General features: G+C 40.9%; 3 protein-coding genes and 1 long non-coding RNA gene across 7 annotated transcripts in view; 3 read left to right on the top strand and 1 right to left on the bottom strand.

Annotated features, from left to right (window-relative positions):
- igf2bp1 (insulin-like growth factor 2 mRNA binding protein 1) overlaps window positions 1–33,349 on the top strand; it is a 57,642-nt gene extending 24,293 nt beyond the window's left edge. Inside the window, exons 3-15 of the mRNA XM_038692012.1 lie at window positions 12,244–12,292; window positions 16,981–17,032; window positions 18,444–18,507; window positions 19,486–19,779; window positions 21,565–21,699; window positions 21,868–21,990; window positions 22,187–22,322; window positions 22,927–23,049; window positions 23,666–23,782; window positions 24,161–24,235; window positions 24,361–24,492; window positions 24,695–24,808; window positions 25,811–33,349. Coding sequence (XP_038547940.1) covers window positions 12,244–12,292; window positions 16,981–17,032; window positions 18,444–18,507; window positions 19,486–19,779; window positions 21,565–21,699; window positions 21,868–21,990; window positions 22,187–22,322; window positions 22,927–23,049; window positions 23,666–23,782; window positions 24,161–24,235; window positions 24,361–24,492; window positions 24,695–24,808; window positions 25,811–25,960 — 1,564 coding nt within the window. The 3' untranslated portion in view covers window positions 25,961–33,349. The remainder of the gene's footprint in view (window positions 1–12,243; window positions 12,293–16,980; window positions 17,033–18,443; window positions 18,508–19,485; window positions 19,780–21,564; window positions 21,700–21,867; window positions 21,991–22,186; window positions 22,323–22,926; window positions 23,050–23,665; window positions 23,783–24,160; window positions 24,236–24,360; window positions 24,493–24,694; window positions 24,809–25,810) is intronic.
- Window positions 33,350–36,372: 3,023 nt separating this feature from the next.
- On the top strand, window positions 36,373–46,504 carry LOC119881934 (NLR family CARD domain-containing protein 3-like). 4 transcript variants are annotated; one of them, XM_038692008.1, is made up of 13 exons: window positions 36,373–36,435; window positions 36,664–36,794; window positions 36,913–37,008; window positions 37,100–37,213; window positions 38,007–38,088; window positions 38,716–38,944; window positions 39,244–41,047; window positions 41,171–41,344; window positions 42,407–42,580; window positions 43,034–43,207; window positions 44,428–44,601; window positions 44,693–44,733; window positions 45,253–46,504. In XM_038692008.1, the coding sequence occupies exons 1-13, from the start codon at window positions 36,421–36,423 to the stop codon at window positions 45,822–45,824; spliced, it is 3,780 nt and encodes a 1,259-aa protein (XP_038547936.1). In that variant the 5' UTR covers window positions 36,373–36,420; the 3' UTR covers window positions 45,825–46,504. The 4 variants fall into 4 exon arrangements, with proteins under 4 accessions (XP_038547936.1, XP_038547938.1, XP_038547937.1 ...); XM_038692009.1 differs by having other exon boundaries at window positions 36,401–36,435; window positions 36,677–36,794; XM_038692010.1 differs by lacking the exon at window positions 36,913–37,008.
- A 3,906-nt stretch (window positions 46,505–50,410) lies between these two features.
- Window positions 50,411–50,746, bottom strand: prr15la (proline rich 15 like a). The gene has a single exon (XM_038737181.1). The coding sequence runs from the start codon at window positions 50,744–50,746 to the stop codon at window positions 50,411–50,413; it is 336 nt and encodes a 111-aa protein (XP_038593109.1).
- An 18,541-nt stretch (window positions 50,747–69,287) lies between these two features.
- LOC119881927 lies at window positions 69,288–70,728 on the top strand. Its single transcript, XR_005440438.1, has 2 exons — window positions 69,288–69,882; window positions 70,015–70,728. It is a non-coding gene; the product is annotated as an uncharacterized LOC119881927 (long non-coding RNA).
- Window positions 70,729–72,089: the final 1,361 nt, after the last annotated feature.

Raw genomic sequence — 72,089 nt, 5'->3', positions numbered from 1 at the left:
CTTTATTTATTGCAGAAAAGTAAACCTCACATCAGTAAGTGAACTGTACATGCAAAGGCTGAAGTTAAACGAATGGCTGTTTAAAATGATTTAAAACTTCATTAAATGTCAATTTTATTTCTCATTCTGAAATGCAAGATATTATTCCTGCATATTTGTTGAAATCTGTCTTTAAACCTCTTAAATGTAGTGCATGACTCTCAGCTTTGACCCCATCACAGGGGGCACAGTCAGCTGCCGTGATAAAAATAAATTCTGCAGACAAATGAGCTTTTCCCCTACCCTTTTTTTCTTAGTTTCTTGCAGCTTCTTAAACATTAAAGGATGAATGGTAAAAGACTGAAGTAAGAATTCAAATGTAATTAGAATATGTTATGCATGTTTAACACATCAAAAATACATATGATTACATTGTTACAAGTCATTACTGTTCTCTTAGTAAAGGTCTTCATACTCCTTTAAGTTTTGTTTTGGTATTTCTACAAATGTGTCTGTCAGAAAACCTTAAATGTATTTATGAATATTCTTTTCATTTTGTGAATATTTATTTATGATTCATTGTCAGCTCTACATGCTACTCAGGCCCTGAAATTACTTGGGTGTTAACTAAAATCTATCAGTTATGACAACCCTATTGTTAACATTTGAAATGGTTCATTTAAAACAACCATATCAGAAAAACAGAATTTTTCTTTCAATACATCTCAAATCCTCTCATAAAGGAAGTCAACTTTCTTTCAGTTGTCATCATTTTTTTGTATTTACTGATTTATGCTGGGTGTCCTATTATTGTTTATGATATTGGGTTAATCAAACAATTGCAACATATAAAGCAGTTGAATTACATCAGAAATAAGCTGTTGGTGTCCTGAAATTCAAGTGTGTGGGGTAATGAATTATGTTATAACTTCACTGCACAATTAAAATGAGTTTTTTGTTATTCAGTTATTATTTATGTTTGTTTTTATGTTTTGCTTTTCTGTAAGACTTCATTGTTTTGCTTGAGAAATATGTTTCTTCTTGTCATTCTTGCTTTATGCTGAGCTTTAGCATTTTCTTTTCTTGTAATACATTTTATTTTCCAAAAGAAACCCACCTAACTGTTACTTTAGTTTGTTTAAAAAAAATTATACTGCAAGACAGGGAAGATTTTTTTTGATGTTGATTGGAAATATCTGGCATGGTATTTGTAAAATACTGTTCATCCAATCTGAATCACTGATATTTACCTCAGGACTCTAATATCCTTCAAAAGATAAATCTATTTCCTTTTTTCAAACGCATTAATGACATGTTCAGAATCTCATTTAGGAAAAGATCTTATTGATTTCATTTTGATACTGACATTTTCCTTGATGATTTATTAATTCTTACAGCAGGGAGTTGCATGTCTGGACTACTGTCTGACATAAGGCCATGCTGTTCACCCTGTTGCTTTAATTAAAAAAGTAGTTTTGACTTATTTAAAGGACAAACGCTTAGTCTTTCTTCAAATAATGTAGTCCTAAACCTGTCCTCTAATTTAAGATTCCAAATGATCAGGTTACACTGTGACATTGTTATTAAGCTATAAAACGTCAATTTCTGGTGTTTCCTAACAACTGAGGTTAAAACATGTTTTTAGAATAATTTGCAAGCTCCAAAGACTGCGCACTCCGGCAGCTTCGGGTTTAATTAAACGGCTCGTCGTTTTCAGTGTTAAACCCAAGTGTTCATAGGAACCTAATTTATTCTTTATCCCACAACCTTTACCGGCTTGTTACGGAAAGCGGCGCTTTTTAACAGGTAGCTCCGCTGCTTAAAGCAAGAGGAAAGCCTCTTGCTTTAAGCAGAATCGTATATTCTTCCCTCCTCGCTGCTACAGCACAACACCAAGACCTCCATGCTGTATTTCAGGCGTGAGCACTCATGGCACACATTCTATAGCCTCGTAACTCCCCCCTCCTCCTTCTCTTCCTCTCTCCCTCGCGGCGCGGCAGCCCCTCCCATCCCTCGCGCCGCTGTAGTAGCTCCCGAGTAGCTTTTACGCACTTTGTGAATGGAGAGGCGCGCTCGTGCCCCTCTGCTCTCCTCTACACATGCAGCGCGCGCGCGACAGAGAGAGAGAGAGAGAGAGGGGGAGACACCCGTGACCAGATAATTCCAGAGAATTCAACACGTTTTAAAACAAGTGGTGCTTGCTTCTGTGTTTGACATAGATTATAGATATTTGAAGGGTTTCTATTCGTGAAGGGTCTCAGGCTGTTTGGAGGTTGGAAATAACGCGCGCGCACACGGAGGGAGGTGTGTCTGTTATAACGGCGTGCCTGCCCAGTAGACTGCAGCTGCGGAGAGCAATTGTGTGGCCTTGAATAGTAATTCAATCTATAGAAATGCACATGAATAAATATAGATATCCCTCTCTATATATACAGCTATCCATCCATATGTCTCCCTGCCAAACAGTGTGGAATCATAAGGGCCACAGCATGAGTGTGCTGTTGTTGAGTGAGGCGACCCCACAGCCCAACACACACGCCTGCATGATCCCATGTTCGTGTAATGGCGCATGTGGTCTGATCGCCCTCCTCCTCTCGTGTGCTGTATGTGCTCTGTTCCGGTGAATTCTCAGCCCTCATGTGACTGCGCGCTCATCGTAGTAAATGGGCGTTGGTCAAGATGGCCGCCTACTGCCTCTCACATGTAGGCTGTGTGTGAGGAAGAGGGGGGGGGGCGTTTTGATTGTTTTGTCCACACTTGTGTTCGTGCAGTGATCTCACTGTAAACACATCACATATGGAAAGAGCCTATAGTTTGTTAGCCGTCATCAAACCGACAAGGGAAACCTGTAATTGAAACTGTTTCTCTTCCTCCGGCTCTCTGCGTGGGGGTTTATCAGCAAAGAGTGTGTCACAGTCACATTTAAAGAAAATATGAATCCTGAAGGCGTACGGCGTATTTCAGACGATAAAGGCATACAAACGAGTCACCGGCCTGTAGGTACTGAGCGGATTCAACAGCTTCGTTATTCACCTTTAGTTCATCGATCACAGCGTGCGCTGTTCCTTAAACTCCGTATTGCAACAATGTTGCGGAAAGCTCTCCATTATCCGCTCCGTCTTACACCGCACACCCACACCTCCTCTCACATCCTGGCATCCTTTTACAGAAGTGAAATGACATCTTAGCAACTCTAAATTGTATTAAAGTCAACTTTGCAAAATCAAGGCACATGCTGTAACCGCACGCATTAACGCCACAGTGAAAAGCTCTGTTGTATGGAGAAATGTTGGCTGAACATGTCTCGGCTGTTCTTTAAAAGCCAACAACAGAAAGCCACAAGTCGTCAGACTACTTTAAACAAACAGAATTATTTATTCCTGAGTTTCCACAAGTTCCGTTCTAACATGACAACCTCAGCCTATAGTGTCATCACACTGCCTTCGTGTGGGCCTGCTGCCCCCCCCTCCCCAGCAGCAGCACCTAACATGAAATGGCTATAGACATCACAAAATGGCGAGCGGAGAGGGAGGGGAGGAGGCGCAACACAGCGAGGCAAGAGCTGGTGAAGCTGGTGAACACCTCACTAACAGCTCCTTCAGTTAATAGACTTCAATTAGAAGATCCAGCATATAGCCCATACAATCCATCATTTCATAGATTATGGTTAGTGAGATTTTGTCCTAATCTCCTGTCACCGAGGGTTCCATGCCGGCGCAGGCCTAGGAGCTGCACCCGCTGAATAAGATCTGGTCTTCTTCTAATTCATACGCCACGGAAACAGACAGGGAGACGGATGTTGTATTATTTGTTATTAAATGGACAAAAATCGCTGATCGATTTCATAACGGCCGAGGCTGAGTCAGTTCCACCTTCTCAAAATGGAGATCCTCGCCTCTCCAAAATGGAAGCTTGCCGCAGGAGTTGCAGGCGGGGTCGGAGTGGAGAACAGAGCCTGAACTTTGACCCACACTGTTGCAACCCCCTCTCCTCTTTTACCCTAAATGAATTCCAGAAGTGAGGCCTCTCCCTCTCTCTAACCTCTCGCCCAGCCTATGTTAAACCTTAAAAATACCGTCAACCTCTCTCATATTGTGCTGCAGTAGACTAAAGGGATTTTATTTAAATAACGAAGTTGCATAAAGTGAGACACAAAACAAGAGTCTATATGCTCTCTACATGTTTCTACCTCTGTATGTTGCTAAAGAGTACAAACACACAAGTAGCAGTCATCCCTATCATGTTTTTTCTTTTTTTAGAAAGTATTAATATTTTTCCTAGAAGCTGGTAGGATACTTAAGGCTGATGTGACTGGTGGGAGCATCAACAATAATGATCATTATTATGGATTATTATATAATAATCTTGAATATGACACACAGAAATACACTTTTCAAAGGGTATTTTTAGTTTTTCAGTTTATATGATAACCAGGTGAAAAGAAAGTAATCATATAGGGAAGGTAATACAGTGAGAATAAGTTAGTGGAAGTATAGAATACATAGGGGAAGGATATTCATGAGACACACACACACACACACATAAATATTGTATACTTCAGTGCCGTTGCATATAGCCTCCAAGCTGTCAGCCCATTCCACAATGCTCATGGTGGCATCATTATTAAATTTTGATCGGACAAGATTCACCCTTAAGTAGGCTGTAGTGGACCAATGAGATCGCAGCAAGATGACCTTTCCCCTATAAATCTGGGCCAATCAGGAAGTGATGCTGGCTATGGGTCATCCCTCCCTCTGTTTGTCTGTCTCTATACTCTGTTATGTTTTCCACTTTTGCAGAAAATTAAGAAGGGATGTAAAAGCATGATTGGCGTTTAATACTTGGTGGAGGTGTTGGGGGAGTTGTCTCAGTTTTGAGGAGACTGTGCAGGAGCTGAGTGAGTTATGATCATGGCTGTCCAAGTGAATATAGCAGAGCTCTGATTGGCTGATGGTGGAAGGGAACATGGTCCAGATGTCAGGGAATGGTACCGCCCCTGAGGGTGGTCAGAAACCTCCCCATGCAGTGACTTCTTTTTACTCTTGACGTTTACTGGCTGTGACATCAGCTGACAGACATCACTAATCCATAGAGAGCAATGCAGTAGTTCTCTCCTCTGTGTGATTCACTGTGGATTTGCACTTTAAAACACGCTTGCCTTTCCCCCCTCACAGTTCTTTTTCACAGTTGTGCATTTGCACATATTTACATCCCAATACATACTCTCCGTTGACTGACATGCTCCGCTCAGATAGCCAGCATCACATCTGTCCTCCAGCATCCAGCGTCTCCCACAACCTCCCCTTACTTGATTTCTTCCTCCCTCCTTCCTCCACCTTCCTGTGCTGTCTATTTAAAGCTCTCATAGTGTTACATCCACTGGAACTTTCTCTCCAGCCTTGAGCATCATGGGAAGGCTTTGAGGAAAAAAAGAAAAACTCAAGGAGCGGGAATGAAGCGGAGGGAAGACAGAAGGGAAACTGGAGAGACACAGAAAGGGGTAGGACGACAGGCAGGAGGAGGAGGCAACAGAGAAACAGAGTCAAAGTTACAAGAACACAGTTGGACACAGATTCTTGGCAAATAAAAAAATGTGTTGGAGCTATTGCTTGAGCAACAGGGATGGACTCTTAGTTAGTTCATGTTTCCAATTTACTGTTGCGCAAATTAAAAAAATAAAACGGGTTTCCTTGAACTACTACGAGTGTTCAGGAAGGGACGCAGCAAGACCACCTAATACTAAAAATTTGTGGTGATTTGTGGTGTGTCACTGCGAGGTGTCCGAGGTAAATACATCAGGGTTTTCTTCTAAATGGGTGGATGAAAAGTGACTTAATGATGAACCAGACTTTTGACAGAGGTCTAGCACCTGTGCACCCTCATCCTGCAGCTTTTCTTTACCCGACCTCAACTCTCTGCTCTGCACCAGTAGTCATCCATGCAGTATCTAATTTATCTGCTGAAATGGCAATCTCAGCAGTCCAGGAACCACAGTGATGACGATGGTGGTGATTGTTGGAAGGGCCGGTGGGTGGAGCTCTGAAGGCATTTAGCTGACGGTAAGAAGTCGGTGGGATCACACGATAGTTTGAATTAGGCCGGTAACAAAGTTAGTATGCACGCTGGATGATGATGTTTGGTTGCCTCAACACACTTGTTCCTCACCATTAGCAATAAAAAATTCATCTGTGATTTTATGCTGGCTAGATCACTCTTATAAAATATTAACCCCCTGCACTTTTGTGCTCCTCTGGGCTGCAGCCAGTGTTTGCATCATTCTAGGGGACATTTGAGAGCAAGCTGCAATGGGGTAGGGGTGTTGTAATGGTAGCAAATAATGGCTATATTGTACACCCCTGTCTCTGTACAGTTGTTAGTACAAAAATCCAGTCACATAATTATCTTTCAGCTGCATCCTAAAAGGGAAATTATCACCATGTTGACATAGCTTTATTCACTTGCTTGTCGACAAATATGGCATTGAATTAGTCTGAATACATAAAAACAGGCACGTGATACAAGAGCGGTATCCGCAAGTGGAAAAAGCATCCTCGACCGGGAGCCTTTCTGCTCCGCGAGCACAAGTGCGGTCCTTCAAGCATGGGGCTGTGATACGCACTCACTCAAGCTTCCCTGTGAGCTTGCAACTGCTCAACTCCCGCTCGTCGACATCCACTAACCTTAACCCTAACAGGACAAATGTACGAGCTTGTGTTTCATTTGCTCTGTCAGATGCTTCTGTCCCCACCCCTTATTCAAACAGATTTCCACTGGTCGGGCCAATCACAAATGTTTATCTAATATTGGGTGAGTTTGATACGATGACTTGACATTGAGACAATTTTGTAAACAACCAGGTTGGCTGCCTCTGATGTGGAACGTTCTGTTGATCTGTTTATATTTGTGTTTGGTCATTCTAGAGAGGAGGATTATGGTCATTTGATACCTTATTTCTAAACATAGCCAGCGTTGTTCGGCACGGGCAAGTCAGAAGTGTTACTGAAGTTACTTGTGGTACCAGCGTTCTGTGAGGTTGACATGGCTGACCTTCAGTATGGTCAGGGATGCGTTATGTAACTCAAGTTGTCACCAACCTCCAAATGTGGCCTGAGTGATCAGGTTTGTGTTGGTAGATATTTGTGCAAACATTATCCTATTGATCCAGAGTTACTGACTATATCATGTCTGTACAATAAACACCCTCAACTTTAAACTGTGACCCACAGGGGAAATGTTACCATTCACAGAAGGTTGCCTTGAGATCGGGCAGAGCCAGGCTGGAGGCGCCTTTGACCATGCAGAGTTCTTTCACTTTGTTTATTGGGTCCGTTATGCCGATTTGTTTTAGTGCGGTCTGGAGGCGCTGTGGTTTATCATGTGTTTGTTGGTGAGGTCACTTGAGACCCTTGCAGACGGCAGCTAATGCTCGGTGCAGTGAAACTGCGGATAAAAGGCTTTGTGATGTATCGACAAGCACTTGTGTTGGAACAGTTTGTATGCGCTTTGTTTTCCTTTTACTGGGAGTGTTTGTGTCTGACAGTAAGGCTGTCCAGCTGGATCCTCTTCATGTCTGTTGACTTGAAGTGAACTCTGTGTGTGGATTCCTGTTGCCCTCTTCTCATGTCTTTGATTGTATGCAGCAGACTTTTACCTTATTTCACAATTCTTAATCAATAAAGCAATTATTAAAGTGAAAATAACGAAAAGCTACATTGTGAAAATTCTCCCGCTCATCCCCACTTTTTGTTGCACACAAAGGGCTTTCCAAATATGTCTCTTCAATAGGTTTGTATATTTACCTGCAGATTTAGCACATGAAAATAGTAATCAACACCTGCCATCTGGGTTGCATATGCTCTGTTAGAAAAGTTGTCAGTCAAACCTGTCACACATGCCTTTTTCTGGCAATGAAAAGTCCTTCTCACACACACACACACACACACACACACACACACACACACCATTTCATAGTCCTATTTGAACTTTGGATGACATTAAACTGTGTAGCTTTGAGCGGCATCATGCCCATGTTATTGTGTGTGTGCGTGTTATTATATGAATGTGTGGCTGTGTGTACTGCCCCACTAGACTGCTGGGAACAGTTTTCATTGACTTTTCAGCTCGTAATCTGTCTCTGTCTGACTTTCTCAGATTTAATCATCTTAAAACAAGCACTGCTAAACCATGCCGTAACACATGCACATGGTTTCCCAGAAACGTTCATGTTGGTACTGTACTCATTAAGCTACACAACACCAAGTGGACGGATGGAGATGTTTTATAGGAGAGCCCGTAAACCACAGCAAGCTGGTGCCAGTGCCATTCCTTGCATTCGTAGTGGGCGACATGATCAATAAGTCGCCAGAGGTCGTACAGTGCTGAGCGAACAGAAATACTCATCTTTTTATTGCCATTAGTTAGAACAAGAATAGAGTTTGTCGCTGTCCAGTGAAATCTCAAAATTTGGAGATTTACATGTTTTTATCTACACTGAAGGATTAGGATCTATATACATGTATGTGTGTGTGTATATATATTCGCATGTGAAAATATCCAAAACTGAACTGACCAAGACCTCCTGAAAGCAGTTAGTAAAGAACAACATCGCCTGCAGCATGGACGCCATGTTAATACCTGACAGCAGTTCTCAACTAAACAAAAAGGGGTCGGCATGTTAACACTGGGAAGGGGAAAGTTCTCGCTCGTCGGGTGTCATTGTGCAACAATCTGTGTCAGTGTCTTGTGTCAGTTACAGTTGCAGGTGCAATTAGTCTTACTGTATAACCTAATCTGGAAGTATAATTAGCAATTAACTCCACATCTCTATGTCACTGTAGTAATGAGTTTGTATCCCTCTGCAGATCATTAGGTAGAGGAGTGAATTTCTTAAAAGGAGTTGGGACCTGTTGGGGTTACCGCCCTGACAGTGGACATGACTAAACTTAGGGGCAGGTGTTGATGTAGAAGGACACACTTAAACTTGTTTGCCTTTACAGTACAAAGAGCTGGAAGGAAAGTTATGTAGATGTTGATTTCACTCTTAAAAAATCTTATGGATTCACATATTGTACTTTACTCTGTTGTATTTTTTGGCTATGAAAGTGTAGGACAACGCCTTCACACACACATACGCGACTCGCCGTGGTCCCAGGGCCCCCTCTGTCTGGTCTGAAGAGCTCTAACCTTTTGGCCTTCAACCCCTCCTAGAAAAGCCTAGCAAAGCCTCTCACTCCTCTTCCTCTCCTCCACCTCCTCCTTGAGGACCATGCTCTTTTCATTCTCTTGGCTTCTTTTCTTTTCCTCTCCTCTTTCTCTCTGGCCCTTTGTTCTGCTGGAGGTTGGAGCTGAGCATGGATTTAATGCCTTCACAGCTGAGGGAACCTCAACAGCTCCAGTTTTTACGTTCGACCTAAGACATTTTTAAGCTTCATTGACAATGTGTTTCCATCTTTGCATATCAACAATGCGTCAGGGATGAGGTTCTCAGAGAACATTTCTTTCTTGTTTCAGTGATGCTTTTGTACAATTATGTTATTCACTAACAATTCCATTCACCCGAATTGTCATTTTTCAAGTATATGTACAATTAAAGCTTGGAATTCACTCAACATATTGATAGTCACTTTTCCCATGAGGCATTATATACTACTAATACACCTGATGTTTATGATTGTAACAATGATATGTATGTTAATGAATGCAGTTATGTTCTTTGGAAATAGTGTATTATTATATTTTATGTGTTTATTCAGCATTTAGCTCAGGAGACCCAACAAGGCCGATCACGTCCATGTAGGTAAAAGGCAAAGATGTTTAAAATGAAAAGATAACGGATGAGTGAATGAACACGTAAGCAAATGTGAAGCACGTTGTTTTGTTGTCTGCCCGCCCGCCCATCCATCTTCTTTGCCCACCCATTCCTAACCTGTTGCCATGGTTTCAGCCAATGGGATAGGCTATGGGATGGCAGGAGGTGGCTGTAGGGGTCAAACAAGTTCACTGTTGGTGGCTTGATGGGGGTTGGGATGTGTGTGTTTGTGGGGGTGGACTGGGGCACTGGAGAGGATAATGTGGAGTTGATGTGTTAAGGTGGAACTTCGCATGGGTGTGAGTGTGTTGGGTGTCATGAAGGTTTTGATGTGTATGGTGGATGTTATGCATGTGGAGGGGTGGTGAAGAGCTCTGTTTTTATGCGTGTTTGCAGGTTGGAGGTGGAGTTAGTGATTATAGCTGAGTATTGATCGAGGATCAAAGGGCTTTTCCATGTTTTTGCGTGGGGGGTGTCAGGTATTCTAGTGCACAAAAGACTATTCATCTGTGCTGGAGCCTCCTGGGGGTTTGGGTGGGCTTTAATATGGGAGGTGGAGATGGGGGTTGGCGGTTGGTGGGTTTTACGGCCATTGATGCTCAGTTCGGTTGGGTGAGGGGTTGGATAAGGAGCAGTAAAGATGGTTATGGGTTGTAAAGATGGACTGCACTGTTTAATGTTTCTACATTTCAATACAATCAGTTTGGGTAAGAAGGCCAAAGGTCAAAGGTGCAGCACTAATGCAACGGATGGAAAAATAGTAGAGCGTAGAGATGGGTTTTAAGAACCATTACACATTGTCAGATTCTTGAGAATCATTTAGTTGCAGCTCTGTTCCAAGCACCCAGATGCACCTAAGGACAAGACACAGCCAAGAAAATATACACACATACAGGGTTACAGTGATGACAGCAAGCACGTATAACCAAATCTGCTCACAGAGACACACACACAAAAAAAGAAGATACAAACTGGCAAAAATACAGGATTAAATGCACTTTCCCTACCACATACAGGACTGCCACCCTTCTATTCAGCTGACTACCCTTCCCCCACTGTGTGTGTGGGTGGTAGAGAAGGAAGCCGCCCCATTACTTGCAGTTGATTCAGGCGCCGTCCACACTACTCCGTTTTTAGTTTAAAAACAGAGTTTTAAAACAAATACAAACTCTGTCCACACCAGTGTTTTAGCTGCGTATCAGAGTTGATCTCCGTCTATACTGTCTGAAAATGCTGAACATTGAGTGGCTGTTCAGGTACACGGGGCAAACATGAAGCAGATAGTCTATTCTGTAGTTACAGAAGATCTGGCGAAAGAATAAAGAAATATAGACAAAGAATTACACCAGATATATATATATTTTTTTTACATGGATCAATAACGAGCTGGGACTGTTACTGAATGTAACACGGGAGTGTGGCAGCAGAAAACAGACTGGGAGTCGTCGCAAAGTTAATACGGCGACATGCGCAGTACACGTGTAGGCTATAAGTGTTATTTGCACGGTAAAAAAATATTTTTATAAAAATACCAAGTCAAAAACTCTGCCAGCAGCATCGTGTTTCTGCTTTTTTCTGACTTATACGACCCAATCAGAGAGCCAAAAGTGAGTGTCTGCATCATTGTTTCTAAAGTCCTGTGTTTTTGCCCGTCTTCACTAAAATCTCGCCGTTTTAGTCTGGACGGGAGGAGCAAAGCTTGCAAGAGGTCTCTGTTTTAATAACCAAAACGGAGTAGTGTGGATGGGGCCTCAGTGATTTTTCGGGGCATAGCAGTTGGGGAGGTAGTTGTGTTGCTAGTAGAGACATAAATCTGTTGGAAATTGTGGGGCCCTCCTGTCCCCCCACCTATCAACAGAAATGTTCTGGTGGTCACGTCAGAATCAGTCAAGAACAAGATGTTTCCAGCAGTTTATTTAGGTCCAGAGAGATGGTAGCACCGATGGTGTAAGCACAGCAACTTGCTGGCATGCTGTTATTTGAGCAATGATGTGTATGGAGCTACAGTTTCAGACTGTGTGAATTATGGTGTCCAGGTCAAATGTGGCTGGACCTGTGTGTGTGTGTGTGTGTGTGTGTGTGTGTGTGAGCTCAACCAGTCGGAGTTGATAGATGGAGTGTTAGTGCACTGTTTTGATTTTGTTTTTGTATCAAAGGAAGTCACTTCAAACAGACTCTCTTCCTGTCACCACCTGTTTGTCTCGCACATCACGTTCGGGTGCCATTCAGTGGCCTCTTCTTCTTTTCACTTGCTCTCATCCCCGAACCCTCAGCCTAACACAGTCAGACCTGTCATCAGCGTCCAGTTTAAACACACACGCACACGTTTCGTCTTAATTATTTACATCACAAGGCGTATTTATTTATTTATCAAAAGTTTGAGACCCTTCTGTTACTGTTTACTGTCAGGTTTGTGTAACTTGCTAATATCCTCTCCTTTCTCTTTGTCTCCACAGGACCAGGAAACTGCAGATCAGAAACATTCCACCTCACCTGCAGTGGGAGGTCAGTTCCTCTATTATTTTTCTTGCTGGGATCATTTACACAGTAACATACTTTGACTTCGCGCTGCCAGCCACCTCAACACATCTCTCCCACCCACAACATAGTATTTTGTAAACTGAGTTTCTTCCGCTCAATGAGTGCAGACTCAAAACAAGAACAGCAAAAAGAAGCCTACATACTAGCGTCTGTGAATACAGTAAAGCTAAATAAAAGGCTCCAATGTGAGCTAAAACCCAACAGGTCAATTCTAACTTCTCCCCTGTCCATACCCAGCCACACCCAGGCTGTGGTAGGGGGGAGTAATGTTATCTTAGCCAATAACATTACGAGCCCAACAATGTGCAGCAAATCAGGTTTCCCCACTGGCAACTGAGGTTGTTTTTTTGCGTATTCACAAATAGTTCAGAAGGCCTTTTCTGACTATTCTGAGTAGTGTATGCATTTTATTAACCATTTTATTTTGGGTATATCATTTTTGGACATGTCACAAAAAAGAGCTGGGCTCGTTACAATGTTCTGGAGTGAGCTTTAAATGGCCGGTAAACATGATCAGAACTGCTTTTTGCGTTTTGACATCAGGGGCTGCATCTCACCATTTATGTTGCATTTATTCACACTTGTACATGCCGCTTTCTAGCTAGACCATTTGGAACAACACACACTTTTGTTGTCAAACGTGGTCAGGCAGCACCTTGTAAGCACTTTAATTTTCATTTAATACTGGCGTTGCTTCACTTTTCACACAGTTCTGAAATGATTAAAGTTCTTCCAAAAGCCACAAGTGTTCTTTTGGAATTAATTGGCCTGAGCAGCTTTAATGTGTAGTTTTGTAAAGAGTCTTAATCCCACTTAAGATAATCGAGAACAAAACAGCTTTCTGCACTGAGTTGTGAAAGTCAGACATCAGATGTTTAAGTGATAGTCAGAGTCTTCATGGCGGAATAAAGAAAGCAAGAAAAAGCCTTATGGAGGCTGACTTGCAGCACAAAGCACGAGTCCCCGCAGCATCAGTATCGGAATGGTGGCCAAAAATGTGAGATGTGCGGCCACGCACACCTGCACTGGGCGGTGTTTCTCTGTTGCAGGAACTGAACTGGCTCTGATAGATTGCCAGCTGCCCCCTCCACTCTGAGAATCTGGGCCAGTATCTCTGATACTAGGAGGTGTGAATGTTAAATCTTGTAATACCCAGACTGGCCTCACTGCAAATATTTGCATCACTTGAAGTGTGGTTGCGTGCGTGCGTGTGTGTGGGGGTGCTATTTATGGGTCATATTTTTCTTTACCTCTGTGGGCTGACTTTCACTCAGGGGCTGGAAACCACAAATCTAGGTGAGTATTTATTTGCTTAAACCTGAGTGCTCAAAGCTTTGTGTGGAAGTGAATGATTTTCAGTTGTAATGGGAGCCCAGAGATTAGAGTTGAACAGTAACTAATTGTCAGGAAGAAAGTTTACATCTGCATTAGTATCCTGGTTATGATTGTGGTTTAGAAGTATTCTGGTTATGCCTTTCACGTATAAACATCAGAAAGGCTGATCAGGCTGGTTTGAAGAAACCTGGATATGCTACCTGGATAGATAGAAACCAGAACACTGTGACTTGTAAAGACCTGATCCAGGTTAATGATTGTTCTTTGTTGGTACAAGACATGGTGACTGAGATGTTGAAAAATCAAGTCACAACTGCAGGCGGTCAGAAACCTGGATACTGTTAATATTTTGTACACAGGGATACCAATAGCCTAGATTCTCATTTTCCATGTCTCGAATATGGATAGGACTCAAAACTGGGAAACAAACATGCTCATGTATTGGAATTATGTTGTCACGTGAACTAGGTGCCTAATATCAACTCCAGTAACATTTAACGCCAAGAAGCTGAATGGAACAACTGTACAACACAATTTCATACAAATGCTGTGTTTTACAGTATACACTCACAAAACAATAAAACAAAAGAGATATGAGCAACATGAATTCTGCATCTGAGCCTGCATACATGCACTCTATGCACACAGTACATCTTATATAGCAGCATTATGCACAGCCAAAACAGCACTATAGATATGGAAGCAAAGAAAGATCATAAGAATTTGACTCATAATCAACTGAATACCTAATAGTGACATTTAACTACTTCTGGATCCCTTTTGTGATATTTCAATACTGAATGTATAGCGCTGAAATATTGTACCAACCAAAATTCACATTCCCGCCCCCTGAGTATGAATGTATGTATAAACTCTGTAACACGAGGAGCTGCAGCATTTGTATTGTGTCTCTAATTAAATATCTATCATCTGAACTGCTTTTCTACTTTCAATTTACTATGCACCACAGCAAGTATTGTCAAAAGACAGAAGTTCTGAGGATAATGGGGACGTTTAAAGTCCCAATCTATACTTTTTAAACTTCAAAATGTAAAGAGAATCAGGGTTAGACTAAAAAAGGAAAATAGCCCATCCAAAATTGAACACATACACCTGTTTTCTTGCTGACAAAACACAAAAAGCACTATGAAAATACTGTAACACTGTGGACCCCCCAGAATGTCTCCAAAAATATCATTTCTGAAGACTGTTAAAGTTGCATAAGTGCTTTGAGACATCTGGTGTTTAGAGCAGCAAATCTCTCTTTTTATCCTCTCACTGGCTCCTCTCGTATCTCTGCTGAATCTGTTCACTTCATCTTTAATCAGTTGATTCATCAAACAAGACTGAATGCAGAAGATGGCAATGTGGGAGGATCAATATGCTCCATACACGTGGTGTGTGTTTGTGTGTGTGTGTAGCTCATAGACCATGTAAAAGAAGTGGACGCAGCCACTGTGATGTCACCCATTGGTTTGTGGACCTTTGGCATTTTGGCCGTGGAACCCGTAGTGGCCGTATTCGGATGAGAGGGTGGAGCTAGCTAGCTTGGTTAGTAAGGTGCATTTGTAGCTCACGTTAACTGTGATATCAATTTTGGCGAGCATACAGAAGGAACACCTGACCTCCTTAAAGTGTCTTTTAGTACAACTGATGCTGAACAATACATTTTTAGGCGAAAAAGCCACAGTTAGCTAATAACCAAAATTACCTTTCATGAAGTGGAAACACACTGTGAAGTTCTTAGATGAAAACACAGACAGCACTCAAAAACAAGTTCACGGCTTGTTAAAGGTACACAGTGCAGTGGATATGATTCGCATCTGTCCTGATTGACAGGTCGCTGTGGCATTGACCTGTCAATCACATGGTATACACGTTCTAAAGCACGTTCCAAACCCCCCCCCCCGCTTTATAATCTTACAATCTTTCCTTGAAATGGGTTAATTTACTAAATGAACATCATGCCGGATTGAAGAAGACTTGAAACAAGAGATTGAAACCGTACATTTTTTAGGAAGGTGTTTACTGAGGTAAGAAATCAAATGAGAATTAGTGTCCTTTTGTCAAAGACTTAGAGAGAGTGCAGGCTCAAGGCACTTCAGCATTGGCTTCTCAGTTCAGTGTAGCTGTTCTTGTGTGTACTGTTTTAATGTTTTTGTGAGGGTGTGGCACACTGCATGCCTCCTCTGGCAAGCATGGCCTGTGGGAGTGGCTGTGTGTGTGCGCCAGTTGAATAAGTGCCAGATCCTCTCCCTCTCTTCCTCCGTCTCCACGCTGCTCTGATCCTGCAGAGTGTATCCACATGAGGGCGACGTCTCTCCGCAAAAATGGACTGAAACATGTCATTTTCCTGCTTCTGAAAATAATCCTGAGAATAAATGAAAGATCATGCAAGATAGAAGTGCTGCCCCCTGGGAGGGGCATAGAAATATTCTTCAAAATAAAAGCATGTTAGGTAGAAGAAGTAAAGGTGGTAATTTGATCAGGAATAAAAAAACTAATTGTAATGTGTAGATGTTAAATTCCTAATTAGGTCAAGTACATTTGACAACACACCGTCTTTATCCCCCAGTATATAAAACAAACAGGTGCCAAGCAAGACATATGCGTAGTGGTAATATATAAGCAGTAACCTCTTTTAAAGTTGGAATCTTCCTGTCAGAAACCAGCCTGTTGTAGCTAAACCGAAGAACCTGAGCCGTTTGTCCACCTGCGAAGAGTTACATTTTGGGCTCTCTGAAGTTGGTTAAGAGTAGACCCAAGATTTTGTGTTTTGGAGTCACAGTACAAAATGCAATTTACTTCAAAATTAATTCAATTTTTTGTAGCACGACGCATTACTGAATAAACCTTTTCTAAAGAATTACCAATAAAGCGCATAGTAGGTTAATTCCTTGTCTCTGATTTGCTGTTCTTACTCTGAGCATACATGTGATGATTGATAAGTAGGTGTACGTTGCTTGATGAATGTGACTTATTGAAATAACGGCTTAAAGTCTAAATAACGTTACACAAATAACGTTTTACCCTTAAAGTTGGCCCTTTAGCAAATCCTGAAGTGTGATTCTTAGGCCTTTGATTTCTGGAGCCTAGAATCTGACTGCAGCTCCACTTTGCTTCTCAGGGGAATAGCATGACAATCTGGGCCCTGCAGTCTCCGTGGGCTTTCTTCCTCCCTATCCTTACTGCATTGGTGCAACAAACAATGATACTAATCATGTTGCCAAGTTCATGTGTCTTTTCTTGTTCCTTTTTAGGCTTAGTTATATTCTGAATTGACTGAGTGTTCTTCTCTCTCTCTCTTTCTGTGTCAGGTGCTGGATGGGCTGCTGGCCCAGTGTGGAACCGTAGAGAACTGTGAGCAAGGTAAGACTCTTGAGTTTTACCCACATTTATCTTCAAGTCCATCTGCCATGTATGGTCATTTTTACATTAAAAGCAGGAGCAGGAACAGCACAGGCAAGTAAAGATAAAGACATTCCCATTCATGCCATATTGTATATTGTGGCACTGGGCTGGCTCCTCGAGGTGTGAGGAAGAGATGTGATGTATTGGAACGTCACAGAATGGAATATTACAGCACTGATAATAGGTGTTACTGTGCAGCTAAATTGGAACGAAAACATTTAAGAAATGTAGGGCTGAAACTAACGATTATTTTCATTAGTGATTAATCTGCTGATTATTTTCTCAATTAGTCGATTAATCATTTAGTCTGTTTAACTTCATAATATTGTGAATCAAATGTCTTATTTTGTCCAACAGTCCAAAACTCAGAGAGACTCAGTTTAATATCATATAAGACAAAGAAAAGCAGCAAATCAGCATAATATAGAAGCAGGAACTAGGGCAAATTTGGCATCTTGGCTTGAAAAATCATTAATGATTTATTGATGATCCAAATAGTTGCACATTATCTTTCTGTCCATGAGCTAATCAATAAGTTGATAAATTATTTTAGCTTTTAAAAAAAGGAAGAAAAGAAAAGGCCGTTTGGAAGATAAAGGAGACAAAGTAGCAAGTGTTTTATGATGTGTTCATAATTTGGATTACACACTTTCTTGGTGCTGTTTCCCCGGGTTTCCCAAATCTACCTTATTGCAGTCATGCAGTTATATTAATATCACTGTCTCATCAGATGTGCTGGCTAATCACTTAACAGATTCTGATGGGTGTTGCTGTCCTGTAAAAGACTTCTGTGTAGGATACACCTGTGGTTCCTCTGAAAGCCTCACTCCTTACCTCCTTCATGACACATTTAAGGGATTTAGAACTCCCTCAGGGATGTGATGGCTGACCTCGGTCGATTTCCGGATCTCAGGCTGGAGATGGGAGGAGCGAGGATGGGAGGAAGCAGAATGAGCTGAAGTACTGGATCCTTCAGATGGATATATGGATAGTTATTAATCACTGATTCAATTAGAGACTGCACTACGCTGTCTATCGATTCAGAAATCTTTGAGAAGACTGCTGCACTGACAACACAATACTATTGCTACCAATAACAACTACTTCTTATAATAATCAGAATACTTTATTGATCCCAGAGGGGAAATCTTTAATGATTCAATTAAATAAAGACTTAAATTACTAATACACAGCATTTTATTATTATTATTATTAATATTATTACTGCAAGTGAACTCTGGGCTTTACTTGCTGTTTACAGAGTGGCCCAAAGCTGTGATTTCACTCTGTGTTTGATGCATCATTTTTGACCCATTAATAAACCAACATAATGTATTTTAAGAGTCTCTCCTTTTCCTTTCTCTCTCAGTGAATACAGACAGTGAGACTGCAGTGGTTAATGTCACATATGCATCCCGGGAGCATGCCAGGCAGTAAGTTCCTCCTTCCCTTTAATATCCTGCTCAATATCACACTGTCTCTTTTTTTAATCTCTCTAAAAGCCGCCGTTTGTTCTTGGTGCCTTTTAAAAATGTGTCCTTAGTTGATATTTTGCAGAATAAAGAGATACAGTATATTTGTGTATTTACCTGTTTGTGGATTCTTTTGCCTCTTCGAGAAATCGGACTAAATGCACTTTTTAAAAAGGTATAATCCATTAACTGAAGTTCCAATATAATAATAATTATAATATTATTAATAATTATAACAATATAATTTCTAGAGTATCTAAAGTATAAAGTATCTAAATCAAACTGTGAGGACGTTTTCAGCACGTTTTATACGCTCCACTTGTGACACCTAGCGTACATTTAAAGGAACTGCAACGTGAAACTAGTGGAGCAAGTATTGCAATCTCTTTCTTTAGTTAAGGTTGCATTACCACACTATAAAAATACTTAATAAACTAGAAGTAGAAGTACAAACGTATTAACAGCAAAGTATCAAAGTAAAAGTACTGTTTTATTCCATGACTGATGCAGTAATGTGTTAGCAGCATTTTATTGTTGTAGTTGGTTGTTTTGGAGCAAATTCTAACAACTTTATGTACTGGTGGGTAGTTGACTCTATACCAATGCATCGTATTTTATCAGCTGATTATATCTTTGGTATAAAAATCTTTAGCTTGTCAAAGCAACTAGTTACTATAGCTGCCAGAGAAAACGTCGTGGTGATCACAATATTTGCCTGTAAATACAAGTGCATCAAACTTGCACAGTACTTGAGTAAATGCCCTTAGTTTCATTCAACCACTATCATAGCAATAATAAGAAATGAGCCATTTGTTTGTTTTCAAATGGTTGTATATGGGAGATATATCTATCTATCTATATCTAAAGGGATGCTGCTTGCACGCCTCACATGCCAAGTGCTGTACGTGACCCTCTGCTCATGTGCTGTGTCCCTCTCAGAGCCATCCAGAAGCTGAATGGATACCAGTTTGAGAACAACGCCCTGCGCGTCTCCTACATCCCAGACGAGAACACCGAGCTGGAGGGAGGCCAGCGAGGCCCCGATAACGGCCGGCGCCCTGGTTACGGGCCCAGAGGCGGTCCCCGCGGTGGGTCCCCGAGCTCTGGGATGCACTCCAAACCTCCGCACGCCGACATCCCTCTGAGACTGCTGGTACCAACGCAGTACGTCGGGGCCATCATCGGCAAGGAGGGAGCCACCATTCGCAACATCACCAAGCAGACGCAGAGCAAGTGAGTGCCTGCTTCATCTGTGTGTACATGTGGTGTTTTTTTTAGTCAATGAAACCAAGATTAGTGTATCACTTTCAGTAACATGTGTATCGACACACACACAATCTTAGAGTCTTCAGTAATGCAGTGGTCCGCCTCAACTGGGAAAAGGCTGCTGAGGAGGAAATACACTCATTAAAAACACTCTGGACCTGTATTTATCAAACATCTCAGAACCACTCTTAGGGGTTGCCTAGGAGGAAAGACACTCCTTCCACAGAGTAGGACTGAGAATCATTTATGGAGTGTCCTACACTGACTTTGAGGATTACTGCGACGACCGTGCTACGTCACTGGAGCAGTAAGAGCAGAATTTAGTTTTCCTGACAGTCGTGGTTTCAAGTTTTAGATAAGGGTAAATATCAATAGAATTTGCTACATTTTTATGTGTATGGGCAAAAAACTAAAACTTAAACTTAAAATATGATGCCACAGCTTTATGGTAGACTATTTTCCATTATGCCAATTATATAGTAGACTTTAAATAACCTTTTTCTCGTCTTTAAAAAATGACTGTATATGCAAATTAAAATAGTATGAAATTTGACTCCCTACAAAAAGCCCTCTGTGGCTGTGGTCACCTCTCCCTGAAGAACATGGAATCTTCTTTATGTCTATTATAGGTGTGGGAAAATGTATTTCTGTAATGTCACCCAGTCTTAAGAAATACACCGAAACAACTAAAGTGGATTCAGACTAAAAGATCAAGTCCTTGAGTCATGCGCAATGCCTGTCTAAGAACGATCAAAGTTTGACTGATTTATATTATTGCTAAAATTGGTGGTTCTGAAAGAAACATCAATGGTGCAAAGCTGCGTGTTCCCTGTTACAGTGGTTTCTGCAGAGACCCTCTCAAAGTGTCGTTCCTTGCCAAATAAAGGTCCCTGGTTTCTGAAAAGACACTTCAAACTTCAAACCTACTTCTGTCCTTGTCTCAGCTGACTATCACTCTTTGTGGAAGCAGGAAACGACATTAAGAATGAATACATGCAAATAGAAATAAAAGCTTCCAAACTTGGATTACTGAAGCTTGTTGCAAAAAACTGTGTCATTGATTGTTCGGGGGCAATCAATGCCACGCCAGTTACCCACTCCTAATTAAGTTTACTGATCAATTTTGCCCTGGCCATGTTAACTTCATCAATTCATGTATTCATCATCAGCTCCCCTAAGGCTCAATAACATAAGCACAAAGCAATTTTATCCAAAACAGTACCAGCCCACCGGGATTTCTCCCGATGCTCCTGATTATCAGTCCACCTCTTCATACTGCATTACCTACACCTAACACTTTAAATACAAACACAAAAGATGTCCTTTAAATTAAACAATAGAATACCAAAATACAGCACTGCACAGCCACACTCAATCAATTATGTCACAAGAAGTTTTTTCTTAGAAATATCAAAATAGCTGGCACTCTGATAATATTCTAATATTGGCAGATTCCAGATTCACAAGAGAGTGACCACGCCCTGCTTTGTTTTCAAATGTTTCCTTGATAGAAACCAAAACTGATTTCTCTGTGTGGGATTGAATTCAGGTTTCCCTAAAACACATGTCATATTTTCTTTAGAGGGTATATATATATATAAAATATATTGCACGACACTTGATCTGCACATTTATGTGTATACTACAGCCATGTGTTAGACCCTTTTACCATAATAACTTCTGCACCGAACCCGGGACGCACAGAGACTAGAAACTTAACAAAGAGATTCTGGTCTTTTTCTGTTGCTGCAGGATTGACGTGCATCGCAAGGAGAATGCAGGTGCTGCTGAGAAGCCGATCAGCATCCACTCCACCCCTGAGGGCTGCTCATCCGCCTGCCGCATGATCCTGGACATTATGCACCAGGAGGCTAAAGACACAAAGACGTAGGTTTGAAACAACAATCCAGCGTGGTGTATTCAAATGAGGCGGCGTAACATAATCCTGGACAGTTACTGTAATATAAAGTCTGTGTCCAGCAGTAAAATAGTTAAATATTTTTTTTGTAGATAAAAATGTTCATTGTAAATGACCAGTGTTTTTTCTGTTTGCAGTGCTGATGAGGTTCCTCTAAAGATTCTGGCTCACAACAACTTTGTTGGACGCCTGATTGGGAAGGAGGGACGCAACCTGAAAAAAGTTGAACAGGACACAGACACCAAGATCACCATCTCCCCGTAAGACACACACACACACACACTGAGCTCTCTCATTGTAAGTGTCAAAGACCTAATTCAACCCTGTGAATCAGGGTCACATACGGACATAACATATATGCATCATAAAAGCTTTATAGCAGCTGATAAGTAACTTTGTAGTAAACTGATCACTGATCAGCTATATCAGTAACCACTCCCCTTGTAATGTGTCCAGTCTTCAGGACCTGACACTGTACAATCCAGAGAGAACCATCACAATCAAAGGCGCTATTGAAGCCTGCTGTCTGGCCGAGGTGGAGGTCATGAAGAAGGTCAGAGAGGCCTATGAGAACGACATTGCTGCTATGAATGTGAGTCTGCATAAACACACGCGCACTCACTAACAGGTGTAGGACTGGGAATACAAAGGGGGCTGAGTAAACAGGGCCCTCATGTGATGAGTATTTTGTTTTTCTGTTAAGCTCTTATTCTGCAAAGTAACTAGTTAAGTAGAGCAGTCATATATATATATTAGGTGTAGTACAAATGGTCATTCAGTCAGGGTTGAAAAGATGGAGATGTTTTTATTTCATTATGTCGCTCATCATGGCGATGGAGCTGTCGTGGTCACTGCTCTTCAAATGGACGACAGTAATACTCCAAGCTGATAAGATATTCTAGCTAGTTAGCTGGCTCGGTAGGTAGCATGTCTATACAACTACTATACATACTATACATATTTTTCAGCAGCAGCTTGTTGGTTGATTTATTATGGGTTCATGCTCATATTTTACACTTATTTATTTGCCTAATAATTATTTGTGAATTTTTTTAAGGCACAATACTCTTACGAAAAACCAAAATATCTGACTTTGTCCATAACACTTTCCAACACACATGAGCTTTATGTTCCAACATGCACACGCACACGCAAAACTCCAGATGGTTTCTAACCTGCAGTTTTCTTCTGTACAGCAACAGACCCACTTGATCCCCGGGCTCAACCTGGGTGCGCTGGGCCTCTTCCCCTCCTCCTCCAACATGCCCCCACCCCCGCCCGGAAACGCAGCCGCTGGTGCCCCCTATGGTTGCTTTGGGGTAAGAATACCTGCACCGAAAATTCCCAGAGAGAGACGTCAGTGCAAACCACTTACTTTAATGCACTGACTTTGTCCTTTCAAACCTCATAACTTTTAAAAGTTACGGCTTTCAACTTTCATAAGCCTCTGATCAACAGACAAATGTGTGGCGACCAAATTAAAATTTATATTTTTTTATTAATAAAAAGTTTTTTCCCCCCTGAAATGAGTACTGAGGGGACAGAAGATTATGGTGCCCTCTGTTCTGTTCCTTGATTAACTTCACCATAAGTCCATACACAGTACATGTGTGCTAGAGTTTCCACGCGACACTTGTTTAAGATGCGTACTGGCCCATGGTTAGCTTCTAAACTAGCTGTGATGTCATCAATCCTGCTGGTACGTGCAGGTGTTGAACTGAGATTTAAGGTGAGCTCAGAGAAACTTTCCCTCCTTCAGCAGATCAATGTGAAAACTAACTCTGCACACACATCTTTCTGCACAGTGAAGGAAGAAGAAGCAAAGCACACTTTTGACTGGAGGGGAATTCTGACCAAAACCCCTAGTAACTATATATTAGACCCGTAATAGATATTCAGTTTATGAAATTAAATGTTGTCTTTGTGTGTTTTCAGGCTCCAGAGCAGGAGACTGTCCATGTTTACATCCCAGCACAGGCAGTGGGAGCCATCATTGGAAAGAAAGGACAGCACATCAAACAGCTGAGCCGCTTCGCTGGGGCCTCCATCAAGGTCTGCAATTTACAAAATGATCAGACATGCTACATACTAATTAGGGAAACATATCACAATAACAGACTACACTATGCTGAGAAGAAGCTCTGCAGATACTACTCAGGGCTGAAAGAAAACTACAGAGACCTCTGCATGTTTTTAAGGGAAAAACCCCCCATTTAATTTCTATTAGAATTTGCAGTTTAAAATGTATAATTTTAATCACACATTTTTAATGCATAAATTAGTCAAAGATAAGGCAGCAAAGGTGTAAATATAACATTATGCATTCAGGTCTCAGGCAATTAATCTAACCTAGGCGCCCCCTACAACCCCGACTTCTGAAACCAAACCTAAACCATTGAAGGTCAATGATGTGTGTTTCCTTTCCTCCAGATCGCCCCAGCTGAAACTCCAGACTCTAAAATGAGGATGGTGATTGTGACAGGTCCCCCTGAGGCTCAGTTTAAGGTAAACACTCACAAGACCTTTCCAGCTGCTAAATGTTAATACCATTTATTTTGCGTAGTATCTTATTTGGTGTATCAAACTGCTGGTGAGGCAATATTAAAACTGCTTTTGTCTCCCCCCTGCAGGCTCAGGGCAGAATCTATGGCAAACTGAAGGAGGAGAATTTCTTTGGGCCAAAGGAGGAGGTCAAACTGGAGACTCACATCAAGATGGCCGCTGCAGCTGCAGGAAGAGTCATTGGCAAAGGAGGCAAGACGGTAAGCCACTTGAACCTTGCCTCAGGTCCTTCCTTGCTTAGGCATGCATTGGTTACCACAGCAAAATTCCTGCCCACTGAAGGGTCTTTAACACTTAGCTGTCAAATTTGTAAACTAACCTCCACATTTTGCCGTCAAACCTACAACGTCCTGCCATAAGGTCATTACTTTCTCCTGAAGTAACCAACACTTGTGTCTCCAGGTGAATGAGCTGCAGAACCTTACAGCAGCTGAGGTGGTGGTCCCCAGGGAACAGACACCTGATGAAAATGACCAGGTCATTGTCAAGATCAATGGACATTTCTACGCCAGCCAGGTACTCCTGCTACTCTGTTGCCACATTACGCTTTAACATAATGTACCTTTAGCATGTAGCTAAAGTGCCATAAATTATTGAACCAAATACATAATCATATCTTAAAAACAGTAGTTTAGTAACAAACCTATGAACTCATTAGTGGCAAATAACTCTGAAATGCCACAGTAAGCCAAAGTTACCAAGCAACACCAGTAACTGTAACATACCAAATAAAACAAAACTTAACAATGTAAAATACAGTTTAATTTTTACGGTTTAAATTTTTTTTGTTAATTCTTAATACAACAGACTACGCTTGCTAATCTAGCCATAAAGGCCAACTCCTGTAATTATGCCCAGCCCCCGCTAGCATAGCTACCAAAAAAAACGACTTGTGGTGTAACTCGTGTCGATTTCTGGGTCCTGTTCCTTTCTCTTATTTATGTGCCTCTCCTTTGTCCCATAATGAGTAGGCACAGAGCATTATTACATTTTTATGTAGATGATACTCAATTACTGTATATCTTCACTTATGCAGTGATCAACTCAAAAAGCTTGGGACAGAATCATTCCTATAGTAGGACTGTTTAAATAAGTCACTTCTAGTAATCAAGAAGTCTGCTTACGTTGCGATGCTATGCCCATGTGGAGCATGTGGCTGTTTGAGCCAAGAACTTATGATGTTCCTGTGTACCTGTGATGTTTTGACTTAAGTCGTGAGGTGGCCCAAGATATTTTGTTCCAAAAGACTGCAAAACAGAGAGTAAAGTCCTATTGTTTGCAACAGAGCTACATTAGCATTCTGAGTCCTGTTTTTGTCCACCCAACAATAGTCCAATATTCACTCTCCTTTTAGTTCTGGTTTGGTCTCCAACAACTCTTGAGAAAAAAATCTGGCCATAGGCTGCACTATGTTCACCAACTGTTTGGGGCTCGGACAGGCTACATAACATTCATATGTTGGACTAGCGCAGCTTTCAAATTGATCCAAACCATTCTCATCTCTCCTCTGTCATCCAGTTGGCTCAGAGGAAGATCCGGGACATTCTGACCCAGGTCAAACAGCCACAGAAAGGCGGCATGGGCTCCGGCCCTAACCCCCAGGGCTTCACAGAGATGGGCAGCCCTACCCAGGGACTGACTCAGGAACACCAGCCGCGCAGGAAGTGAGGGTCCCCGCACCCTCCTCATCTACCGTGGGCCCCCCCACCCCCCCACCCCCCGCCTGACGGACAGACAGACAGACACATGCACAGACGGATAGACAGACGGATGGACAGATACAGGAGAGCGACACACGGACCCAGCGATAGACAGGGAGACATATAAAGAGGGAGGGAGTACGCCCGATAGCCAGAGAGAAAGATGACAGAAGATTATTAAAATCGAAAGATGAAATTAATAAAAAAAAAAGAGGATTGAGATAAAAAGAAACCAGATGCCAGGCCAGAAGAGAGACTGATTGAGGATGGAGGGATGAAGGAAAGGAGGGATGGAGAGAGGGAGGGGCGGTCACCTCCTAGCGTGCCTTTGTGGGGCTGCAGCCAGCTCCTCATCTGCTACAGCTCTAACAGATCCTGCATCCGACAGGTTTAAACAAAACGGCCGACTTTACCCTCCTTGTAACGACTGTTGTTGTTTACACCTGTCCACATGGGTTCAGAGGCTGGCTGGACAGATCCTTGTTTTCTAAGACACACTAGCAGGGGCCTGTCTGTTCCTCTGTCACCCCCTAGAGACCTCTCCAACCATCTGCGGTCAGTCCTATATTTTAAGGGTGGTTTTTTTAAACATAGAGATATATGTATAGAAATGTTTTATTCAGAGCTATTATTGATAGAATGCAGTGAGGCAGATCCGGGAGAGGGAGCAAGGAAACTGCTGCAGCGGCACTGGGGGATAGGCCACAGGTCTGGCTTTAGCCACACCCTAACCTCCTAGCCAATGAGAGTCTAGAAGAGGGGCCGCAGATGTTAACACTGCTCTTTAAAGACCTCTCTGAATAGCGGAGAGTTTAGATGGAAAAAAAAGGAGAAAATGGAGAGAATATGAGGTTGTAAATATATAATCTTCATGTAAATGTTAACAAATGCTGTGTCTGGCCGCCTTGCCTTTTTTAAAAAAGGGGTCTCCTGTATATTTCCCAGTCCCTTGTCTATGATATGTAGCATAATGTAACCTACAACAAGGCCGGGGCTGGGGAGCCACTGAGCTCCCCCTTCCACATTTAGCCGTGTGGCGGAAGGCGCAGCAAGAGACAGTAAGAGGAGCGGAGGTCGCAGCTGGTCCTGCAGTTCTATTGCAGCGACTTAGCTCACACATCTGAAACCATTATAAAAACAGCCAGCAGCTATGCTAGCTGGCTAGCGGCCCGCACCTTAAACGGCATATTTTATATATATTATATATATGATATGTGAGTTAGCCCGGCCCCTCCAGTGAATGTATTGAAGGCAGCGAGTTGGGTGTGAGGTTTTGCTGCACCTGCATCAATAAGTCCTGCAATGACAGACAGACAAGGTGTGTCTGAGACGTTCTGCTCATTGCCTTCAAGGCCAGTCTTTGACAGGATGGCTTTCTCCTCAGAGGAGCTGGGGTCCTTAAGACCATCCCTGCATTGTTCATTTGCACATCTAGTGCTTGTATTAATAAAAAATGTTTTAAGACTGGCCTTGGCCGAGCGCAGGAACCAAAAAGGCAAAGTCTTCCAAAGCTCCTTGCCTTGAGCTCAGAGAAGGTAAAATCAGACTGAAGGGAAGCGGCTTCCTCGTTCTCTCTCCCAATCTGCCAAAGGCCTGTGGGCGGAGCCTCCAGACCCTGTCTGTGTATGTTGATGAGGGGCGGGGTCTACGCCGGGACGCTCTTGCCAAGATTAGAAAAGATTAGAGATGAAATGAAAAAGAAAAAACCTACCTCAGGGTAAAGTTACCTCAGTATTCCTAACTTTCTTTTGCTTGCTGGTGTTTTATATAAGAAGAAAAAAAAAGAAAAGAAGAGCTGATAGTCCTGAATATTTTTTATTTTTTTAAAGAAAAAGTATTTTTTTTTAGGTATTGTCTTGTTGCTTTGGTTATTTTTTTCTGTTTTTTTTGGTGTGATGATGGTTGAATGAGCTCAGGATGACGGGGAGGCTGTGTTTTATTTCCAAAGCAGAGAGAGATAAAATACTGATCTAGAGAGGAAATGGGGCGAGTGCCATTTTGCCTTTTTTAGGTGAGGAAACACGCTCTCTGACTTCCTGAAGTGTGAGTGCAACAGCTGTTGTATGAAACGGAATATTGGCCAATGGGGAGTGGTGTTAACTCGAGAGGGGGTCCTGAAGTGCACACGGTGACCATACACGCCGCTGGGTGCTGGTTTTACTGAGCCCGCGTCAGCAGAGGGGTTGATATTAATGATACTTACTGTCATAAAGACTTACCCATCCAGACAACCTCCTCCTCACATCGCACTGTCTCACTGCAACTGCCCATTGTCATGGCTACTGGCCCGCCATGTGCCCTAAAGGACCTCCCTCTCCTGCCTTATTGTGATGACATCATCATAAAGCGCCAAACATTATGAGAGGGCTTTAAGCGTTCAAGAGGTTTAGTTTCTCACCCCCAAAGAAGACATGTGAGAGTGAGATTTTAAGCCAAATTTCATCAAATCCTGTCTTTCTTTACCTTTCTCATCCGGAGGTTGAGAATGTCAGACCGGAGTTGTGTTGAACGCAGCAGTAGTGGTTCATCTACAGCCTAACTGTACATGGAGACATAAGAGGGCATTCTACCTAAACACACACACACACCTGAACTAGCTCTGACTTCTCTGAATGTGAATATTTATTACCTGTGCAATGACCACAACACCTCAGATGCTCCCTGTTGGCTACATGTGCGCTTGGTATACGTATGTTTGTGTGTGTGTGTGTGCGTGTGTGTGAGAAAGTGAATGCACGTGTGTGTGTCTGGGTTCACTGGTTTTAAATGTTCATTTTTGTCAGGGTGATGTGGTTGGGTGAAACTTTACGAAAAGCAGAAAAAAGTAGGACGAGAACCTATGGCCCTCCCTCCGCCTGTGTTCCAGCTAACCGAGGAGGGAGAAATCCAAGAACCTGTGAAAAAATGGGAGCAAATAAAGAAAAGCAAGAGAGTTTAAAAACAACATTAACACAGTTGAGTAATAGATTAAAACCTGTATATAAGATGTTAAAAAAAGGTGATGACGATACTTTTGTACTTTTGGAGAAAAAAAGCATAAAAAATCAGAATGGGAAAGGCCGTTGAGGGGAAAGATTGGCCAAGCCAAGTCACTGAAGGACACTGCCAGATAACTCACAATCTTTTCAATGTCTTACCTGTACTTGGCGACATACATCGCCAATCTTCATCGGCTACCCCACCAGCTCGCCATCAAACAGGGGAAAGTCTATTCTATCATGTCTATGCTTCCATTTTTTTTGTCCAGAGGTGGTAACTTCACAGTTCAACATGGTTGTTCTTTAAGTTTCCACCTCTTTCCAAACCATAGAGCTCTGTTCACAACCACCAAGACACGCTAGTTAGGATTCATGATTCAGCCTGCAGCCATTTGGATTTTTTTTTTGGGGGGTGGGGGGTGGGGGGGGGGTGTATTAAGTTTTGACAATACAGCAAGCTTTATTTGGACGTGACATCTGGGGACGTACTGTTGCACTAATTGATGAAATATGTCGACAACGTCAAACTATCAGAACGACTGAGAACCTTCTGTAACACCTGATGCAATTCTTTAAAGAAAAAGGTGGAGACTGAAGGGAAGAGGAGAAGGCAGGGTGGGAGCGGGGGAGGAAGGAGAAGGAAGGTGGTCAGGTGTCTGGGATGAGGTGTAGGAAAACAAACCTTCTTCTTCGCCCTCTGTCCTTTCCCAAAAGTAAAATGCTTTCTCCTTGTTTTTGCCCTTCTGTACTCCGGGAAAAGAGTGAGAAGTTTTTATTTCCTTTTTATTAAAAAAAAACTAAAAAGATCATTTCATTTTTGGAGCGGGCGGGAACGTCAGGGTCCCTCGCCCTCTCTTGCGCTGGTCTGCATCGTGTTCGTTTTGCTCACTTCTGTTCAAGAAGTTTTGGTTATGTAACTTTTAACCACCGCCATTTTTTATTTTTATTTTTTACAATTGATGTTCTGACTCTTTTTGGACATTGTTGGATTTCATCAAGTTTTGGTCTTTTGGTTTTAAATACATAAATCTATTAACAAAACGGCTACTAAATACAATGAACTGCTAACACGTAGCTCAGTACATGACGGTAACTGTGCCAAACACACAGGAAGGGGCTCAGTCAAAAATGCAGTATAGAGCCATTTGGAGCAAATAACCTGTAATACTGAACTCATAGAAAAGGTCAAATGTAAGATAACCTGTGTAGTATTTCAGAGCAAATATTACTACATTCAAATGGTAATATCTCATCTTGAAACTGAACTCTTCACGTCTTGTTTTTGTATGTACAGTAGAGACAATACATGCAAATCAAAGCCTGCATCCTGAGTAGGACAGAAATTGTAAGACCTTTCTTATGTTTCATCTGGTTTTCCTCTCTGCCACAAGGAAATCAGATCTGGATCATTTCTGGGGCTCAAACGTGAACCCTCAGTCCTTTTCTTTATGCAAGCTGAGAGATATATTGATACGTTGTATCAGCTAGGACAGAGTCTGGCAGTGTGAGGTGCCACACAGTGTAAAAAAAATTTAAGTTGCCACGCACTAACATGTAAGCATCAAACTTACTGAGACTGAAAAAGGGCCACACCAGTGTATGTTTTATCCCATTTTCTATAAGTTGCTATTTAATCTTTTTGCTGTGTATTTTCCTACACAAATCATATACAACATATTTCCAAACATACCACCATATTTAAATTTGTGAGTCTTGATTGGCTTCCTTTCAACTTCACTATGACTATGGAAAAAAACGTTGACAAGACAAGTCAGATCATGCTTCAGCGTGAACAAGGCTGCATTAACCTGGGCAACAATTTGCTGTTGGGGCCCTAAAGGAAACCCCCCTTTCCAAAAACCTGCATTGATTGCTAATTAAAGGTACCCTGTGGAGCTTCCTCCCAAAAACAAAAAAGAAAGTTCAGTGTTTCTCACCCAAAAGTATTGTGTGTATCCTTGTGGTCTAAAAAAGTGTTGAATGCAATTCTTTCCAAATTCAAGCAACTTTTAAACCTGCAATAATTGAATTTATTAGCCACTTGGGGGCAACAAAAAACGAGCCGATAACAAAACACTGATGTAATATTACCAGGTGAAGTTAGTAAACAGTTACACATCTAGCCTATTACCATTCAGTTGGAGTCGTGTTCCTTAAACCAAGCCATTACAGCTGAGGTATCTTAAAAAAAGCAAAAATGAGCTGAATAATGCCAAAAACGCTCCGTAGAGCTGAGGGGAACTGCAGTCAGGTGACACTTGGCTGTGGGCTGATCACTTCGAATGACCCTTTCACATTAGGGCTACACATGGCCAGTGCTCCATCATAAATGAAAAAAATTTATTAGAGCGCCTTTAAGTCTCTGCAGCCTGACTGGTGTAGTGTAGTGAAATGCATTGAAAGTAATGGAAAAGCCCAGAAATCTAAAACACTAGCACATGCTTAAAAATACTCAGTACTAATATAAAGTACATGCAGTAAATGGGCTAAAACTCACTGGTGTTGTCCCTTTATTTAAAGATTGGAAGCATGGATATTCAGAGTTTGGGGTAAACTGTCTTACCCAGCTTCTTGTTTGTGGCAGCAGAGCACAGTATTGCTTTATAGACATTACAACATGTAGCTCAGCCTTGACGGACGCTAAATAAAAATTGACAGACTTCAAGCTATGGCGAGGACAGTTTGCAATAAAACACTGCAGACTCCTACTGTCCATCTGCAGAGACGGGCTCCGAGTCTGACAAATTTGAAACAAAATGGAGACCCCGGCAAAGGGACGCCTTACCGGGACGAAACAAACAAACCTCTTGACACATAACTAGGAACGCTACCTCAAAACGTAAGCAAACTCAGCCAGAAGATTGTTTCTTTTATTTTATTTTATTATATAGTAACAGACAAGAGCAAGTAGTCAGTCGACCAGACATGCAGACAGAAAGGACAGACAGTCCTATATTACTGTCACAATTTTTTTTCCACTCAACTTTAATTTATTTTTCGGTTTTTGAAACGTAACCTCTCCAGCTTAGAGACGGGACTGTAAAAATAAATGAGTAAATAAGAAAAAATGACAAAAAAAGACAAAAAACCCAATATGGACACATTGTGGTGCGGGGCTGCGTGGGCAGTCGGGACAAGGATTTTCTTTACGTGTTGGGTAGAGTATTCAGCAACCTGATTGGTCCACGTAGGGCCCAATCATGAAGAGGTGTTCACTTTTGCTCTGGAAACAGTTTCTCTTTTCCAACCTAACTGTTCAAAGCTGATTCTACTCAGTCACCTCACTTTGACTCAGAACTAAACACGGCTGTTTTTTGTTTCTTACCTGCCTCCGACCGCTAAAATTACCCACAATTTCACCTCCTGAATCAAGGGGCACAACACCTGTAACCATGTAATTGTTTTGTTGATCTACCTCTTGGGGAAAAATAGGTAATTTTTTTTTTTTTTTTGGAAAAAGGACACAAAAATAACAAAAAAAAAAGTTGCTTGAAAGAAATATAGGTAAATGAATAACTGGATAGCGGCATCACCATATACTGTAGTGGATAGTCAATTAAAGGAAAAAAACATTTACTTCTTCCAAAGATGATTTTGCTTTATTTCTCCATTTTAGTTGTTTTTAAAGGATTATGAAATTGAATAATAATCTTAAAGAAGAGACAAAAACTTACCACCTTTTATTTTTTTTTATTTTTTATTTTTCAAACCCAACATAAATGAGATTTCTTTATCCAATTTGCATTTTGTTTTGTTCATTTCATTAAACTTACACTTTTTAACTTCAAAATATTCTTCATGTTTTATTTTGGTTGACTTCTAATATTTTCTCTCTCTTTTTTTTATGACAGCAGATTGTATCTCTTGTGTTTGGGTGCATTTAGCATTTTCTTTCTCTTTGTGAAAAGCCTACATGAGTTAGAGCGCCCTGTGAGGACCTTCTACACTGATGAATGATCTATTTCCACTTCTGATGAGTCGTTTGAAAAAGCAAAAGGACCTGTTGTTTTAGCTGACTGTGGAGCTGCAGGTGGGAGGAGGGAGGCCCTGTATCATTTCTGTCCTCCTCATGCTGCTCGGAGCTGGATTCCACTTGACTAATCTGATCTGGGCTCAGCCTTCATACTGAAAACTAAGCTCTTCATGCGCTTTGGTCGTGCATCCATGACTGTTTGCTCAGATCCCAGCTACTGAGCTGCAGCGTGAGAAGGGTTGAGTCTTCCTCCTTCCACCAGATGGCGCCTTTGGTCTTTACAGTATATGGACTTTCACCCTCTGCCTGCCTGATTCCTTTAGTCCTCATCAACACTTGTTTTAAACTCCTTGTAAACAAAACAGAGCATAGATATGAATGTGTTATTAAAAGATGAGAAAACGGAGCTCTCGCCTCCTTGTGGTCTTTGTGTGTGGTTTCTATAAAATTTACAGTAACCTTAATTCTTATACAATCCCACCCAGAAAAAAACACAATGGAAAATAACTTTGTTTTTGCATTTATAAGTTTCTTTGAGCACTGACAAGGAAAAAAACTATTTGCTTCTCGGTGTTTTGAGTGATAAATCCTCTGTTAGTGGTATTCTCCAAAGTATTTAGTGTTTCCTATATAATTGAATCTAGACCTGGGCTTTGGGCAGGAGTGTCACTGCCCCCTCAGAGTGAGATTTGTCCACAACTGTCATTTTGCTTTAAATTGACTTTGCTCAATCAGTATTAGTATGATCACTCTGGACTTAACTAATCAGTACTGTATTTTCATATACACCAGTGGTCAAAAGTTTTAGAACCCCAATTTTTTTGGTTTTTCTTGAAATATAAGTAATTCAAGCCCAGTGAAAAACCTTAAATGGTACAAAAGTAAGCAGCAAACTGCCAAACACGTTTATGTCACCAAAATAGCCATTGTCAGAGATATAAAACAGTTAAATGAAGGAGTTTTGTTCATTATTTCACTGTAGGATCAAATGATGACCAACTTGTTTGTCTTCCTTTATTAATTGCCTTTGTAGTTCCAATATTGTTCAAATAGGGGTGAAGGTGTATTAACACAGGCTGTTCCAAAGTGTTTACAAATTTTAAGGCTTTTAAGGCTTCATTTACTTCCATTGCTGCAGAATAACCAAAGAAGGTAAAAACTAAGTTAAGGTCAACAAACCTGAGAAATAATGTAAATATCAGAGATATACAATTTTCAGGGATGAAGTAATGAGTTAACAACTTCAATTTACATTTCATTGGACTTGAACTGTATTTCAATAAAAAATTGAAAAATGGAGGGGTTCTAAAACGTTTGACTGGGGAAGTGAACATAATTTCATGTATATATATGTTGTAGTCATTTCTTCACAGACACAGTGGCATAAAATGATATTTGTCATACAACATTTTGTAATCAAAAAAGGAAAATACATTTTATAACCAGATATCACAACTCAAAATGTGCTCTACCAAACAGTTGAGAAGTCCAATTAAACATTATGCAACAAAAACAAAACCCATAGAGATAAAGATGAAACCAGAACTCAAGTGACTCAAAGGCTTTAGGATGGGGTTTGAGTGAACTAGTCTCCGACCCCAAAGCCTGATCCCCCAGTCACAAGCAGGACTGTGAACAAAAAGCACGGCCCAATCCATAGCTGATAACTACCACTGAATAAGGTGCCAGATGATCCATAATGTACTAAAAGAAAGACCATGAATAGTGTTAAAATATAGTAATAAAGTTTTATTTAACAGGGAATCAGTGCAGGATAAACATCAGAGAGACAACATGTCATCCTCTGGTGAAAGAGATCATCCAAATAATAAGGAACAGTTCTAGAGTGTTAGAGAGATCCCTGACTAGCATGCACAAGAAGACAGATTGATTGGAGGATACCTTCTTTAGTTGGTCTTCAAAGAAACAATAAAGCATTTTAAGCAGTCTGTATGTCATAAAAAAGGCTCCTAGAATTGAATGGATCTTGATTGTTTGATCACAAATTGAAATGATCTGCACAGAATTTGTCTCGGAGCCATAGCAAAAGTTTTGACAAGAACAATCCAAAGTGGTTGTTCTGTGTCAGCAAAGCTCTCTTTTTTCTTTCAGGGAGTGTCCCTCTCCTGTTCTAAACCGGAATCAAAAGTGGGGGGCATTTTGAGTATTGAGGGTGAAGGATTGATTGGTCAGCTGCTTGATGTTGGCCTCAGAGGGAAAATGAGGTTTGCTTGCAGTCAGTCACTGCATCCTTTGGCAGCAACTTGACCTCTTGTTCACGCATAACTTATTGCTTTTGGGGGGTTTTCAGCGAATGCCTGCTCATGTGAAATCATCTGACCAGATGTAAAGTTTTAACTAGAGGAGCGGCTTTTTGTTTTTGTGCAGCGAGTGGAATTCTGATGCGAGAAGTGCCCCAACGCTTGCAACCCAAAACCTTAAACTTGCCCCACAAAGGAGCAGGCTCTGACTGATACACAGCAGAGGTTTGACCAATGACAGGATTTCCTCTTCCTGTCCACCAGATGGCACTGTGTCCGCATGTTCACCCACTGGGTAAACTGGTTAACCATAGATATGGATGGGAATTTGTGAAATTACAAAACAAATAGCGCTCTGCCCTGTTGGTTGCATGAAAATGAATGCAGTTACTGACCTTATATGTGAAATAACTTGTCTGTGTATTACACTGTAATGCAATATGTGATAACACACTAGACTATATGCTTTGTCAATAGGTATCAAGCTAGGTTACATGATTAGGAACCAGAGCAGCCAATCCTCCCACTAAAAACATCTTTATAAGTGAATGGGTCAAACAAACACAGCACTTTCATGCGAGACACAAGTGTTTGTGTTTCATGTAAAACCAAGTCAATGTCAAAGTTTTAAGCAGTTTTGAGTTAAATAATGTTATGTATGACTTAAGTCATATGAGTTAAGTCACATAACTTACGTAACATTCTGATTTTAAACCCAACCTTATATATGTTATAAGGTTGGGTTATAAACATGCTATTATCTTCATTCCCAAGTATAACAGCTGCATTTTGTGCTTTATAAAGTCAATAAAAAGAGTTCAGGTCATTTCAGGAACATCCTGTTGAAACACCCATAACGTCCTTCTGTTTCAAACCTCTGCCTTTGTAACGTTGCTTTAATAACATAATATGGACTCAGAAAAGACCTCTACAGGTTAGTTTAGATGTGCAGGAGGGATGGTAATGCCAGAGGACCTGATGCTCATCACTGGTATATTTCTAACATCAACATTAAGTAGGCAAACTATTCAGCGTTCAGCAAGAGAAGAAAGGTGAAAAGATCTACATGAAATACTCACATAATTCTAAAAATTTTAGGGAAATGAAACTGAAATGAATCCTCTGCACACTTCTCTTTTTGTTTGACAGAAAAGTTATTAAAAGGGGAATTACTGTCATGACTCACCAGAGGTGAAGAAACGCAGAAACTGGAGAAATGCCGACGGACAAAGTAAGTCTTGCATTATAATGTATAGTTGATATTTTTGCCATGTTGAAGTAAAGGCTTAATTCAGTGAAGTGATTTGTGACTTCCACATTTCACTTTTTAAAATTCCAATTCCATTCTAAGTACATTATGTATACACCCGTCTTAAGAATATGTCTCAGCGTGTACTAATTCTCATTTCACTTCATTACACAATATAGACTGTGTTTTGCATTTTACTCACTACCTTAGTTTAATGAATCAGGCCAGTGTGTTGCTGTAAAACGTGTACACAATATGGATCTCTGTGAGGAGAGAGAGGATGATGTCCCACCTTCTAAAGGGTCTCTCTCCGACCACGGCAGCCGGACTAAAGCTAAGAGGTGAGATGGGTATTTAAAAAAAAAACTCTTTACAGCTGTTTTCCCATTTCAGAGCTAAGATATTAAATTTGTGAAATAATGAATTGTCACCTACAGTAAAATTGTATCTCTGTTAAAGCCCAGTCCAGAAGGAGAGACCAGGCTCCCCTGGTCCCAGCCACTCCATTAGGGAACCCTTAAGCTTTAGAGCTGGATATCACTCTACAGAGCAGCGGTGAGAATATATTAAATACACGATAAAGAAAACAAACAAAGACAATCAAAACAAGAAAATGAAATAACAATTCATTATGTATTTCCATCAGAGTCCAGCAGGAGAGACCAGACTCCTCTCTAACCACTTGTGTGTCATTTAAAAGTGACCGATCTATGGAGCCCCCTCTTGCATTCAAACATCGGCACCGCTCTACTAAAGAAAGGCAAGACTTTAATCCAGATTACTTCATTTACTTTGCCATCAAATACAACCTTCAGAGCATCATTTGAGGACATATTTGTTACAAGGGTGTCAGAGGGGTATGGTAGGGGTGGGGGAAAAAATCGATACAGCATAGTATCGTGATATTGCCATGGCAATACTGTATCGATACACGGACGCCAAGTATTGATATTTTAGTATATAAATTGCAGATGGGAACTTTTTGGTACTAGAATAATAAAATCCTTTGCTTTTTTAGTCCACTAGAAAACTTAACAGGACCATATAGAGGACTGAAAAAGTGATATGAACAAACAGAGAAATGTATCTTTTTAGATAAGCAGGTGTTGACAAAGTTTGACAAAAGCACAAAACATTTTAGTTTCACAATAATGTCTCTAAAACTGTGAGGTGTCTGCGTTTCTTTGGCCTATTCTTTCCTATTGGCCTGCATCCACATCACGTTTTTCTGTGAGAAAAAAAAAGACATTCATGCATCCACCTTTTTTTATTTCACTAAAAGAAACCAGACCGTCATGTGATGTGGAAGCTGTGGATCTTAATGTGAGACTGGGCTGTTTGGGGAAGTGGTAATTTGGCTGGAGGGAGAGACAGATAGACAGAATGTGACAATGTTGGACTTCCGTCATGATGATTAGAGAAAGCTTGTTCATTTGATTTGAACCAAATTGCATTCCAACACTGGTTGGGAAAATTTAAAGATTTATGTGTGAGTGTGTGTGTGTGTGTGTGTGTGTGTGTGTTAATCAATTTCTGTTATGTTTTCTACACAGAGTTCACCAGGAGGGATCTGAGGTCACCACTGGTCACTCTGACAATGAGCACAATGACACAGATCTGGCCTCCATATTCAGGGTGAGTAAATTGCCTAAATAATTAAGAAATAACAGGTTATTATTACCACCATGGGACATGCACCACATTAATGCATTTTTAATTCATGATGGATATATATTCTGTACATTTTGGTTTTCGCTTCTTCTTCTTTAATGGCAAATTGTAACGGGGTGGATCATTATCGCCATTATTCGACCGTGATTGTCACCCGCCAAAATATCTCACTTCAATTCAATTTGATGAAAAATTAATAAAAATGAACGTACTTCTACTTTGATGATTGCAACCATTGCAGTTTTCTCAGCCGCCATTTTTACAAGTTTGAAAATACAGTGATGGTCCCTCCCCTTCCGCTGCGTAGCTAAGATGGCGACCACTGAGGGTGAGAAGTGAGAAGTTTCCACTGTTCCACACTCAGCTTTTTATGGGTGTACCATCCAGGTACCCATAGTGCACTGCATTTTGCCATATTTGTGAATGTGAATGCGCCTATACACTGAAGATAGTAAGTATGGAAGGGGGCAAATTAAGACACACTACAGGTAATAAGACTTATTTTGTTTGAGGCCAACTGGGGCATTAACCCTGCTCCTGTATGGCCCATTAATGCCACATTCATTTTTTTAATTTTACATATTATTCCAGCTTCTAGAGGAGAACATCATCACTTTTGTGAAGACTATGCTGAAGACATTCCAGGGAGTTCTTAGTACAGATTACCCAGAGTGCTCAGAGACACAGAAGAAAACTGAGGAGGTGGTGGATGGTGGGGAGGAAGAACAGGGCACAAGCAGCAAACTGGCGCTTTTGAAGATCACACTCCACTTCTTGAGGAGAATCAAGCAGGAGAAGCTGGCCGACTCTCTCCAGAGCAGTGAGTTTTTGTGCAGGTTTAACATGATAGAACAGGAAAATGTTAAAATTTTCAAACTGCTAAAAACATGATGATGATGATAATGAGCACAATCTCGATTGATTGATAGTCTTGGACATTTGTTGTGGCTGTAAATGGTTGAGCAAAGTGGTTTGCACTAAAAGTAAAGAAAACCACACATGCATGAATACAATCAAAACATCTATGCCCCCCACAGGTGAGAGGCATCCCAGAGTTACTGCATGTTGTATTCATTCACTCCAGTGACTGTGAAAGTAATTTGTTGTTTTTCTGTGTAGGAACTCTTGCTGCAGTGTGCCAAAATAAGCTCAAAAGTAATCTGAAGGGGAGGTTCCAGTGCGTTTTTGAGGGAATTGCTAAAGCAGGAAACCCCACACTTCTGAATGAGATCTACACAGAGCTCTACATCACAGAAGGAGGGAGTAGAGCGTTCAGTGACGAACATGAGATCAGACAGATTGAAACATCATCCATGAAGCAATCAAGACCAGACACTATGATCAAATGTGAAGACATCTTCCAACCATTACCTGGCAGAGCTCATCAGCCAATCAGAACGGTGCTGACAAAGGGAGTGGCTGGCATAGGGAAAACAGTCTTAACACACAAGTTCACTCTGGACTGGGCTGAAGACAAAGCCAACCACAACATTCAGTTCACATTTCCATTCACGTTCAAAGAACTGAATCTGCTGAGTGGAAAAAAGTACAGCTTGGTTGAACTTCTTCATCTCTTCTTTACTGAGACCAAAGAAGCAGACATTTACAGATTTGACAAGTTTAATGTTTTGTTCATCTTTGACGGTCTGGATGAGTGTCGACTTCCTCTAGATTTCCACACCAATGAGATCCTGACTGACGTTACAAAGCCGAGCACAGTGGACGTGCTGCTGACGAACCTCATCGCTGGGAAACTGCTTCCCTCTGCTCACCTCTGGATAACCACACGACCCGCAGCAACCAATCAGATCCCTCCTGAGTGTGTTGACATGGTGACAGAGGTGAGAGGGTTCACTGACCCACAGAAGGAGGAGTACTTCAGGAAGAGATTCAGAGAAGAGGAGCAGGCCAGCAGAATAATCTCCCACATCAAGACATCACGAAGCCTCCACATCATGTGCCACATCCCGGTCTTCTGCTGCATCACTGCCTCGGTACTGGAGAATATAATTGGATCACAAACAAGAGACGAATTGCCGAAGACCCTGACTGAGATGTATATTCACTTCCTGGTGGTTCAGTCAAAAATAGGAAACGTCAAATATCGTGGAGGAGCTGAGACGGATCCACTCTGGAACACCGAGACGAGCAAGATCATCATGTCTCTGGGAAAACTGGCTTTTGAGCAGCTGCAGAAAGGCAACTTGATTTTCTATGAATCAGACCTGATAGCATGCGGCATTGATATCAGGGCAGCCTCAGTGTACTCAGGGGTGTTCACACAGATCTTTAAAGAGTGTGGGCTGTACCAGGAAAAGGCGTTCTGTTTTGTCCATCTGAGCTTTCAGGAGTTTCTGGCTGCTCTCTATGTCTTTGCCACATTCACCAACACTGGTGTCAATCTACTGTCAGAACCACAATCAAGATCCAAGTGGTCTTCACTGTTAAGGGACAAATCTAAGGTAAATCTGCTCTACCAAAGAGCTGTAGACAAGACCATACAGAGTCCAAATGGACACCTGGACTTGTTTCTTCGATTCCTCCTGGGTTTCTCACTTGAGACCAATCAGGTCCTTTTACAAGAGCTGCTGACAACATCAGAAAGCAGCTTACAGAACTATCAGGAAACAGTTAAATACATCAAGAAGAAGATCGGGAGGAATCCGTCACCAGAGAGGTGCATCAATCTGTTCCACTGTTTGAATGAACTGAATGATCATTCTCTAGTGGAGGAGATCCAAAAGTACTTGAGTTCAGGAAGTCTCTCCACAGACAAGCTCTCTCCTGCTCAGTGGTCAGCTCTGGTCTTCATCTTACTGTCATCAGAGGAGGACCTGGAAGTGTTTGACTTGAGGAAATACTCTGCTTCAGAGGAAGGTCTCCTGAGGCTGCTGCCAGTGGTCAAAGCTTCGAGAATATCCCAGTAGGTACACTGATAAATGGGTAGACTCACTATATTAACTGTAATACTTGTGTAATACTTGTAGTACTTGTAATAAAATACAGCCATTTTCAATGTTTTTTTCTCTCACTTCTGTATCTTCAGCCTGAGAGACTGTAAGTTGTCAGAGAGAAGCTGTGAAGCTCTGGTCTGTGTTCTTAAGTCCAAGTCCTCCCGTCTGAGAAAGCTGGACCTGAGTAACAATGACCTGCAGGATTCAGGAGTAAAGCTGCTGTTTGCTGGACTTTGGAGTCCACACTGTAGACTGGAAACTCTCTGGTCAGTAGTCATGAACCAATTCAATACATAAAGCAGATCTTTTGATCAACTGTTTAGGCATTCACAGTTTTGCCTTTTCACAGATGTGTCTGACTCAGCCCATTTCATATTGGACAACTCTGCAGGCCCATATGAATTGGCACAACTGGTGGCAATGTTCAGTGCCAATACAGAAAACAGTGTGACCTTTAAATTTCTAGTTTTAGAGGGATCTATTGGTAGAATATGGCAAAAATGGAATATAATATTTACAAGTATGTTTTCATTAGTGCATAATCGCCTGCAAATAAGAATCACTGTTACCTTAGAATTAGCCCTTTATGGGTCCGCCATTTTGTACCTCCATATTTCAACACTTGCCCAGAATGGACAAACCAAACACTGGCTGTAGATAGGGCCTTTCAGGTTTTTCACAGCCACCATAGGTTCTCCTACACGCTTGAAAGGGGGAGGGTGAAGAAAGTCATATTCAGTTGTTTGTAGTCTTCACCCGCACTGCTAGATGCCACTGACTCCTACATCTTACATAGTGCTTTTATCCAAAGTACTTTACAATTTTCCCCACACACATACCCACCTCAGGGGATCAAACCTCAACTTTGCAATTAGTGGACAACCTGATCTACCTGCTGAGCCAGACTCTTTAATGTGGGGGACCAGATTTCCACATCCCATCAAAGACATTATTACACTTTAAACTGTGGCAATGAGCTTTCTCTAACCTTAACCAAATGTAGTTTCCTAACCATAACCATACCATAATCTTAGTTTATTTATCATGACAGTGATCTCTCCGTATGCTTAACCATACCGTGGTGGCCATGTGTAGATACTATAGAATTAAATAATTCAGAAAATGTTGGCAGAACATCTAGAGTTCTGCAGAATGGTCAGATTTTGACATTCTTGTTTGGTAATGTTGGTTGGTTTGATTTCATAAACACAATTCATTTATTTGTTGCCAGGAGTCAATACCTTCGAAGGCATGTAAAATAAATCAAAACAAACATTAAAGAGAGAGAGATTAAAGATGCACTTTGTGATTTGTATTTTTCTCATCAGGTTGAGTGGCTGTAACTTGTCAGAGGGAAGCTCTGAGGCTCTGGCCTCCGTTCTTAGCTCCGAGTCCTCCATTCTGAGAGAGCTGGACCTGAGTAACAATGACCTGCAGGATTCAGGAGTGAGACTGCTCTCTGCTGGACTGACGAATCCACACTGTAGACTAGAAATTCTACGGTCAGTAGTCATGACCCAATTCAATACATGATCAATGAAGCAGCTCTTTTGGTTAACTATATAGGCTGTACCAGTAATTAAGTTCATATTGGACAATTCTGAAGGTCACAATTTACATCTAGTGCCAATAAGAAATAATTATGCCTTTTATGTCGTAATGCAAAGGGTGTGGAGGTTGGGGTGGTGGATGGACATGAAAGCATGTTCAACTTTGGACTGCATTTGATTTTATTGACTGCAATTATGTAGTGCTTTATCCAAAGTACTTTACAATTTTTTACAAAAACACTCACCACTGGTGGCAAGCTCCATGCAAGGAACTGGCCTAAATATTAGGAACACTTTGGTTTGATTGTCTTGCTCACAGACACTTTGACATGTGGACACGAGGCGCAGGGGACTGCCAACTCTGCAATCAGTGGACAACCTACCTATTTGTATCTTTCTCATCAGGTTGAGTGGCTGTAACTTGTCAGAGAGAAGCTCTGAGGCTCTGGCCTCCGTTCTTAGCTCTGAGTCCTCCATTCTGAGAGAGCTGGACCTGAGTAACAATGATCTGCAGGATTCAGGAGTAAGGCTGTTATCTGCTGGACTGGCGAGTCCAAATTGTAGACTGGAAACTCTACGGTCAGTATGAACCAAAAAACACATGATCAATGAAGCAGATAAATTTTTGGAGCGCTTGAGGTTTAATGTCTTGTTCAAAGACATTGTAGGCTGGAAAATGTTAGCTTAAATCTCTTTCCATAGTTTTTTCAATTGACAAAAATGCCATTGCAAATAACAGTGTTGTTATTTCAAAACACCTTTTTTTTCATCTTAAAGAAAAAAGGTAGACATTTTGAGAAATGCACTTCTTTGCTTTAATGCAGAGTTAAATGAGAAGGTTCACCACTCTTGTGTCTTTATGGTAAATATGAGAGCTACCTCTCATGAGGGGGGGGGGGCCTCAAGGGTTAACCCTAACCCTAACTGTTTCAGTTCAACAATATTCTTGGGATGTCGGGTGTGAATCGCTCCCTTGAGGTCATACCACAGCATCTCAACCTGGCTGAAGTCAGGACTCTGACTGGACCACTCCAGAAGGGGTATTTTCTTTTGTTGAACCCATTCGGTTGTTGATTTACTTCTGTGCTTTGGGCTTTTTGCATCACCCGTCTTCTGTTGAGCTTAAGTTAGAGGACAGATGGCCTTCTACACTCTGACACTCTGTCCTTCTACAGTCTTCTCTGACACACTGATCCACCTTCACACCTTCTCCTTCCACTGCACATTCACCAAACCCCTCTATCCTGCGTTAAAGCTTATGTTAAGGTCTGCGTGAAAAGAATGTATGCATCTGAGTTTAGAGGTCATGTTTCAAAGTTAGAACTTTTATACTATTGCTTTTTATGATCCTGAAATTAAAAATATGTGGATATTTTGGTACATTTGTGCATAAAATGAAACACATTATGTAGAACATTCACAGAAATATAAAGCAAGTGCTGCAATTCAAGAAGGATAAATATCAAAAAGGAAATAAAATATGAAGAGTCTGTGTCAGTGGAGTCCCTGGCCCTGCTGATGAGACCAGCTGCAGATGGGAAGAAACAGTTTGATCTTTTTATTAATGGTCTTGACTTACTGAAGTCGGAAATATCAGAATAAAGGTATAAAATTAATTACGACATATTCATTGACAAATTTAAAATGCAAATTTGATCACTAAGTCATCTGTTTGTACTGGAGCAAATGTGTCCATTACCAGTATGGTTCTATATGATCACAGCTGATTAAAAATAAGCCACTAGTTGGAAAATCTGTCATGCAACACATATATGTATATGTCTGTAATACATGTGTAGGTTGTCAGACTGTCAGGTCACAGAGAAAGGCTGTGCTTCTTTGGCCTCGGCTCTGAACTCCAACCCTTCCCATCTGAGAGAGCTGGACCTGAGCTACAATCATCCAGAAGAGTCAGGGCTGAAACTGCTCTCAGGCAGACTGGAGGATCCACAATGGAGACTGGACACGCTCTGGTAGGTTAAGTTAGTGGACAGTTTCTTATTCACAGTGGAAAAGTCTATCTGTGTTTCTTTCTCATTATTTCTTGTGTCACTTCTGCCTCAGTGTTGACCATGGTGGCAGACATCGCTTGAAACCCTTCATGTGTAAGTTGAGCTTGTCCAATGTGTTCCTAAAGTCCTTACCAACTAATATACAGTAGATATACAACAGCCTGATCATCTTGTTACAAACAGACCATGCTTACTAACCTGTTATAAGCAATGCAAGATTTGGTAAAGTTAGAAGACAAGAAGTGATGAAATAAAGTCAAGAAGATTCTAAACTAATCTGTTTAGGTGAAAATGGATATGACCTGAACTGATTTATCTCCATGCTTCACAGTTTGTTTGTTTTTTTTAAATCTAAACATAACTAATTGCCACATGGCATTGTTCAAGCAATCATCAATAACTAAATATGGCTTAACTGTCCTTCATATTTATAAATTATATAGCACATTTTTGACATCCTGCTAAGACAAACAGCATAAAAAAACACACACACACACACAACCCCTTTGGTAGAGTTAATCTTCAACTAATTCATCAAAAAATGAACCATGAATTCCAAGTAAACATATCGAGCTAAAATCTGTCTGTGCGTGCTCTTATTCTCCCCACCAGACGCCTGTGACCTCACACTGGACCCAAACACAGCAAACAGGAAGCTCTCTCTGTCCGAGGACAACAGAAAGGTGACAGAGGTGTTGGAGAAGCTGCCGTACCCTGAGCATCCAGAGAGATTTCACCACTGGAAGCAGGTCCTGTGTAGAGAAGGTCTGACTGGGCGCTGTTACTGGGAGGTGGACTGGAAAGGATGGGTTAATATTGGAGTGGCATACAAAGGAATCAAAAGGAAAGGAGAGGATGAAGAGTGTTGTCTTGGCGAGAATGACAAGTCCTGGGGTCTCTTCTGTTCCGGTAATGGTTACTCTGCCTGTCACAATAAGAGAACGACGAACACACGGGCCATCCACCCCTCCTTTGACGCCGGCAGAGTAGCAGTGTATCTGGACTGGCCTGCTGGCACTCTGTCCTTCTACAGAGTCTCCTCTGACATGCTGATCCACCTCCACACCTTCCACTGCACATTCACTGAACCCCTCTATCCTGCGTTCAGGTTTAAGTTAAGGTCTGCGTCTGGTTCTTCAGTGTTTCTTTGTCAGTGTGAGGAGGGAGAATTAGCTCCAGTGTAGAGAAAGACCCACACTGCTTCCAAAACTGAGCATGGTCACACACACACACACACACACACACACACACACAAAGATGTGTCTCCATCACTTCATAGCACATCGACTACATTAATTTTGTCAATGGACAATTACGAAATTCGCCCTCTTTTGTTCAAATACTTAAAAGAAGAAAAGAAGAAAGTAAAAGCGAGACTATGCAACTTTGAAAGACAATATCAGATTATTTCTCTTACAACTGAAACATTTAGGAAAAAGAAAAGTAGGAAAGTAAAATGGATCATTATACAACTACCTCTTATAACCACAATTAGTTAGTTCAACAAAAGGTTACGTAGTCTCATTAGTCAACTTCAGTGTTGGGCAGTAACACATTCATTTGTAAGGTGCTACAGTGATGGGATTTTCTGTGGGATTTTTTTTCAGTATCACATAATGTAAGGGATTAGAATTTGAAATTCAGTTATTACGCTATGTTACATATATGTGTCAAGACCACTGTACAGGATGAAACGACAAAGATCCAGGAGTCCATCAGGAAGATGGTCCCCAAAGATGATATGTAAGATGCAGGCAGGAAGTGCGTACATGGAACGCTATAACCAGGTAGCTGGCATAGTGTACAGGAACATCTGCCATGAGTATGGGCTGGAAGACCCAAGGTCAAAATGGAAGACGCCTCCTAAGGTAGTTGAGAATGACCGAGCTAAGATCCTGTGGGACTTCAAGATCCAGACTGACAAACTGGTGATGGCTAACCAACCAGACATCGTGTTGATCGATAAACAGCAGAAGAAGGCTGCAGTGATAGATGTAGCAATCCCAAGAGACAGCAACATCAAGAAGAAGGAACACGAGAAGCTTGAGAAATACCAAGGGCTGAAAGAGGAGCTAGAAAAGATGTGGAAAGTAAGAGCAACAGTGGTGCCAGTGGCGATCGGAGCACTGGGGGCTGTGACCCCCAAACTGGGAGAGTGGCTACAGCAGATTCCAGGTAAACATCAGAGGTCTCTGTCCAGAAGAGTGCAGTCCTAGGAACAGCTAAGATACTGCTCAGAACCCTCAAACCCCCTTGAGGATGATACATGTCACCCCGCAAGGGGTGAGAGGGGGATTTTTATTTATTGGATCATTACTCTCCTAAACATTAAAATACTATAGTAAAATGAAGTATGACATTTGTTTCACTTTGCTTTAAGCTATGTGAAAGTGAAAACCTTCTTTTCCATGTTGTTTTATACCTTTTACTTTAAAATAAAACAGTATACAGTATATTGTTCTTATTATTTTATCTGGATTGTGAGCTCTGTGTTTATAAAAGTACACTCACCACCCACTTTATGAGGTACACCTTGCTAGTACCGGGTTGGACCCCCTTTGCCTTCAGAACTGCCTTAATTTTTCATGACATACTTTCAACAAGGTGTTGGAAACCTTCTTCAGAGACTTTGGTCCACATTGACATGACAGCATCATACAGTTGCTGCAGATTTGTCGGCTGCACATCCATGATGAGAATCTCCTGTTCCACCACATCCCAAAGGGGCTCTATTGGATTGAGATCTGGTGAGTGTGGAGGCCGTTGGAGTACAGTGAACTAAGGGGTCTAAAATGTTCCAAGAAAATATCCCCCACATCATTACACCACCACCAGCAGCCTGAACTGTTGATACAAGGCAGGATGGATCCATGCTTTCATGTTGTTTACGCCAAACTCTGACCCTACCATCTGAATGTTGCAGCTGAAATCCAGACTCGTCAGACCAGGCAACGTTTTTAAATCTTCTGTTGTCCAGTTTTGGTGAGCCTGTGTGACTTCTAGCCTCAGCTTCCTGTTCTTAGCTGACAGGAGGGGCCCCCGGTGTGGTCCTCTGCTGCTGTAGGTGTAGCCGTGTTGTGCGTTCAGAGATGGTATTCTGCATACCTTGGTTGTAACGAGTGGTTATTTGAGTTAGTGTTGCAAGGTGTTTTCGTCCACACAACTGCAACTGGATATTTCCTCTTCTTCGGACCATTCTCTGTAAACCCTAGAGATGGCTGTGCGTGAAAATCCCAGTAGATCAGCAGTTTCTGAAAAATTCAGAGCAGCCCGTCTGGCACCAACAACCATGCCACGTTCAAAGTCACTTAAATCCCTTTTCTTCCCCATTCGGATGCTCAGTTTGAACTTCAGCAAGTTGTCTTGACCACGTCTACATGCCTAAAGGCAATGAGTTGCTGCCATGTGATTGGCTGATTAGCTTTTTGTGTTAAGCAATTGAACAGGTGTACCTAATAAAGTGGCCGGTGGCCTGTGTACAGTATGTAGAAAATGTGTGATTTTTCCTCTGACCACTAGATGCCATCAATTCACCAAAGACTATCATGAAGGGCTTCCTCATGAGGTTTTTAGATAGAGTGAGCATGCCCCCTTGTGGTTGGAAATGACCACAGCAACTCTGACCTTGGTGTTACAGTTGGAAACTGTTAATTAAACGTATATATTTTGCTGTGTGCTGCAGCTGCTATACTTGACATACATATAAGTCTATCTGCAAGAACAAATCATGTACTTTTAAATTTCAGACATTTTTTATTTATACAATTTAAACAATTCATTTACAAAACAAATGTGAAATGCAAATTTCAAGTTTTGCAGCATTTTTGCAACATTCCAATCTGAAGTTATAACAGCAACAGTGGGAGCACTTTAGCACTGTAGAACAACAGAATATCAACATTTTCTTTACATTAATTTCACCCAGAATCAAAACTGAAAGTGGTATTAAAGAGAGTTTGTCTATTGATTGGATGTTATAGTATAATCTAGATTCTGTAAAAGAGATCGACATCTATCTAGAAAACAATCTCCTAAGCCAAACTTTCACACAAATACCTGAGTAGAGGAGTGTTTGAATGAACAGTTTAAATACGAGATGAGCATCTACTGGGTTTTTACTGGCAGCAATGTGTGCAGGTTGGCTGTTTTAATGTGTTTATGTCATGGACCTCCAGTGTGTTTGTCTTCTACTGCTGTTGTGTTGATTTCAGCAACACCAGGCTACAAGTCAAGTGTTTAACTCACTAATATAAAGATATACATCTTCCCCAGTACGACTAATAAACCAGTGGCTTGTAACTTTCTAAATGCCCAAAGAATTTTTTCAAGCTCATATTTAATTTCAAATTCAAATTAAATACAAGACATGGACATTGCCCTGACTGAACAAAGCCAAACCACTGTTCATATGTTTTAGTATCCCAGTAATCCAGCTAACATGTCAGAGTGACAGGATGTTACTTTACTTATTTTGAAAGGGAAGATGTAGTGAAATACCAGTATACCTGATATGAAACTGTCTGTTTAAGGAGGTTTCAAAATATATAACAAACAATAATAATAATTTTTAAACCCATAGATACATGAGGCACGGCTGGATAAACCTGCTATGTGGCCTCAGTGTAAAACTGAGCTGCTAGGCCTCCTTAAGCCTCTCTTTACTCATGCACATGGTCCAGTATGCACTACATTACTCCAGGTTCGTAAAACTAAATTTTGACACAGCGACCCTCTACGAGACATCAAGATCAGATAATAAAGAACCCGCAGCCACTTTTAGTATGCTACTACCTTTCTAACTTCCTCCAAAAGTTAAAACGTCTTTCTACTGATCAATAGTTTCAGTTTAATTGACCCTTTTCACAGCAGATATTGGACTTGTTGAAGAAAGAAAAGAACAGGTGTAAATAATAACATTAACAATGGCTGCATTCTATTAAGTGTCACAGTAAAATGTGTCAGAGCCCTGGAGCTAAAAGGGATGCTGTCATCATTCATTCCATCTGTGCTTTTCCTGCTTTGATAAGTCAAAATGTATGAAGTAGAGAGGGTCTATTTGTGTGTCAAAGTTCACTGAAGATGAGCTTGACACTTGGATTTACTTTGCCCCCATAAAATATATCTCCGTTTGTGATCAGAGCTTTTGAAAACTTTCCATTGTATTGGAATTGCAGGAGACACTTCAGTGATGGATACATTAAAACTTGATAAAAGGAAAAATACACCACTAGGGGTAAGTGGAAAACTATCTTGTAGTGTATTGTTGTCACAGTGACTATCTTACACAGCCAGGTTTGTCTACTAGTCAGATAATCCATCCAGTAATGGAAATGTCACAGGTTTGCTCCTGGAGCATACAGTGTACTGAGATTTCTTGACTGTTTAAGATCTTGTTCTGGAAAGCTTGTAGGATCAATCTCTGCAATCACTGTTGTCTTATTATCAACAACAAGCGGAAGAAGCACCACCACCACAGCTGAAATCAGCTCAAGTTTCATCAAGTTGCAGTTTCTCTACACGGGGACCAATGCCTGATATTTTTTGTATTTAAATGAATGGGAAAAACTCAAATTTCTCTCTAGAAATATTAAAAATTTCACTTAGTCTAAGTGTTAGTGTTAAATTGGAAAATGGATGTCATTCTATGAAGATATATAGGCCTAGGTTTTTTTTTAAAATTTTGGCTATTATAGCTCCATCAACTGACAATGAGGGCAGAGAGCCGTGAACTTTTAAACTCTCCCAATTTTTAAAATATCGGTGTGTCCTGTCAATTCCCAGCCCTCTGATTCTCATCCCTCACGGGGTCACCTCCTGGAAACATCTCTGGGTTCTCCGCCAGAGTGGCACGCACTTTTTTCTTCTCTTTAAACCTCCCAGAGTGAGACACCTTAACATGCCGCCCCTTGCTGGCTGTTGTCTTATCCACGATCCTCTCCAGTCGGGCGTCCAGCTGAGAACCATGCACCATGTCCTCAGGGTGGGTGGCGGCTCCGGTGGGGGCATTGGAAACAACCTCTGCAGGGATTTCATACAGAACCTTGGGCTGGGACTTTTTTCTCCTCAGGAAAGTCAGCTTCCACCAGCCTGAAGAGGGCTCTGCCATGATGGATGAATGCTGAGGTGGATAGATAGGGAAACAAAGGATAAAAAAAGAAGTTTAAAATAAAAAAGAAGAGAAAGATTGTGAAATAGTTTGAATTAATGAAAAATGGTCTACAACAAACACAAACACTGCATGTATGTGCACCTGTCTGTCCTTATGTGAGCATTTAAGTGTTTCTATGTGTTTGTTATAATGTGTGTGTGTGTGTGTCTAAGCACCTATCTATCAACCCATGACACGGTTAATATTTCAGTGAAATTCAATAGTCTTCATATGCCGTGGATGTGCTCAGGTTACCATCTGTGTGTGTCAGTGTGTTTGTGTTAGACAGAGAAACACATAATGCAGGGGTCAGGCTAATGGATATATGAGTGTGAGTGCATGTACATTAGGTACATTAGGCCTATGTATGTGTGTGTGTGTGTGTTTGTGTGTGTCAGATCACATTTTACAGAGCTGATCTGTCCTGATTCAGCATCTAAGGGACCGTTACAGCAACAGCAGAATATGCTACACTGACTTTGCAGCCATATGTGATTGCGACACACCATGGGCACTAATGTGTTGCTATAAGCTCCACAGTCAGTGTTCCAGTTCATCCCAAAGGTGTTGGGTGGGGTTGAGGTCGGTGCTCTGTGCAGGCTAGTCAAGTTCTTCCACACCAAACTAGGAAAACCATTTCTTTATGGAGCTGGCTTTGTGCATTGTCATGTTGAAACAGGAAAGGGACAAACTTTGATGAACAACTTCCTTCTACCTCCAAAAATAACCTGCCAATCAGATATTTTTCCTGTGGACTTATCCACAGCACCCACTACACTGTCTTAGAACAATAGCAACTCCGGCAAGGATGAGAATATGAGCGTGTGGATATGAACCGTTGCGGACAACGCAAAATGTTGCAGGATTTTGACCTGCTGAGCCATCATGATTTTGCCTGGTGAGAAATAGTTCCAGTTTTTGTACGGATTACACAAATGAGATATAACATGTTGATTGGTGAGGTTTAGAGGTGCTGAAAACTGGACTTTCTAGCCCTGCAAGTGGCGTGGCTCTATGTTGGTCTGTTGGTTGGTTCCAATACCACTTTGGTCCAGATTAAAATATCACAACTATAACTATTAGATGGAATGCCATGGAATTTGGTACAGATATCAAGAATGAATTGTCATGACTTTGTGACGTGATACTTTGACACTTGCCATAGTGTAAGTTTTCATTTATTCTGTGAAATATCTTAACACCTATGAGCTTCATTACACCATTCCCATTGTGTTTTGTGCTAATTTAGGGTGACCATGTTTTCAAACCCCCAAAGTGCACTGCTCTTTCATGCATGCGCTGATGCACACACCAAAGGCATTTCATCAGGATGGGGGACAATCATTTCAGCACTTTAAGGTGTGCTCTGTCACTTCAATGTCCCCAGCTCAGAGGCAGATCAACATCGGCTCCGTACCGGTATATTTGCTCAATACTCCCGGAAAAAAGGTGGTGTGACAGTGTCTATAGACAGACAGAGAGACAGCTTCACACAGCATACTGAAAAACTCAGGTAAACTCCCACTGCAACATTACAGTAATATTTTTATCAGCTTGTTGAACTAATCCATGCTCGTTACATGATAACGGTACATTTACTGCATTTAGCCGACATGCTACGTCAGCGTTAGCGCGCCTGTCTGCTTTTCAGTAACTAACATTACTATCTGTATATCTTTCACCGGAGGCTCAGAAATGTCCGCACAGCTACATGTATTGGATGATAAGGAAACGGTTAGTGAGCTAGAATGAATATTATAAATGAGATTGGTGTCACTCTTTATAACAGTTACAACCGAGTTAAGTAACATTACTGTAGTGTTAGTGGATGGCTCTTCCACTGTGTTGTCCTTTGCCTTTTTGTTGCAGTGTTTTATGTTATGTGGGTCATGTTAGTTACAGCGAATGAGAGGTGGAGAAGCTGTGTACCTGAGTATCGGCAAAACGACAACAAATCTAAATTAAACGTTACGAAGCAAACAGGTCCGAGCTAACGTAGCATTAGCTGGCTGCCCTGCCTTGTATCACTATAGGCTAGTAAACAAATGGCTCCACATTTGCTTTGTACCGTTAAATCCTTTCTTGCGTGCTAAATCAATGCTTTGACATAATACCGGTGGTACACAGAATAGTAATATGGGTCGCGTTAGTGAAGTAATACGAGCTAACGTGACTCTCCATGTTTCTCCAGCCTTGCCGAAGTTCACTTTGGTTTTACTCGACGTCATCTGATCCTGTTTGGTCTGATGGGCTTCAGCACAACAACAACAACAATGAAGTTGTTGTTTTGTATCCTTACGTGGAGCCTGTGTTTTGCTGTGAGATCAGCAAAGATTTGCTGTTCTTTTATGGTGTTAGTGGACTGCATGTCGTTAGCTGCCGTGTTGTCGCTGTAGTCTGAGAGAGGCTCGGGAGCGCGCACAGGGCTGCCTCTGACCTGGTGTTCTCACATTAAAAGCAGAATAATGGCTGATGCAAGCAACGGAGAAAACAGGCGTGTGCTTCATTTCTAAATGAGGTTTGAGCCCATTGACAATAAGGTAATGAAAAATGGATTTATTAATAAGTAAAACTGAATTGAAAAACTACATATAGCCCCTTTAATAACTTAGTTATTTGTACTTTAAAAAGATCAGCTTCAGTTTACTGTCCCAGCTGACATGATGGCTGCAGGTCAGCTCCCAATTACCTTCTGGCGCCAAGTTTTTATAGCAGCTGAGCAAACAGAAACTAAACCACATTGTTTTATGGTTTCTTTTCTCTCTCTCTCACTCACTCTCTCTCTTTCTCTGTTTCATAAGGACTTGATATGCTCAGCTACCTGATTTTTTTTTGGCTCCCTTTGTCCCTTTTGATGTAGATTCTATATAACTTTAAAGTGATGGTGAGTATCGACTTCCTAGCCGCTTTGTGTTCGACTGCCTTTCAGTCAAGGGTGTGTGGGGGAGCAGTCATTTTGTTGCTTGTGGTGCAGAAAACAATCCAAACTGCAAACTGAAAAGAAAATGATACTACAAGAATGGATATATTGTCACAACATTCGGTACAGATATCCTATAGCTGCCCAGAGGTTTACCCTTAGTGATTGTCAGCAAGTCAAAGTTCACAAGCAGGCTATCTTGTGAAATATTTCAACATCTACTGGATGGAGTGGCAAAAGCTTTTGTACAGTTATCCATGCTGCCAAGATGATGAATTCTAATGACTTGGTGATGCCCTATGTTTCCTCTAGCATCATCAGTTTCAGGTTTTGTTTGTTCACTTTGATAGTTGTTTGTGGCCAAAATACCTGCATATCTCATCACATTCCCGTGGGCCCTCTTCTGTACACCTTTGTGCTAATTAGTAAATGTTATTAGTATATAAATGTTAAACATTATACTTGCTAAACATCAGTCGTTGTCATTGTCAGTTGTCATTTTCAGTTGTCATTTTCAGCATGTGTATGCACTTCTTTCCTCTCCCGTAGTTTTGTGCTTTCTCGTCCCTCTCCTCTATTTCTGACTCGGGAGCTGTGGGGTCTGGATCTATGATTGCAAGACACCTACTGCCCCCCTTCTCTTGTCTGACACCCGCTGATGCCATTATTATTATTAGAGCTGTTGTTATTATTATTGTTATTACTATTATTATTATTATTATTATTATTATTATTATTATTATTATCATTACTATCATTACAATTATTTTACCTCTATCTATCTCTTTCTCAACCCAACCAGTCCAGGCTGAGTCTAGGTTGTGCTCGAGGTTTCTTCCTGTTAAAACCGCCAAGTGCTTGCTCATGGTGGGAATTGTTGGGTCTCTGTTAATAATATAACAAAGAGTACAGTTTAGACCTGCTCTACATGCAAAGTGCCATAAGATGATTTGGTGCTATATAAATAATATTTAATTGAATCAGAATACCCCCCCACCCCTCACAGTAAACATTTCTTGTACATAATAGGAATTTCCCCCAAAAGAGCTCCCAGACTCTGAATCTTACGTAAAGAAATACAAAAGATTTAATAAAGTTGCATCATCTAATAAAAATAAATAAAATAAACAAATAATTATCACTGCATAATCACAAAAACAAAAAGATTTAATAAAGTGAAAGCAGCTTGAATCATTATAGTATTGTATCAATGCTAAATATTTTAAATAGAATTTGGTGGATTATATTGATAATCCAGTACAGTAGAGCCGCAAAAAGTGTTGGTGGTGGTGGTGATCAATAAATTAAAATTTCAAAGCACAGTCTGTGGTCACTGCAGGTACAATTGTCTGGGTCTGTCTATCTGTAGTCAGTGTTACCAACCACCATGTTTACTCAGTGTGTGTGTGTGTGTGCGAGAGGGGGGGGGTTCAAAGGTTGTTATGCCTGGCAGGTAGGAGAATACTTGACCAAACATGTCAAAACTCTTCATGCATTCATTGATTTCAAATGAAATTAAAAACCTGTCCACTCACATGTTACGCATTCAGTGATTGATTCAGATTTTGCAGTTAGCCATTTCTAAATCTGGTTGGGATTCAGTGCCCTGCTTGAGGGTATTTCAGCAAGACTCCTAACAATTAAAGCGTTTTCTGCTTACTCACCAAACTTCATTCATAAATTCCAAAGTTTTGTTTTTTGTTAGTGTACAAAGGCATACTCACAAAGTGAACTCGCTTATTTTAGATGTTTTATAAATCAAGAGGGTCTTAAAATAAATTTGTCATTGACGATTGACAACAAAACAAAAAAGAGACAGTGCCCCACACAGCTGTTTCTAGTGCCTCATATTGGTTCTCTGCTTCATTAGTAGAACTTAACATGAAAGAGAGGTTGAGACACAGATGTGTCTCTTACTATCTCTTAATAGTCTAACCAATAATATCTCTCGCATAGACTTGCACTGAATTGGTTGTACACAATACGTAAGCTCATCCCGTATCAGTACAATACAGAACACTTATGGGACAATTCTGTATTTTATTGCCAACCCTATCTGCAGCTGTCAGTTACACTTACTGGTCAATAAGTTTATTCATATACACTCACTGACCAATTTATTTTGTACACCTTGCTAGTTGGACCCCCTTTTGCCTTCAGAACTGCCTTAATTCTTCATGACATACTTTCAACAAGGTGTTGTAAACCTTCCTCAGAGACTTTGGTCCACATTGACATGACAGCATCATACAGTTGCTGCAGATTTGTAGGCTGCACATCCATGATGAGAATCTCCTGTTCCACCACATCCCAAAGGGGCTCTATTGGATTGAGATCTGGTGACTGTGGAGGCCACTGGAGTGCAGTCAACTCATTGTCATATTCAAGAAACCAGTTTGAGATGATTTGAGCTTTGTGACATGGAGCATTATCCTGCTGGAAGCAGCCATCAGAAGATGGTACACTGTGGTCAGAAAGGGATGGACGTGGTCAGCAACAATACTCAGGGAGGCTGTCACGTTTAAACAAAGTGTGCCAAGAAAATATCCCCCACATCATTACACCACCAGCAGCAGCCTGAACTGTTGATACAAGGCAGGATGGATCCATGCTTTCATGTTGTTTACACCAAACTCTGACCCTACCATCTGAATGTCGCAGCTGAAATCCAGACTTGTCAGACCAGGCAACGTTTTTAAATCTTCTGTTGTCCAGTTTTGGTGAGCCTGTGTGACTTATAGATAGATCAGCAGTTTCTGAAATACTCAGAGCAGCCCGTCTGGCACCAACAACCATGCCACATTCAAAGTCACTAAAATCCCCTTTCTTCTCCATTCTGATGCTCAGTTTGAACTTCAGCAAGTTGTCTTGACCACGTCTACATACCTATAGGCAATGAGTTGCTGCCATGTGATTGGCTGATTAGCTATTTGTGTTAAGTAATTGAACAGGTGTACCTAATAAAGTGGCCGGTGAGTGTATTTATAACATGTATCAACTATCTCATAGCTGCCTTCACACCATGGCTCTACGTCTCTGCTGTGAAGCATTTCATACTCTGACAAAGGAGGTTAAATAAATGCGGATGGTGCCACATCGATAATAAGTTACCGAAGCTTATTCCATTTTGGACTTACTGGCTCTCCATTTCCTCAAGGGTCAGCAATGTCAAGACACCATGATATCGGTCAACAGTGCCTGTGTGGGTTAAAGTTCACCAAAGCTGAACTTGATGTAAAACATTTATGCAAATGTACTTGCCGTTTCAAGTGAAACCTGCTGATGTTGGAAATTCCATTGGTATTTACTGAAACTGGACATGTGCCCAGTAAATTACATGGCACATGCCTGCTCATCAGATGTTGATATTTCTCTAGGGGATTTAGTACAGTAGCCTATGTCCTGATGGTGGTGCATGATATCACCAAATACCCATCTGGAGACGATCAACACTGCCATATTTATTTGAACATTAATGTCCTAGGAATACCAAGCTAGAATACACAAAGGAAATGTAATGGCAGTTTAGTCTGCAGTTGAGATATTGTGCTCTAGATGAAATTGACAGACAGAAGGACTGTTTAAACATCGACCCAGCTTTCGTGTCGCAAGTGGACCAGAGGTGAAGGTGATTACACAGGGTGAACTGTGATCTGGGAGAGAAAATGGATTACCTCGAGAAAATCCCCAATGCCACAAATATCTATTCAAATCGGGGACTGTACATATAAAGTTAAGCACAGGTGATGATTATGTAACTGTACAGCCACACCTCCTGCCTCAAATGTATTCAGAAACTGATTTTGTGTTGTGGGAAAAAAGAGAAAACAAAGACTCCACAACAGCTTTCGATACAATGGATGCTCAGTGAATGAAGCATTTGATATGTCGGCAAAGGACAGCACTTAAAGTATCAGTCCTCAATTGTACAGCCAAGTTGATACGACACCCCCCCCCCCCCCCCCCCCAAAAAAAAACAACCTATGAGTCTACATGCATGACACTAATAACTGGAACTAACTAACCTGTTGACTTAATGTCATTCATGTAGATTATTGTAGTGGCAGAGGAATAATTCTGATCCTCATGTAAAAGTAATTTTTAGTAAAGCTCCTTCTTTCAAGAAGTAAGTTAAAGTGTGAGCAGCAATGTATTTTTAGTTTGTTAATAATGAAGCAGCATTTTACTGTTAAAAACGGCTGGTCGAGGTGCAGCTGGTTTTATCTATTTTACATACAGCTAGCTTAGATTTAGCTTTATATGCAGTTTAGTCAAGTGGTTCCCAACCTAGGCGCCGGGCCCCTCCAAAGTTTCACTACATCATGGAATACTGGGTAATGTTACCTCTTTATTTTGAGAACAAATAAAAAAATTGAATAAGTTGAGAGGGGAAATGACACTTTGGTAGAACAGCTAACAGCACACAGACATTCAAATCTGAAATCTCAACCTGAACAGAAATTGTCAGATAAATGTAGCAGAGCAGTAGTATAAATTAGCATAAAATGGAAATACTCAAAGTATAATTAACTCAAAATTGTGTTTATGAACAGTTCTTGAGTAAATGTACTTAGTTTAGGTGTTGTTATATGTGTTCTTTAATCATCAAAGTAAATATATCATTCAGTTACTTTCCATCACTGGATTTGCAATGCTATAGACTCACCTGTATGAAATGGACGTCTCTTCCAGCTGTGGTTGACTTCAACAGGTTTCAGGATATTTCCAGCCTCTTCAGTCCAAAACTTGTTTTAACTCTTGAATTCAGCCTTCTAGCAACAAAACCGCTTTGTGAAACTGCATTCAGCTTTCACTGTCCTGCTGACCTCTGTTATACTCCTGTCAGTCTGAGACGTGACATGTGTTTAAATGCTAACACTTGGAGAGGTCTGTGGGGCCAGTTAATTATAAGCTGTCTCAGCAAAGTGGCAGGGAAACTGAAACGTAAGTCTCACCTGACAGTTTTAATCCCTGTTTCTTCACAGATGAGAATCCATAATCCATTCGTCTTCCACAACTACAGTAAAACCAGAAGTGGAAGTGAAATTACATCTGGCACTTTCAGATGAGTGTGTTTTAGGAGAATCAGGTTACTAGTAGTGGTAAAATGCTTGGTGTCGTCTACCCAGTCACAAGGTTTAGACGCCGCTCCTGAAGGTGGCAATAGCAACTCACATAAAATAGTAGAAGTGAGAGCTAAGATGAGTTGTTGGTAGTCCACAGCAAGATTTCTTTCCCTCTGGGTTGGCATTTATTTTTGTCCAGTCCATCCTTACATCTCCATAATTCCTCCTTTTTTTCCGTCCACATTCACTCCTCTGTCTGTCCTCTCCTAGTTACAGGTGCTGTGGTTGGCCCTTCCCACTGACACACACACAAACACACACATGCAAACCTTACTATGCTTGTCAGGACTTTGGCTGAACCCACGATAATGACTACAATTCATTTCCCAACCTTAAACTAACCTCCACCTTAACCCCTCTCCAACCCACAATGAATCTAATCTAAACCTGGCTGTTCACAGTGTTGCTGCAGGTTGTTTATGAAACTTTGATAGTTGCTACAGTATGTCATCAATCCCACCCTGGACAAATAATGATACAAACCTATTAATAATTTCCATCCAGCGTGTTATAATACTCTGAGAACTTCAATTTATAAGTAAATAAGAATGGGCATAAAAAAGGCATATTGATTATTTCAACAGTCATGTCAACACATTAACCAGGTTATCTTATTAAAGTTAATAAAGTTGCAGCCAGAGAAGGCATAACTAATTGTTAGGCGGTGCAAAGAAGCTAGTAGCTGGTTGCTACTGTGTTCAGGTTGGTTTGTAGAGTTGTCAATAGGCAGTTGCCTCGGTGCTCAAGATGATTAGACTGAAAACAGACCTACATTAAAACAATGCAGCGGGCTGAGTTGGTGGAGGCATATTGCTTTACATACCAGGAAGTCTAGTTGGGGAAACATATGAAAGCATTTAAAAGACTATCAAGGCTTATCATGACAAAACTGACTGCACAGTGGTTTGTAGTAGGCTACTCACAGACAGGATTTACAGCTCTGGAGAGTTATCACGGCGGTAGTTATTTTATCTTTTGTTATGAAGATTGTGAAGTAATCAATAGAAACAGCTTCTTGCATGTCTCCGCTGTAGGTCCCTGCATTTTACTTCAGCATCTCCTGCGGCCCCCACCTCCGCGGCCCATGGAAGGGTTCTTTCACCACATCGCCGCAGCTGGGGAATGACTGCTGGTTAACAGTGTAGTGTTTTTGAGCAGTGATTAAATAAGTTCAGTTGTCCGACAACATAAACAGAGAAATATGTAAATGAGAACAAATATTTATGCATTAAAACACAGTAAAAGTGATCACAGAGAGCAGGAGGAGACTAACTTTCTCTGTGATCACACATTTTAAAGAGAAGTGTCTCCAGTTATCTTACACCAATATTTATACACATGTATTCTCTTTCTATCTCAGAGTATCAAAAACTATTCTATTAAAGCCCCTTAGGCGTGGAGAACTCCACAGCATATTTTTTAGTTTCTTTTGCTAAATGGATTCCACATGGGATTTTTCCGGCTGTAAATGAATGACCGTGTTTCTGAATAAACTCTCCCCTGAAAAGTATGTAATCATATCTGCTGTGACTGCTTCAGGAAATAGAACAGTAGGAGTTAATAAGTAACCAAGTTCTAATGTTCAGCATGGTCACAAAAACTATGAACACACACCTACGCACACACACACGCACACGCACACACACACACACACACACACACACACACACACACACACACACACACACACACACACACACACACACACACACACACACACATCCACATACAGTGGCTTTATATATTTAAATCTGGGATCTGTTCATACACAATAATAATGATAATAATAATAATAATAATAATCATCTTTATTTGTAGAGCACTTTTCAAAAACAAGTTACAAAGTGCTTTAACAAGTGTAAAGACAATAATAAGAGACAATAATACAAAAACAATACAAGATAAAAGCATGAAAACATTGAAAAGACTAAAATACACGTTTAAGATAAATATAAAATTAGTAAAATACAGTAAAATAAAAGGGATAAAATAAAGTGAAATAAGATCGGGAAAGGCTCTCCTATAAAAGCATGCTTTAAGAAGGGACTTAAAAGAGTTCACTGACTCAGCTGACCTGATTTCCTCAGGCAGGCTGTTCCAGAGCCTCGGGGCCCTGACAGCAAACGCTCTGTCCCCTTTAGTTTTCAGTCGAGACTCTGGAACAGACAGCAGACCTCTGCCCGAGGACCTCAAGGTACGTGCTGGTGCGTATGGGACTAAAAGTTCATAAATATAACAAGGCGAGAGGCCATGAAGAGCTTTAAAAGTGTTCAATAGAATTTTAAAGTCAATTCTAAAACATACTGGGAGCCAGTGTAATGAAGCTAAAATAGGAGTAATGTGGTCATATTTCTTTGTTCTGGTTAAAAGCCTGGCAGCTGAGTTCTGGACAGTCTAGAGTCGATCAATAGATTTTTGGGTTAAACAGGTGAAAAGGCTGTTGCAATAATCCAGGCGTGATGAGAGGAAGGCGTGTAAAATGGTCTCGGTGTCCTTAAAAGTTAACATAGATCGAATTTTTGCTATATTTCTAAGTTGATAAAAACATGATTGAACAAGCTTTGTGGTGTGCTGCTCGAAATTTAAATTACTATCAAACCAAACACCAAAGTTCTTTGCCACAGGCTTAATGTGATTTACTAGGGAACCAGCAGATGGCAGTATTTGATTTGCCATCTGCTGGGACCCGATGACCAGGATTTCTGTTTTGTCTGAGTTCAGCTGGAGGAAATTATTTGACATCCATTTTTTAACTTCACAAAGGCAGTTGTTAAGTGAACTCAGCATTCCAGGGTCTGTGGATCTGACGGGCAAGTATATTTGTGTGTCATCAGCATAAATATGAAAAGAAATGCTATGTTTATGGATAATAGGTCCAAGAGGAAGCAGATACATATTATAACACAACACCATAAATGGAAAATTTGCACAAACCCACACACACACACACTCAAAGGTTCTGCACGTTCTGCATGTTTTTGAGATTATCTTCGTGTCACACAGGTAAATGCTACTCTCTTTGGATGGATTCGAAACTCAACCAAATAAAGCAATGTCAGAGCTAGACTTCTGACATTTACATTCATGATATCAACTTAAAAGACGATGATACTGTCTGTCAATGTCAATGTGTTCACAACTTATCTCTCCTATCCCCAAGTGGCCAAAAAACATCCCAAAATAAATACTTATTGCAGGATTAAGGAGTTGTACAAAAGTATTATCAGCAAAATGTACTTAATGTACCGAGTGCTAATTTTGCAGCAGATGCCTCTTGGCAGTGTTACAGTCTCATACATTTTTGGGTTATTGTTTCTGATGCATTAAAGCCTAAGCAACATTACAATGTTGTGGCTCGGTCAAGTGTTAGCTAATTTAACTACTTCATATACAGTTAACAAGGATTACGAACTGTGGGCAACTAACCTTAACCCCCAGACTGCACCACAGAGGCACAATCTGGACTAAAATATAGGGGCTCCTGCATTATTACCTAATTTTGACGAAGAGAGGTTCTGTTTCAAATACATTTTTTAATTTTGCAGGTATTAGGCTCATAAACTACATATTGCTAAATAAATCTGGAGACCATCTTGTCAGTGATAGGGGCGTAATCAGAAAGTAGTAGTAAATAGATTGTATGAGAGGAATGAGTGCTTTGATGATTACTTTACTGTATATAATTAGAAGTAGAAATAATGGTATTACTAAATATGAGTAAGGGTCACCACTGATTTTACACATCAAAGTCACTCCTCATGAGGAGCACTACTGTTGTATAATGTTGTCTGTTTGCTGTGAAGGGAGCTGAGAAAATATACTGATGATGCCATCATTACCTCGAAGTAGACTTGTGACTTTAGATTTATTACAAATTGAGTGCATGGAATCTGAAAGATGTGGGCATTTATGAGGCAGGATGGGTCTAATGAAAAGTTGTCATTTGTTGCGAGCAGCCCTTCCTCACCAGAAAAAACACCATATTGGTATTTTGTTTAAGCAGGTTATTACAACCCAGATTTACGTTATGATTGACTCCAACCTGTAATGACCGTATGATGGTATAAAGGAAGGAAGTCAGGAAACGTAGTATAAAGAATGAGAAAGTCCATGTAAGGAGCAGGTAGCTGCTATGGATGGATTGGTCAAACAAAAACAGGACTTTGAGTCCTGTGTGAAACCAAGTAAAATTTTACTTATTTAGACTTTAAAGTAAAATATTGTTACGTAGGTCAGTCACTTAATGTCTTTGATTTACATAACATACTTGATTTTTTCCATACTACATACACTTTTCCTAGTTTTGTTGCCTAAACCTAACCAAACTGCGAGTGTTTCACAAGGTTAACCACCTGTTTAACACCATGTGACTTAAGTCACGTGACTTATGTAACGTAGTTAAGGTCTGGTACGCCTATCTCCAAACTGGTACTTTCCAACAGTGATATATGTCAATTTGGGAAATGGTCAGACAGTATATTTTGTTTTGGGAGTCATGTTGGTTATGAGGACATGTTGGTTTTAAAATGGGAATTGTTGGATCCATTCTTTGGAGCTTGACCTATACTATCTCTGCCTCTGTTGCTTCGATTTTGACCATTCTTCATTTAATTTGCCTCTCGGGAGACCCTAAAGTCCTGTACTAAATCACTGCAGTACCCTTTTAAATGCACGGCCTTACATCCTAATGAATGCTCGCTGGAGGTGAAGCTGATGAACATGCTGATAGAAAAATGTGTCCTTTAGGTCAGCAATACTTCATGCAAATCAGGGACAATAGCACTGCTATGATCCTAATCTATGTGCCCTCATCTCTTTATCCAGATCACTGTGGCGGCCACCGAACTGCTCTTGTCTCTTTTGTCTTCCTGTATTAAAATAAGGCTGGTAAAAGATTCACAGATGAACACAAGATATCTCCACAAAGAAACGCACAATCACAGAGAAAATGTATCACCCATAATGAAAACAATTTCATTATTGAGAGGAATTAATTTCAGATATGATGGAATAAATACACCTACTATTATTAATCCACACAGTGTAGCAGTTGGATAAATACTCTAACCTCAGTGGCATATCAAAATATCTGACCTGAGAGTTAGATTACTTCCGTCTCTGCTACAAATTACACACCACAAACTACACACTATAGTCAAATGTATATTCAAACCATCTCAACTTCCTCTAATAATACTGACACATGGAGATTGAAAAAGACAGCTTAAATGGAAAGAATGAAAGAAAAAGGATGAGGAATGAGAAGAAAGGAGGGAGGAAAGAAAGAAAGGAAAATGAAAGAAGAAATAAAGAAGGGACAGGATAAGAAGGAAAGGAAAAAGGATCAATCGATCAAATCTAGTAACCTCAGTTTCACAGCTCACTTTTCATGTGACCAGTGTATTTGGTCAAACATTGCCCTCTTGTGGTAAATTTCAGATCTGTTGGAGTTAATACATCTACCATTATTGAACCACTCAGTGTAGCGGTAGGATAACTATTCTAACCTCAGCAGAATATTAAAGTATCTCACCTGAAACGAACTGCACACCATAGTGAAATGTCTATTCAAACCGACTCAACCTTCTCTAACAGCGCTGAAACGTGAAGTTGAAAAAGACAGCTTCAGTGGCCTGAAGTTGCGAAGAAGAAAGAAAAAAAAAGACAAAAACAAGAAAGTGACAACAAGAAAGACAGAAAGACTGATGGAGGGAAAAGGAAAAGAAAGAAAGAAGGAAGCAAGAGTAAAAACCTTTCATGTGACCAGGTCAGCAAATTTGGTCAAACATTGCCATCTTGTGGTGAATTTGGTGAAGTTAAAGTGTTTCAGAAAGGAAAGAAATATTCAACACAGAGTGGTCAGAGCATGCTAACTTCAAAAAGCTTCAGATAGTAGACAATTTTGAAGATGCACACCCTAACTGAACACAGCAAATGTCAGTAAGTCTTTTGTTCATTTGTTAATGTCCAAGACAAACACAGAGCAATATTTTGATAATCCAATAATTATAAAAATGTGAGAAAAAAAAAATCACGTTTTTTGGGAAATAATAAATTCAATAAGAAAATAGGTTTGCTCCTCCAGGGGCTAAATGCAAACCCATATTTTTATGTAATGAATAAAAGATACATTGGTCTCTGAATGATCTCTCCTTTTTGTTTCATAATTAATAAACACTAATAACTGAACCTGCTCTGCCTGGTTGTCCTGCGTATGGGTTCAATCCCTGGTTTACCTGCTCCCAACTTGACTAACTATAGCAGAGCGAACCAACCCAAAATGGACCCAGTGGACACAAATTTTCCACCGCAGGTTATGGAGGAGGTGAGATCTGTCAAGGATACATTGTCTTTGACTTGAACAGAACCATGGACTTTCTGGATAAACTGGGGTCAGTTACCACTTTTGAAGAGACAAGAAACATTAAGCCCTAGTTTTAAAAAGCTCCAGGTGTGGCTGAACATTTAGATTGAATATACAATCTTAAAGCAACATTAAGTAGCAATTCAAAATAATTTTGATGCTAAACTGACTTAGGGTGAAAGGTGTTTCTGTCATTACCTCTCCAGGCTCCCTACACCAGCTACTGCACTATGTAACACTGGAATCCCAGGCAGGACATTTATCATGACAATGCTTTTCAGAACCAACGCGACTCCATAGCAAGCAATAAGAAGAAGCAAAACGTATACTCTATCATTTACAACATAAGTTCTTTCGAAGAAGCTTGCTTGGTATTGTTTTTATGGATATTATAGCAGAGGCTATGAAGAGACCGAAAAAGATGTTGTCGGAGGAAGTGAGGAAGAGGAAAAGAAGAGCAAGAGACCGGACAAGAGTAAATATTAGCCGTTTACTGGCTGGCGTGGTTCTCACTGTTGGTGCGCCTCTCAAATGCCAAAGGTTCTTTAGTCTTCTGAGCCTGGGGTCCTCAGTCCTAGAACTGCAGCAGCCTTCTGTTCCTGCCGGATGTCCTATCGACAGCCTCCACTCCTGCTGTCCTGTCCTCAACCTCCAATCATGCAGCCCTGTCTTCTGCCTCCAGTGTCCTGTCCTCTCACTGGTCTCTAGTCCTGCACCCCAGTTGCCAGCCTCTGGTCCTGCATTCCTGCCATCAGACTGGTTCTGATCTCCATGCCTTCTGGTCGCCCTCCAGACCTGCATGGCCCTTCAGTCACCCAGCTACACTTCTGTCATGGCCCCTGGGCATCCACCTGAGGTCTCCACCTCCAACTTCAGTCCTGCTCCACCCCTGTCTTGCCCCCAGGCAGTCTACCTGAGGACTCCTGTTCTGCCCCTGTCCTGCCCTCAGGCTGCCTGCATGAGACTCCAGTTCCACTGCTGTTCTGCCCTCTGGCAGTCCGCCTGAGAGCACAAGCTCCTCTCTTCAGCTACCTGGGCAACGATTCTTCTGTTTGGACTGTTGTGGATTGTGGATATTCTTTGTATCTGATATCTTTAAGACAGACAGTGTGAATTTGTGCGTAGTGGATTTGAAATGGAACTGGACTATGAGGTTAAAGGACTGACTTTCAGCTTTAAAAGTGTTTAACATTCACAGTGTAGGACTCGTGGCCTCCCCTCTGTCTCTTCCTCTCGTATTACTCCTCCCTCATGCATCCCTCCCCTCATTATTGAAGGTGGTGAGGGGAGGGGACCAGTGATGAGATCTATCCATCAGCATACACACACACAGGCAGACAAACACAAAGAGACATAGGTTCACACATGTAATGTGCTGTAGGCTGAGTAACGATACCACACACACACACACACCTTTCCCTCTGACTTCATACAGTCTGAATGTTTATACAAAGACTGATTTGAAAAAAACAACTGTATATATCCTACTGGTTACTGTCCAGTATGTAGTCTTACATTTGCAACACATATTGCAAATCCTGACATTAATTATAGAAGCCTACACATTTTCCGTCCCCAATATTCTCACGTTACACTTTAAATCACAAGAATGTAATTATAAAATTAGGCCATCACTGCAATTTCTCATCATCCAGTTAAGAGCTCAGGTCAATTTAAACTAGGGCTGCCCCGAATAGTCGAATAAACCATTAGTGGATGAGAAGAGTCTTAATTAATCAACAAACGTTTTATTAGTTAGCTAGTTGTGAAAAAAAAATCACCTCAACTCTACACAACCTCAAACTCCATCCAGTTTACACCACTAGCACAAGAGCTTTGGACCACCAGGAGGAAGAGGTTTTCAGAACCCTACTGACTTTGATGATCCACTGACTTCTCTTCTAGCGCCCCCATTAGGTTTACAATTTAATTTGTTCAATACTTTGGTCTATGACCAAAAACAATGGCATTAGCCAGCCTCAGCTGTGCTTTATGTTTAGTGTTAGTTAGCAAGAGTTGGCCTCACCACACTGCCATCCAGCTGCTCACTTTGATGTCACAGTTCAACTTTCTAGATACTCTACCAACAAATTTGAACACATGTCCTCCACCTCTCCTTTTCCTCTGCTTTTATACCCTTCCCTTTTCCTGATATCATCCCTTTTATCCCTTTCTTATCTTTCCAGTCCTTTTATTTTGCGGCATCTTTCCTCTCTCCATATCATTTCTTTAGCTCTCTTTCTTTATCTACACCCCCATCTTCCACCATTCCCTTCTCTGTCATATTTCTCCATTAAGCAGGATTTTTTTTACCACCTCTTGTATCTCCTATTAAAGAAAGTTCTGCATCATTTACCACGACTGGCTATCAGTCTCTGTCACAGAGCTACAGCCCTTACACACACACACACACACACACACACACACACACACACACACACACACACACACACACACACACACACACACACACACACACACACACACAGACAGACCATACATGTACTCATGCGCACACATGCCTAGATAAATATAGATACACAAAAAATGGGTACCACACATATACCTTGTGCACACACACACACACAAAGCAACACTGCGGTGTAGAAGGATTCATTTGTCACTGTAGTAACGCCTGGCTGTGTTGGAGGAGAGAAGGGATGGCGGGATGCTAATAGAAAGGTGGAGAAACAAGAGAACTGAGGCAAGAATGGAGGGAAGGCTGGAGTGATGAAGGACAGAGAGACGGATGAGTGAGTAAAGGAAGGAAAAAAGGAGCGAGGGCTAGAGAGAGAGTTAGAGAAGCAATAAAGAAGGGAGGTCAGGGGGTTAAGGATGGAGGTGTGGAAATAGGGAAGGAGAAAGGGATAGGGGGAGGCATGGGAGGAGGAGGGAGAAGGTATCATTAGTCCTCTTTAGCTTCCATTATGAAGATTAAAGTGAAGAGTGCCTGTTCATCTTAACCCTTTCCACCCCCTCTGTGCTGCACTAAGATATTCCAGCACTTTGGAAAGACACTCAAAACGCCTCAGGTCAAACAAATCAAGTGATCTCTTAAAAACAGAGAGATCCAAAGCATTCCAACACGTTCAAATATGTTATTTTAAGGCAATGTAGCTAATCACAACTGTACACATTTCTCAAAGTGACAAATTTCACTGTGGAAGAGTAGTAGAAGAAATTTGCCCTTGGTGACAACAACCGAAGCTAAGATGTGTCTGGGTAAGTGGAAGAATGGAAAAACATTTACGCTTCTCACAATGATTTTTGACTCTAGTCTCTAGACTTGTTCCTGGTGAGTTTTGAGATCAGTCAGAGGAGTTGAGCACTAACAGAACTCAGACAAGGTCAGTGCATGCTGTCATGCCACAGGTAATACTGGTAAAATGACTGGTTACTTACCAATAAGCATTATGGTTTACCAACTACTAACAGGGCATCGCATTTACTAAACACAAGAAAGCATTCAGTCCTTACTAGAATTCCAGGTGAGTTCGGCCAACTTACAGTTTTTTTCAGTCGCTAACAAGCGTTTGTCCAATCAGTTGTCACATTTTCAAAACTCTAAACACAGTTAGCACAGCATCGGTCTTTTGTGGCCATACCATTCACACATTTCATGTCGTTTTCACACAATACGCAGTCAGTGAACACATTTCAACAATGCTTAAATTTTCTTATCAGACAAGCTATCGCCTCCCAACAAAATTATGGATTACTTTTGTAGTATTTACGAATGTTAACACACACCATCCCACAATAGCAAAAACAATATTCCAAACCTTAGATACAGTATAAAAACCTCTGTTTCTGCAATGATATCAGTTCATAAACAATATATCTTGGCTGATAATAAACAAACATTTAAATAATTGACACACAGCTGATTTATGTTGGGTAAATTGGGCCAACCACAGCTGATTCCAGTCTGGCTTAGTGGCAGGGTTTTTTTCTTCTATTACATTGACACATATATAAAAGGAGGTTTGAGGAGTGATGTGTTTGGAAACAGAAACAGAAAAAGACAAACACTGTAATGTCTGGACGAGGAAGAGTAAGAGCAAGGGGCCCAGGGAGAAGAGCAGGCCCAGTGAGAGGTGCAGGAGCAAGGAGATGTAAGAATGCGTGGTGGTGGCATTCCAAGGGCTCCAAGAACAGTAGTCAGTGATGAAATTCGTGCCACTATCATTGACCATGTAATCAACCACGGTCTTTCACTAAGAGAGGCTGGTGAAGAGTGCAGCCCAATTTGAGGTGGTCAACGGTTGCTTCCATTATACGCATCTTTCAACAAACCAACAGGTAAGTATTGCATTTTACATGGATTGTTTCTATTCTCACTTGACATGTCAATAAGGTCATACAGTAATGCATATGTTTAATTTTTTTGTCCCTCTAAAGAATGCAACGTCTTCCACCCTCTGGGGGAAGAGGAAAGCTCCTCAATAATGATCAAGAGCTTGCCATTGTAGAAATAGTTGTTGCAAACAATGCAATAAAACTGCGTGAAATTCAGACTAGAATTGTGGAGGACCATGAGATGTTTGATAACATCAATAGCATCAGCCTCACAACCATTACGCGGACATTGTCCAAACACAGAGTGCTGATGAAGCAGCTCTACACTGTTCCCTTTGAGAGGAACAGTGAGAGAGTCAAGGAGCTACGACAACAATATGTCCAGGTATAGTGTATATTCAATTCAATGTCCAGTTCTATAAGCTTTGCACTTTGCAAGTAGGTAAGCTACACAGTAATAGGTTACAGTACAGTATGGATTACAGTAATGACATGATTTACATAAACTTTGTTTCAGAGAGTTTTGGAATTGGAGGCCAACCAGGCCCCTCATGAATTCATTTACATAGATGAGGCAGGATTCAATCTGGCCAAAAGGCGTCGACGTGGACGAAATGTAATTGGAAAAAGGGCCACAGTTGATGTGCCAGGACAGAGAGGGACAAACATTACCATGTGTGCAGCAATTGCAAATGCAGGATTACTCCTTCACAGATGTTAGGTTGCAACATCCTGGTTTGAAGTTCACCCAAGACTGGTAAGTCTCTTCCTTCCACCCTATTCACCTTTCCTCAACCCCATAGAGGAGTTCTTTTCAGCATGGAGGTGGAAGGTTTATGACCATCAGCCACATGACCAGATGTCCCTCCTTGAAGCCATGGATGCTGGCTGCAGGGACATCACAGTTCAGGATTGTCAAGGGTGGATCCGACATACCAAGCGGTTTTATCCCAGGTGCATCGCCTTGGATAATATCAGATGTGATGTTGACGAAAACATGTGGCCTAACCCTGAAGATCGCAGAGATTAGATACAGCAATGTTGTGCTTTTTTTTTTTTTAGTTCCCCCAATTTTTATCTGGACTTTTTGCTGTTGTTTTTTTGTTCAGAATGGTCTTGTGTGTTTCACGAATATTTTGTTCACTGTAAGAAATACTGTAAAACTTTTTCTGTTCTATCATACCGTGTTTCTACTGTACCTCCTGTAGTAAACAGTAAAGGAAAAAAAAAACGGATTTGCTTTTTACTGGAATGCTTTTGAATGTGAACATTACTGTGGACATACAGTTACCAACCAAGAAATATAGTGTAAAAACGGTGGATTGCATGTTTTGCATGCAAATACCTGTAAAACTGAAACATAAAAGTCTATGTAGTTTTTGTAATGTCAACAATAGCCAGTATTTTGAAACCTGGTGTACTTTGATTGACTGCATGTACTTTGTGAAGTGAAAACAAGTGTCATTCTTTGACAGAATAATTTCATTTTGAGTCAGATTTCCAGTGTTTTGGTAAAGATAGTGTGTGCAGAGAAAAATGTGTTTTATTTTGAAATGAAGAGTTAGTATATTTAACAAAATGTGTTTTTGAGAAGAAAATTATCCATTTGGCCAATTGTGTTTTGTAGGTGTGAGTCTGTGTTAAGAGTTTAGAAAAAGTATCTGAAGTATGGGTAAGCGCTTGTTAGCGACTGAAAAAAACTGTAAATTCGAGTAATGACAAATTCAAAGTTTGACCTGATGATGACGCTTGATGAAAAGTCAGAAGGTTATCATACTGATTACAAATATTATTCTAATTGACACATATTAATAAAAGTGTAAACTTTTGTGGTATTTTGAATACTTTGCTCATTATATCCAAGTAGACTGGCAACCAAAACACCTGTCCATCAGAGTCTGATTTCAGTCTTCAGACAGACCTTCCTGCGAGAGACAGAGCTGTATTTCTCGTAACACACTGTTACAGCTCTCTTCTTCAAGACTTAAAATATCATCTACACATGTTTAGTGCTTTCATTGCTTTCAAAAGCTCCCTTTGCAGGACCCACTGCGTCCTGCAGAGGGAGCTTTTGAGGCGGTCGAGTTACACTAGGCAGGTTTTGGTTTTGTAATAATGCCCTGGCACTTGACACTCACTGATTTTGCCTGAAGCTGAGATCATCCAAGAAACCCATGAACTGATTATGCTTATGGAGAATAAAATCATACCTCACAAAAAGAAGAACAGAGAGCTGCCCTGCCTCACACAAAAACTGTGAGATGCACAAGTGTTCAACTGTTCACATCTTTTGCTTCTGACTCTGTAGACTGCCTTAGTGTTGTATTGGTCCTGTGATCAGTCTTTGAGCTTCCCATCTCTTCTCATGAACTCACCATCCAATGCATCCTTTTCTCTTTTCTCAGTCTTAGGTGCTGTTTTTTTTCTGATTTTATGAAGTAAAGTAAATACAAAACATATGCATAATGTGCATGGCTTGACTACTTTATACGATAATATACTTTATATCAATGGTATACTTTATACTTTTTACTGGAAATGGTATTTTAAGCATTTGTAATGTTATCATAGCAGAAATGGGAAAAAAAATAA

Source organism: Micropterus salmoides, unplaced genomic scaffold, assembly GCF_014851395.1.
Source record: "Micropterus salmoides isolate LMB-PRFRI ecotype aquatic unplaced genomic scaffold, ASM1485139v1 Ms_hic_scaffold_10, whole genome shotgun sequence".
NCBI lineage: Eukaryota > Metazoa > Chordata > Actinopteri > Centrarchiformes > Centrarchidae > Micropterus > Micropterus salmoides.
This window is presented reverse-complemented; position numbering and strand designations above follow the sequence as displayed.

Excerpts from the sequence above, each read along its gene's own strand:
- LOC119881934 (XM_038692008.1), top strand. Across the intron at positions 37,214-38,006 it reads CACCGCTCTACTAAAGAAAG|AGTTCACCAGGAGGGATCTG; the intron begins GCAAGACTTTAA and ends TTTTCTACACAG. Across the intron at positions 41,345-42,406 it reads TGTAGACTGGAAACTCTCTG|GTTGAGTGGCTGTAACTTGT; the intron begins GTCAGTAGTCAT and ends TTTTCTCATCAG.
- prr15la (XM_038737181.1), bottom strand. The coding sequence starts at position 50,746 with ATGGCAGAGCCCTCTTCAGGCTGGTGGAAGCTGACTTTCCTGAGGAGA.